This window comes from Ochotona princeps, chromosome 15, assembly GCF_030435755.1.
Source record: "Ochotona princeps isolate mOchPri1 chromosome 15, mOchPri1.hap1, whole genome shotgun sequence".
In the NCBI taxonomy this organism is placed as follows: Eukaryota; Metazoa; Chordata; class Mammalia; order Lagomorpha; family Ochotonidae; genus Ochotona; species Ochotona princeps.
This window is the reverse complement of record NC_080846.1, coordinates 55,120,973-55,193,061: the sequence shown is the minus strand read 5'-3', so window position 1 is coordinate 55,193,061 and position 72,089 is coordinate 55,120,973. Positions and strand designations below refer to the sequence as shown.

Sequence of the window (72,089 nt, the reverse complement as noted above, 5' to 3'; positions counted from 1 at the left end):
GAGGTACTTTCCCCACAGCATTCCTACGATGGCTCATCTTTTGCCTATTGATCTGTAGCATGACTTTCACCATCTATGTATGTCTTTATTTCTTAGGTAACTATTTTTCAATTTTTTCCATGATACAGTTCTATAGGCTGAGGGATTTCCCTCCCCTCTCCTCAGTGTCCCTCCCCCACTGACTTGCCCTACTTATTACAACAGTGTAGTCCTTCAAAAACAGTCACAAGTCCATCATTCTGATATTAAGGTGTATCCTTAAATATCTATTTTGAATCATCGGTCTGTTTTGATGTTTTTGTGATAATTTGACAGTGATTTAATTCCGAGGCTTCCTAGACTGTTTCATTTTCGAGAGAGATTATTTTCCCACACTTCCTCTCACTCATCATCTTCAAGATGTTCTATTTGCTAATGGATCCTATTTTCTCACAAAAGTCATACTAAATACACCATCTTTGTTGAAAAATTCAACTGAATTTTTTGAGAGGTGGCTGATGAACATACACTTTAACTCTGGGGAAGAAGTAACACTTTCTTTAATATTCTTTTCTCTGTTCTATCCACTGATTTAAAATATCTGGTATGTTTTCATTTTTAAGATTTATTTGAAAGACAATATCAGAAAGAGAGAGTTTGAGGGAGCTCTTCCATCTACTGGTTGACTCTCTGAATGGCTTCAGTTAACAAACAGCTATGTCAGGCCACAGCCAGGAACCAAAAGTTTCAGCTGAGTCTCTCACATGGGTAACAGGTACCCAAATATTGGGTCATCATCATCTTCTTTTCCTAGTCCATTAGCAGAAAGCCAGAGCAGAAGTAGAGGAGCTAAGACATGAGCAAGCCCTCATATAGGATGCCATAATCGAAAGAGTGCCCAAATCTGCTATTCCACAATGTTAGCCCCATTGTTTCCTCTTAATAAGAAGCTCAATTAACTTGCATGAAACTATTGTGTGTTCCTCATTAAATAATTTTTAGATATGTGGTACTTTCGCTGCTACTTTGAATTGAACCTTTGTGGTTTTAACTTTTTATCCTTAACACTCAACTTATAAAATTTTGCAAGTAGAACACAAAAACATTTTCTCTTTGTCACCCAAATTCTCATTTTGTCAGCATCTTACAATGGTCTGTTACATCTACTACAGTGATAAAAAATGTTATTGGAACATTTTTAAGCCAACTACAAATTTACTTCAATTTTGTTGTCAGTTATACTAATACGCTTTTATGCTTCAGAATTAAATTCATTTTAATGTATTGTCATTTCAACTTTTTGTTATCATTTAGTTCTTAGTATTTTTTAACCTTTCCTTTTATCCCACAGATTATTGATTAGTGTGTTATGACAGAGCTCCTGCTCAGCCAAACCTGAGCTGCTGCAGGCATTTGGAGAGCTAATGGATGGGATGTGTTTCTCCTTCTCCCTACTTTTCAGATAAACCGAAGGACTAAATACCTTAATATATATTTTTTGCTATGTTAAAAGAATTGTGTGTGTTTATATATATTTAACAAGCTAAATACACTTATGAAAACATAGCTACTTGATATTATATAGATATATTTAATATTTCAAGTATTAAATAGTTACAGAATGAGGTTTCAAAATAATAGAATTCACCAATAAAAGAAGAATTATGCTCATAAGCATCTATAATTTAAGAAAAAAGAATCAATGTAAACCCTACCATTTGGGGACTATTATTATTATTATTATCCTCTTATTTTTAAATAGGAAGAGAGCAAGGTTCATAGACAGGAGCGAACCCATGGTCATGAGTCTCTAAAGATTCAACACAGTTGTGCCTGAATAGACTCTGATTTTCTACCACTGAGCTACTAAAATAGTAGTAACAACTGTTATTATTAGCAACAGTGAGGGATAACTGTGTTAATGACTTCCCCAGATGGACTAACCACGGCTTGGATAGGTAAAGAACTGAATGAGAAAGTGTGGCCTCAGGCTGGTCCTTGGACTGCGCTCTGTGGCAGAGCACCCACCATTCAGGCTGGTTGCCCATGGGGAACAGACACAGTCCCGCATTCATGGAAACCTAGAGGTGCAGGTGGTAGGGGAGTTTGGGGGATTTGTCAGTGGGGGTGTGGGGAGATCTGAGGCGTCATATCCAGGCTGGTGGAGAGAGCCTGAGGATTTCCCCACATGTGTGATCCATGGATTGATCAGAGAAGAGGGTGAGATGTGTGGGAGGAAAGACTACTAAGGGAATATGTTGCAGGTGAGGAATGATTTCTGAGAGACTCCCATCAAGAAGGGACTGTACTTGCAGGTAAGTGAAGGGGCTGAGACCTAGTGGTTTGGAGGGTGGAAGGAGCAAGATTTCTGTGATTCAGACAGACAAACCAGCCCATATAGAAGATTACAGTTAGGCTAATTAGCATAGACCACTTACCAGTGCATACTAAAGCTAGGGCCTACCTAGCAAGGCTAGATCCTAGTACCCAATGGTGAAAGTCAAAACAGGGGACAGGTAATGATAGGCTGGGCCATGACACTAACCAGCACATGAGAGAACCAAGTCCAGGAGACAGATTCTGTGGAGAATATATGGGCCCAACCCAGTGAAACTGCAATTTCAACTGGTTTGTTTAAGAGCTAGATGTAGTGATTAGCTGAGCTAAGCATGACCATGGAACCCTCTGACATTCATGAGTACTGGGGTTGGGAACAGGCCGGGCTGGTCCAGGCTGCAGCACCCATAGATGCACCCAGTAATAAGGTGTGGGCTAGACTGGGCTGGGCTGGGCTGGACCACAACATCCACCAGCTCATACAAAGGTTGGGGTGGAGGGAAACTATGCTGGGTAAGGGCCTAACGCCTACTGGTACATGTGAGATCTGATTCTTGGAATGCGCCTGGTCAGGGAACTTGGGAAATTCCCCTGGAGTGGCATAAGTCCTGCTGGCAAGCATGTGAATCAGGCGTGGGTGTTGGTCAGGCCAGGCAGGGTAGCTCAACCCATTGACAAGTATGTGTGCTGGTTCTAGAGGAGGGTGAAATGGGAAGAGCTGGGCCGAACACTAGATCACTGGCATATGCAAGACCCAGGCTGAAGTACAGCTCATACCAGCCTAGGCTAACACATCTATGAGTTTGCATGGGCCAGGGATAAGAGATGACTGGCAGGGATAGGCTGCAGTAACCACCAATAAGAGTTGGGACAGGGGACAGGCCAGGACAGGTAAGGATGCAGCATCCAATGGCAAAGGCCAAGACAGGGAATGGCATGTCCTGAGCTGGATCAGAGCAAGTGCTGCCACACATGGGATTAGCAGCTGGGAACAGGCCTGGTTGGGGAGTTAAGGGGCGTCCACAGCTGGATTGTAGTTCTCACTGGTGAGCATGAAGGCCAGAAGGGGGCAGCATATTTGGCTGGATATGACTGAAGTATCCCTCAACTTGAATGTGGACTGGGTCTTTGCTACACCAGACTGAGTTTGACTCCAGAACCCAATGGGGCTTGTGAGAGACAAAATGATGTAGGATAGGCTGGACTAGGTCATGACACCTACTGAACCACAAGAGAGCTATTTTTGAGTGTGGACCATGTATGGCTGGGCTGTAGCACCCAACAGTAAGAACCAGAATGGGTGTGGGCCAGTTGGGCTATGCTACTGTTCCTGCCAGGACAGGAGATAGACTAAGGGAACTTGGGCCACTGACCCACTGCTAGATCTGCCACTGAACGGAGGTCTGAAAGAGAAGCTTAGGGAACTCCTTTGTCAGGATGCAGTCCATGCAGATGAGTGCAAGAACCAGGGCTGGGAGCAGGCCAGGTTGTAATACCCACCAGCATACTTGTGGGTCAGGTCTGGGGGCAGGCCAGGCTGGGCCAGTTCAAAATACCCATTGGCAGATATGAGAACCAGTACAGAATGTAGGCTAGGCCGAGTCAGGCTGCACTACCAGCCAGTTCACATTAGGGCTGGGACTTGGGATCTGGCTGGGTTGGTCTTGGCAGTAGCACCAACCAGCATGAGCTGGACCCAGGGGACATGGGCTGAGTCAGGCTACAACACCTGTCTGCAAAGAAGGACCATGCTAGACTGGGCCACAGCACACACTAGCATACGTGAGACCCAGAAGGTGGGTGGTACAAGCTCAGCAGGGGGCTCTGCAGCACTCTCCTACTGGGCCACTGCTCTCACTGGTGAGTGTGAGAACTGGAACTGGCAGGGCAGGGCTACCACACACATTGGCCTGCATGTGAACTAGGTGAAGGGAAGAGCCAGATTGGGCTAACCAATTATATCCACTGTGCTGGTTGGGCTTTGTCACAGCATCATCTGGCAAATGCTAGGACTAGGGGCAAGTCCTGTCAGGCAAGACTGCAGAACCACCTGGAGAGAGCAAGATCATGGCTGAGAGTGGATCCAGCGGAGAAACAGTGAACACTCTCTGATGTGCTGCAACTCTCACTGATGAGTATGAGAATCAGGGCTGGGACAGGCCTAGCTAGAAAAGCAGTGGCATCCACTGACATGAATGTTGGCTAGATAATGGGGTAGATTGGGTCAAGCTAGGTTTCAATGCTCATTGATATATGTAAGAGATAAATGGTATGTGAGACAGACTGGGTCAGTCTGCTGCACGTACAGGCAAGCATAGGAACCATGGCTTGGAGCGGGTCTGATGGGGCTATTGGAGTCACTCTAACTGGGCTGCAGTTCCTGATGGTGAATGTGAGGGTCGAGTGTGTGGTGAACAAGTTGGATTGGACTGCAGTATCCGTTGGTTAACACATGAGGTGGGACTGGAGACAGAACTGACCCAGCATTTCCAACTATCAGCATCTGTGTAGGCTGACATGGGTGATGGACTAAGCTGGACCCCATATGACAAGCACACACAAGAGTCAGGTCTAGGATTGCCTCAGATAAGATTACTTTGGGGATCCCCCATGACTGAACTGCTGGACCCAGAAATCCAACCATGGGGAGAATGGTAGGATCTGTGGACTGACTGTGGGGTGCATGTGGACCATGGGGAGAATGGTAGGATCTGTGGACCTCCTCAGTGGCTAAGAGGGAGCAGTGGATGGCAAACCAAGATGCACATGGAGGCTATGACAATCAAATGGGACCTGCAGAGGACATTTAGTATGATAGTGCAGAACAAATTGCTCAAACACCCCAGCCAACTGTTGACAGCAAATAGGACAAATGGAGACTCTGGGGTAAAGTGTGTCATCAGATGAACCTTGGAAGGATTTCCTCATCCTTGAATCAGCAAGATTGATGGCATTTCAGAACTATCAAAACTACCCAAGTGGAACCCTTGGAGCAGACCCCACATCAGGGACCCTAGGATAGCATCAGGTGGCTGTTCCCCATCCCCAGGTACTGGAGTAGTGGGGAAGCTGGTTGCAACTTCTCCCCTAGAATCCCCCCTTACTTCAAACACAGGAGGAAGAAAGGGAAAATTGGAAAACAATTGTCTCACCAGCACTGCCCTAGTCATTGGCCCTTCCCATTCTGGTCAACTATAAAAGCATAATCAAAAATCAAAAGATTTTTAAATGTTGTATAAATACTTGATGGAATATTATTCAGCCATAAAAAGGAATGAAATTCCATTTTTACTAACAGCATAGATGTAACTGGAAAATATCATTCTTAGTGTGATACATCAACTCAGAGATGAATAATATGTAGATTTTATGATTTGTGATAACCAATATACCAAGTTTCAAAAAGTGCAATTTATATAAGCAAAATCAACATTTTGAGATATGATTATTACTTATTACCCTGGTCTACATTCTTAAGAAATATTGTTCTACTTACTACTTATTGAATTATTATTTTTGAGAAGTTAAGCTTGCTATTATGAAGTAAATTGAAAATATGCTATTGCAAAAATTTAAAAAATAAGATGGAGGGTGCGAATATCATCATGTCATTAAAATGATATGCATGAAATACATGAAATTTGTTCCCTTTTATAAACTTTAAAAGTATAAAATGTATTTTTGTTTTTTATAAAAAAGAACTTAATAAAGAGCTTCATCTACTAACCATTGGGTCTCCCTTCTCTATCTAGGTGTGGCTGCCATTATGGTGCTAAACTACACGTCCGTGTCTGAATTCATCCTCGTGGGCTTCTCTTCTTTCCCCCATTTTCAGCTCATTTTCTTCATGCTGTTCCTGCTGATGTATCTGTTCACACTGCTGGGGAACCTGCTCATCATGGCCACCATCTGGAGTGAACACAGCCTGCATACACCCATGTACTTCTTCCTTTGTGCCCTTTCCATATCTGAGATTCTGTACACCTTTGCCATCATCCCACGCATGTTAGCAGATCTGCTCTTCACCCACAGCTCCTCCATCACTTTTATGGCTTGTGCTAGCCAAATGTTCTTCTCCTTCATGTTTGGTTTCACTCACTCTTTCCTGCTCACTGTCATGGGCTATGACCGCTATGTTGCCATTTGTCAGCCTCTGCGCTACAATGTGCTCATGAGACCCCATGGCTGTGCCTGCCTGGTAGCCTGGTCTTGGGCTGGTGGCTCAGTCATTGGTATGGTGGTGACAATGTCTGTATTCCATCTGACTTTCTGTGGATCCAATGTGATCCACCACTTCTTTTGCCATGTACCACCTTTGCTGAAGTTGGCTTGTGGACATGAGGCGCTGGTGGTTGCCAAGAGTATGGGCCTGATGTGCGTCACAGCTCTGTTGGGCTGCTTCTTCCTCATCCTTCTATCCTATGTCTTCATTGTAACCACTATCTTGAAAATACCATCAATTGCGGGTCAGTACAAAGCCTTCTCTACCTGTGCGTCCCACCTTACTGTGGTGGTTGTGCATTATGGCTTTGCCTCTGTCATCTACCTCAAGCCCAATGCTTCACAGTCTCTGGAAGGAGAGTCTCTGATGGGCATAACCTACACAGTCCTCACTCCCTTCCTCAGCCCTATCATCTTCAGCCTCAGGAACAAGGAGCTGAAGATTGCCATGAAGAAAAGCTTCTTCAACAAACTCTTTCCCCAGAACTCCTAAACTTGCTCATTTTCTGGAAGGAAGTGTGGTGAGTGGGGGACTTTCTTTCTTTTTCTTCCTCTTGCTCCCCTCATCCTTTATTCTAATCTCTTCCAGTCTCTATTTATCTGGTTTTTAAAATTAATTTATTTTTAATACAGGTCCATTAGCTCAGGGATGTCCTCTCCTCCCTTTATAATTCCCCTCCCCCACTGATTTTCCTAGTACAGTCCTTCAAAAACAGTCATGAGTCCTTCAGTTTGCTATTTACGAGAATTCTGATATTGTTGACATAGACAATGGCAAACAGCCCAGCATCCTATTGTCAGGATCTATCTAACAGTTTCATTGAGAGTCCATCTTTGATTCAGGAGTAGAGATGTTTATACATTGTCTCCGTGCCCCCTCTTCCCTTCCTTCCTTCCTTTTCAATAGTTAAACTAGTAATAGTTCCCAATCCTTTTGGCCATTTTCCATCAGCTGGATATATCTTGACCTGTTTATTGAGGTATAACTAACATGCAATGTAATTCACCCATTGGAAGAAATACTTAATGATATCCCTCTATATATATATAGATATATATATTTATGATACTATAATGGTATAAAATTATTACCTTCAAAAGATACTACACACTTTAGTTGTTATCATCCTTTCGTGCCTTCCGACTCAACACCTAGCAATCACTATTTTGTTTTCTGTCTTTACAGATTGGCCTGTTAAGAGTATTTCGTAAGAATAATTATAATTTATTGTCTTTTGTATTGAGCTTCTGTCACTACAGTTGTTCAAGGTTCACCTATGATGTGGCATGTAGCAGTGCTCATTCTTTTTGGAAATTGAATGATAGTCAATGTAATAGACAAACCACATTTTCTTAGAAAAATGTAAATTGATGGTCAAATGGATTTTCTCCAACTTTCTGCTGCCATGACTATCATGCATAATGCTGCTATGAACAACAATACAGTTTTTTGCAGACTTATCTTCATTTATTTTTCTGTATCCAAGGAATGTAATTGATTGATCACATGGTAACTCAACATTTAATCACTTAGGGAGATTCAGAAATATTTTTGAAAGTGACTGCTTCTGTCCACTTAAGGGGATATATGGTAACTGTGTAATGGAGACTATCATATCCAGATGTGAGGATACAATGCAGTATGCATCTCTACTTCCAGACAAAGATGGACTCCCAGTGAAACTGTTAACTGTATCTTGACAATAGGATGCTGGACTCTCTGCCATTGTCCATGCCCGCAATGATGGACATGACTGTATGAAGAACTATACTATAGTAAAGACGTAGGGGAATTCAGTGAGGCAGGAGGGAATTGGGGAAGGGATAAGGGAAAACCCAGGGGCTATGGAACTGTATCATAAAATGATAATAATAAAAAGAAGTAAAAAAAATTTTAAGTGACTTCCTCATTTTAATATCCCCATCAGAATGGCATGAGTATTCTGATTTTCCCGTTTATTTATCCGTATTTTATTTTTGCCTGATTTTCTAGTTATATTCATCTTAGTGCTATTTTAGCATGGTTTTGATTGCACTTCCCTGAATGCTAATGACAGATACTAAGTGCTCAACATACATTTTTTAATTATAGGATTTATTTAAGTAATTTTAAAAATGATGCACAAATTTCAGAACTAAAACAGGTATGGAAAACTCTAGTAAACAATATGATCAATTGACATTACAGAAAATATAGAGGTATTACATAGAGGCAATTCAACTATGCAGTTTAATTTTGTTTCAGCTCTTCTTACAATTAACTAAAACTCAGCTACTGCAATGAAACTCTATATTTGGCAAACTGGGTCAAGTGCAGTAATGTGATTGACATCAATGGCACACTGCATTTACTTAACTAAACCAATATTGTTTTCCTGAAATAAATCCTATTAATCATTGTACTTCATTCTTTTAATGCAATTATATTTTTTGTAGCTAGTGTGTGCTTTTTTTTGTATCAGTGTTCACAAAATAAATTTTGTTGATAATTCTTTATCATTATGAAGACTGAAAACTTTAAATTGTTTCTTAAATATTTACAGATGTGGAAATGAAGTTTTCACACAATTCATATTTAGCTTCTCCTAGTGATTTTGGAGTATTTGATATTTTGACATCTTCTATGTAAGTTCCACAAAAATTTACCTATAAAACTTCCTGCCACTCATGAAGTCGATTTAGTAATCTGTTTTTAAGTCACATGAATTCCTTACTTCACAGTGATGTTATGTAGATTTATTAGTTACATCTCAACTATGATGAAACTGAGCTGTAATGATACTATCAGTTGGGCCCGGCGGCGTGGCCTAGCGGCTAAAGTCCTCACCTTGAAAGCCCCGGGATCCCATATGGGCGCCGGTTCTAATCCCGGCAGCTCCACTTCCCATCCAGCTCCCTGCTTGTGGCCTGGGAAAGCAGTCGAGGACGGCCCAAAGCTTTGGGACCCTGCACCCGCGTATGGGAGACCTGGAAGAGGTTCCTGGTCCCGGCATCGGTTTGGCGCGTACCGGCCCGTTGCGGCTCACTTGGGGAGTGAAACATCGGATGGAAGATCTTCCTCTCTGTCTCTCCTCCTCTCTGTATATCCGGCTTTTCAGTAATAATAAAAATCTTTTTTAAAAAAAATGATACTATCAGTTATCTAAAGGAATAACTCCTAAACTGGAAAATCCAGAATCAATCTTATTTTTTTTAATTTTAAGTTCTCAATCAGAACATTTCTTAGCAGGCTATGAGGAGAAGCCAGTCTGTTTCAGAAATGAATGGAGACCATTATTTCAGTTAAGATAGTAATTCTAGCTAATATGAATGAAAAGAGACCAAGACTAGAAATGTAGTTATTCTTGGATTAAAACCAGTATAAGAGAAGTAGCAACATGTCTGGCCAAACTGGCTACAGTTTTTTAACTAGATCATTACTGTGGAGCAACATTCAATAATATTGAATGTCACATATCTGAAACTGTTGAGAGCAGAGGTGTTTTGGATTTTAGATTCTTTTTGAGTTTTGAGATAGCCACATGTCCATAAGATAGCCTGTCAATGGGACCCAGTTCTAATTTATGTCTCATATACTCCTTACGCATATTGGCTGAAGACAATTTTCTATAGTATTTTAGTCTGCTTGTGTTTTGACTGCAAATTGTAACATGAGGTCAGGTTCCTAACATTTCACTTGTAGAATCACGTCAATGCTCAAGCGTTTTGATTTGTAAGCATTCCATACTTTGAGTTTTTAGATTAGGGATTCTCATCCTATATCATATTGTTTGCTCAAAAAAAAAAAATCACGATTCTTTTTAAAGCCAGCTCTCTGATTTTACTAAAAGCTTCAGCATATTTAGCTAGCAATATGTAGGGGAATCTTTGTCTCCCTCACAAAATGTGACAGAATCTTAGATGGTCACACCTTATCTGCAGAGCTATTGGGGTGAAGCAATGATTAAGTGGAAACACAAGGCTTAGAATGTGCCTGTGTTCTTTAGCTTACCATGACTCTAGAAACAGCTGGGAATGTACTAGAAAATGGGCAAAAAATCACACTGCACAACTTTAGAGTTGTGATAGCAGAAACTGCTTCTGATTTACATCAAGGCATGGTCACAGTGTCCCCACAATCATCACAGAAAAAAAGAATTTCCTGTTTTGATGGATCACATCATCACATTCTAAAACGAAGCCTTATTTTTACTCCCCTACTTACTTACTATGTATTTTTGTCAAATCACAACAAAAAAGGTAAGTTTTGTGTCTACGTGTTGCTATGGTAAGTAGCACACACTGAACCAGGATTGACCAGAGAAAGGCTCGTGTGAAAGGGTTCTGTGAGTTCAGTGCTACAGTCTACATTTGTTTATAATGAATTTTGCTTTGTTCATTGAGAATTTTAAAACTAATTTTTATTTTTCAAGTATCAAATTACCTCAGACTCCATAATTTAAATTGGATAAATTATTCTTGAATGAAAATATTGCATTAAATATTACTTAGCATAATTGCTAAAATGTTTGGTGATCTAAAATGTAGTCTTAAGAGATTGCCTCATATGCCTCATTTTCTTCCAAATAAAAGAGTGCATAATTCTTTTCCGTTAAAAGACCAAACACAGAGGCAACAGTATCTCCAACTGGTAATACAAAATATTGATGAATTCCAAAAAGAATACCATCAGCCAGGGTCTTTGGCTAGTGTCCTGCCAGTCCAGGGCAGAAGGGAAGAGAACCCCATCTGCCAAGTGGCTTTGGCTGAGTCCTGTCATCATGAACCAGGCTCTCACTTCCGTTAACCAATTTCTACTTTCTGAAATTGGCAGCTCCTGAATATCTTGCTGTTTGTGTTTCTTACTAATGATCTCCTTTGTGGACATTCCTCAGCATCCCCAGGGCAGTTCCAGAACCCAGAGAAGTAATTACAGGCAGGAGCACCAAGGCAGACTGTGACAGATCCCCAGACACTGCCTAATTGGAAAGCAGTGTTGTGATGCTAATTGATAGAGTCCCACTGGAGATGAGATGTATTTCCTTGCCTTCTTTGGTTCTGGTCTTCCCTGATGCTGATACAATCCCCTTCACTGTAACAAAATGCCAGTCCTCCCCTCCTGTATGTTTTCCTTATTCCTCCAAAAGTTCCAGAGTGCCTCTACCTAAAATTCAGAGATGTTTCTTAAAGAAAATACTTAAAATTATTTTTATGCTTAACACATCCTTTTTTTGTTTCAGAAAAGTACAAATTCTAGAATGGTTAACGAACACCAACAAGACCACAGGGTCAGTTATCACTTCATCTCTGAATTTATCCTTTCAGCTACAATGATCTCTCTCCTATTGCTGCAGAAAATCAGGTACATCTGGGCCTCAGGCCTCTTGCTCCCACTACACAAACAACCTAAAATCCTTTTTCCCTGTCTAGTCTTAGACAGCCAAGGATCTGACCTAAAGCATTCCTTCCCAGAAAACTCTTCCCTGATTTTCCACACTATCACCATCTCTACCACAGCCCTTTATTGAAACATGTTCATTGCCTTCGCAGCTTTTATCACAACCAACACTTATAGTAATGTGTGTAGTAATTCCTCAATATCCACAGAGGATTGCTTCCAGGACACCTGAAGAAATAAAAACTGTGAATATTCAAGTTCCTCAAACTTTGTATTTCCATATTACCAAGGTGAATCCACACACATACTTTAATCACAGTAGGTAACATGACATCACAATTTTATAAGTGGCTCTTTCTTCTGTTTCTCAGGAAAATGACAACAGAATTCTGAACATGTCCAATGCACTTGCAATTGCAGATTCAAATATTTTGATCCATATTTGCTATAATATGTGGACGAAAAAAACTACAAATGTGGGAATCCAAGTATATAGACTTTTCCTTTTTTAGATTTTATTTTATTTTTATTGGAAAATCAGATATACAGAGAGAATGAGAGACAGAGAGGAAGATCTTCCATCTGCTGATTCCCTCCCCAAGTAGCCGGATTGACCAGAGCTGAGCCAATCCAAAGCCAGGAGCCAGGAGTCTCCTCCAGGTCTCCCACGTGAGTGCAGGGTCCCAAGGCTTTGGGTCATCCTTGACTGCCTTCCCAGGGCACAAGCAGGGAGCTGGATGAAAAGTGGGGCTCCCAGGATTAAAACCAGCACCCATATGGGATCCCGGCACAAGCAAGGCAAGAACTTTAGACACTAGGCTGTCATGCCGAGCCCATAGATTTTTTTCTCAATCTCTATGTTTTCCTTTCTCGAGTGCAATCCCTGGATAAATTTTGCAATGCTACCTAGAAAAGTGTCTGGAACACAGTAGATGCTCGATACGTGTTTGCTGAATGAATATAGTAGTTTTACATCCTTCATGCTAACACTGAAGACCATGATAGACTCTAACCTGTGCATTGTGGAGTTTGAGCAGAATTCCTGACCCTTGACCTTTTAGATGCTAGACTTTACGACTTTATTTCTTCCTTCTGCACCAACCAAAATGTCTCCAAAAACTTCCAAGTTTCTCCGATGAGTTTGAAAATTGTCTCTTAGAAGAAAACTATTAGAATGAATAAAGGTAAAGCCAAAATATTATGTCTGACTGAAGATCTTGCATCTCTTGGTAGTCCTGGACTATCACACAGTAGTCTGTCTGATAGTGACTTTCATCTGCCAACTTCACTACTCCACGGAGTGATATCACACGTTAAACACCATTCTGGAGTATGTTTCTGAAAATTTCTGAGATTAGCATTCATATTGGTGGACTGAGAAAACAAAGCTGGTTGCTGAATGTCACATGGGTCTAAACAGAATTAAAAAGCACAGAAACTGGCTGCATGAACCAGAACAGTGATCATCACTTGCCCTCGGTGTCGTGGTTCTCAAGCATTTGAAGCCTCACAAGAGTTTACATCACTGACTGGCTGGCTCTCAAGAATTTAGACTACATTACTAGATTTCCATGATCTCTACCTTATATATAGATCACTGGATGTCCCAATTTCTATAATTGCAAGGAACAATAGTTTATATTAGGTACACAAAAATATATACATATCCTTTTCGTTCATTTTCCTTGGAGAACTATAAATTACATGATTCATCTGGTATTTTTCTGTGTTCTTTATGTAAAGCATAATAGAAATACCTCAAAGCCAGGGAACTGTAGTATTCCCAACTTTGTATCCAAATATGAGCACTTTAGAGACATAGGTGATCACAAATAAATTACTAAATATGTCTTAAAATATGGCAATTATCAAGTGCTTTATAATGAAATACATTATCCAATTTGCATAAACAAAAAGATGTTGAGAGCAATAAAATTTATAATTTTGGCCTTTGGGTCCTGGTTTATTTCACTGAGCAACAGTTTCTAGCTGGGACTATTACATTCCAAATGTAAGACTTCATTCTTCTGTGGTTGAGTAGTATTCCAAATGTCTTCTATGATAAGCAACAACTAATACACAAAACAATATTGTGATGGGATGCATCTCGGTGATAGCACCCCATAGTAGTGAGAAGGTGTGACCGCATGTTGGTTCCTGGACTAAGTTTTGAGCATAGCTAGCCTGATTGGCTTAAGGTGTGATGTGAAAGTGATTGGATACTTTGTGTTGTGCACCACTTAAGTTGACTGGATGATTTGCAATGCACACCACCTAAGTTGATTGAATGGTTTTTACTGCATGCCAACTACAATGTGATCCACTGATTGGATGGTTTGAGAAGAAATCCCTGGCTGTTGCACACCAAGGGGAGTTTAAAAGCCCCCCCCCCTTTGTCCTTGCAGCACGATGGTTCCTGGAATGCAGCTGAAGCTGCCATTGCAAAGCTTGACATTCTTCCTCACATACTACAGTTGTTTCTGGCATGATCTCTCTTGCTCTCCAGAGCACTTCGTTTGTGTGTGTGTGTGTGTGTGTGTGTGTGTGTGTATACTTTACAAGAAAGTCTAACATACTGGGGAATAATGGATGTGTCTTTACTCTTGATTAATAGTAGGACTGCCATTAGTTTATAATTATATTATTGCATTACATTACTATATTTTACACTATTTTCTATACTTAACATGTCATTATAAATTCACATATCAGAAAGTTAAGATTGTTATGGTGAAATTAATAACTATTCTACAATGATAACTTGGAATAAATAATGGGAGGGGATTATAAGAACAGAGAGGAGGTATGAACCCCTATGCTTGTAAGTCCATCGTGGAAAATAAATAAGTATATTTTAAACATATATATACATATAAGCGTAAGGATTTATTCATTTTAAACACAGGGTTAGAGAGCCTCAGAGGCAGAGAAACAAAGGGTAAATAAAAACATCCACTTCTTCATACAGTGAAACACAAAACAGACAACAAAAACACACCAAGAAGTTTGGGAATGAAACTATTATTTTATAATATAATTGTCATTTTACCCTGTGTTTCTATTCCAGTGGAAATGTAACCTCATCGTTCTCTAACTCTTTGCTTGTTAAGTATTATGACTAGCAGGAAACTAAGCCAGTGAATATAAAGTGACTTAAAACTGTGTCTGTGCAAACACAGAAAGCCAAAATACCTCTAAAAACATACAGCGCTTGGAAACTCAACAGCATGCTGCTGAATTAATGTATAGAAGGGCTAAAAGGCATTTCAGAAAGTACTCAAGCTCCCCTGATATAGGGAAATACAAATAAAAACCACATTGAGGGTCCACCTAACTCCAATGAGAATGGCTTGCATATTGAAATCAGCTAACAGAACCTGCTGGAGAGGTTGTGGGGAGAAAGAGTTAGCAGGAGTGTGGACCAGTGCAGCCACTATGGAGGACTATATATCTCTGAGTATGGAAGGTGCTCTGAGAACTGAAAATTGATCTACTATGTGATAGACCCAACACACTCCAAGGAATATATCCAAAGGAAGTAAAATCTGTATACAAGAAAGTGACTTGCAACCCTACCTTTATAGAATAATCCACAATAGCACAGACATGAAAACAACCAGATGTCCATTCAAAAGGAATGAAAAAGAAGAAATTGTAGTACATTTACTGCATGGAATATCACAAGGCCATCAAATAGAATGAAATTTTACCATTTACAACAAAATGGTCCCAACTGGACTATAATACTCAGTGAAATAAAATCTGGACTCAAAAGAAGAAATTTTATATATTCACTCTGATATAAAATAGACTTCAGGGACCCGGCATGATAGCGTAGCAGCTAAAGTTCTCGCCTTGCACGCCTAGGATCCCATATGGACACCAGTTCTAATCCCAGCAGCTCCACTTCCCATCCATCTCCCTGCCTGTGGCCTGGGAAAGCAGGAGAGGACGGCCCAAAGCCTTGGGACCCTGCACCCTCATGAGAGACTTGGAGGCGGCTCCGGAGCCCTGGTTACAGATCAGCTCCACTCCAGCCATTGCAGCCTCTTGGGGAGTAAACTAGCAGACGGAAGATCTTTCTCTTGATATCTCCTTATCTCTGTATACTGCCTTTCTAATAAAAACAAATAAATCTTTAAAAAAACAAACATCCTGGCTTTATGTACCTCTGTACATAAATGTCTTCAAATTATATTTTACTACAAAAACTAAAAAAAAAAAACTATCTTAAAATGAAGAAACCCTCTAAAACAACAAGGCTATGTTTCATGGGAACGACTTGTTTTTTTTTTTTTTTTCTTATTTCCACAATACATTTTTATAGGTATAGGGATTCATCATTCCAAAATCTTATTTTCCCCTTTCCTAATGCCTACTAACTATCTTCACATTATCATGCAGTAAACATGTTAAATTTAGGGTAACCAAATTGCTAAGTTGGACTATTCTCATTACTATTGTCTCTCCATCTGTGATTCATTCTATCTCATGTGCACATAATCCATTCTAATATAGACTTTCCTTTCTCAGAAAATAGAAACCCAAGGGAGGAAAATCAAGATGGCAGAATAGGGTAAGGACACATTTAAGTCTATAGAGAATCATTAGCCAGGGTGAAGCAGAGAGGGAACATTCCAGGAAATAGGAGAGGACACACCAACAGCAGAGGAACACCTGCAGAGCCAGGAAAGCAGCAGAGACAATGGTGTGCTGTTACAATGACCAGATACCCCAGTGGCAGTCAGTGAGTGACAAACTGAGCTCCACAAGCAGCCGGAACTCTGCCAGCAGCCAAGTGGGAAGGGAGTTCATGGGGAGCTCAGCAGGTGAACCCAGAGAAAGAACTGTCTTTCCTGCTGATTTTTTTATTCAACCAGGGGCAGAGACTGAGCAGTATATCCCACACAGGTGGTGCAGGAGCAAGGTGGATCTCACAGCCCAGACCCCCCACAGCATGTGGATCTATTTTATGTAGGGAGACAAAGCCTTTGGGGCAGGACTGCCCGTGCATGCATGGCTCAGTGCATTGCACTGAAATGGCATACTACAGGTTCCACAAAAAATAAGTTCAGTAGCCTCCAGACCTAATGGCCAGCAGATCAAGAACATCACAAGTGGCACATCGGGTGACATTTTGTAAGGTGTGGTAAAAGCTGTGTGCATATAACTGGGAGTAAACTCACTTCCAGCTCTGTGTATTTCACTGGTCCACAGGAAAATAATATCAACTTTGGCATCCTACATGTCAAAATAGGTCCAAGCGGCCTTCACATCTAACAGCCAGCAGGTTCCAGCAAGATCATCACCACCAGCAGCCTAGTTATTTAGGTCACCTGGTGTCTCCCCTGGAAAGTGCTGGAATTGGAAGTGAGAGAAAGGTTATACACACAATGGTGTAACCACAGCAAGGGATCATAGGAAGTGAAGAGTGGTAAGACAGGAGCTGGGGCTACACAGACCATGGTGGAAGCCTAACACAAGAGTCCAGACCTGAAACTCTGTGGATGGAATGGCCTAAGTAACTGCAAACAAAGAACAAGGTACCAATAAGTAAAGCCAAAATTTAGGCCCATGGGTGACACAGCTTAGAAACCTGCCCTGAGGAGAATAATCTGCTAACCAGAAGTGCAATGACCAAGAGCAAAAGAAGAGACAAAGGCACAATGAATATTACTGAAGACTCCCCTGCAAGGGAGCAAAAGCCTTTGTCAACCTCAGAGTTAACTGAGGAAAACATCAAAGAAATGGGGGATGCAGAATTCAAATTACTTCCTGTAAAACTTCCTATCAACAACAAGAAGCACATACAAGAGTTCAAGGAAGTTAAGAAATATATCACACAGGAAATAACACTGAAACAAAATCAAGCCAAATTACTGGAACTGAAGGACAAAATAGAGAAAATTAAAAATTGAGTGGATCATCTCCATAATAGAATGAATGAGGCAGAAGAAGTAACCTCAGTATGGAAGATATTTCTTCTCATCCTGGGGAAGCAATCAAAAAGCTGGAAGTAGAGCTTCTGGGTCAAACTAGCGCAAGTATTCAAAAATTAACAGACACAATTAAAAGGCCAAATATAACAGTTATGGGAGTCCCAGAAGGTTCAGAAAGAGAAGCTGGGTTTGAATATGCATCCAATGAAATAATAATTTTTTTAACAAAACTTTCCTGATATGGAAAAAGAATTGGGAAACAACACCCAGGAGGGGCACAGAACTCCCAACAGACTTGATCAAAAGTGACCTTCTCCACGACACCTGATAATCAAGCTCTCTTCAATTGAACACTAGGAAAAGATACTTACTTGTGTACGTGAAAAAAAAAAATCAACTGACGTATTAAGTAATGGCAATCAGAATCATACCTGATCTCGCACAGGAAGCTGTACAGGGCAGAAGAGAATGGAGTGACGTATACCAGATTCTAAAAGCAAAAAATTGTTGGCCCAGAATAACATACCCAGCAAAGCTCTCCTTTGTCTTTGACAATGAAACAAAATTCTTCCACAGTAAAGAAAAGTTAAAAGAATATGCCTCTTCCTGACTTACCCTACAAGTAATGCTTAAAGATGTTCTCTTGGGGCCCGGCGGCGTGGCCTAGCGGCTAAAGTCCTCACCTTGAACGCCCCAGGATCCCATATGGGCGCCAGTTCTAATCCCGGCAGCTCCACTTCCCATCCAGCTCCCTGCTTGTGGCCTGGGAAAGCAGTCCAGGACGGCCCAAGGATTTGGGACCCTGCACCCGCGTGGGAGACCTGGAAGAGGTTCCTGGTTCCCAGCATCGGATTGGCGCGCACCGGCTGTTGCAGCTCACTTGGGGAGTGAAACATCGGATGGAAGATCTTCCTCTCTGTCTCTCCTCTCTGTATATCCGGCTTTCCAATAATAATAAATCTAAAAAAAAAAAGATGTTCTCTTGAAGGACAAATGGAAGAGCACCCACCAAAAGAACAAAAGGCTGTGAAGAACATCCAGCAAAATAACAACAGAAGACTAAATCAATTAACAACCCATTGCTAAAATAACAGGACGAAATTATCATCTATTCATATTAACCCTGAATATTAATGGCTTAAACTTATCAATTAAAGATCATAGATTAGTAGACTGGATGAAAAAAATAGAATCCATTTGCCTGTTGCCCAAGGGAGACACATCTCACCAACAAGGATCAGTACAAACTATATCTCATGGATTTTGATGTTTTTATTTTTATTTTCATTTCTTCAAAATAGTTTTTTTCATGTTAAATGCTTCACTGACTCATAGATCATACAGTAGCATCATTTTCTTCAAGAAGGTTTTGAATTTTTCATGTCTTTAGCAACACATCAGTGATTCAATAGCATGTAATTCAGCTTCGTGACATTGCGAATTTTTTTCTTCCCATTGCTGATTTTGTTTTGCGGCTTTTCATTTTAGGGGATATACAATAATTGTGTGATGGAGATTATTATATCCAGAAGTGAGGATACAATGCAGTATGCATCTATATTTCTAGATCAAAGATGGACTTGCAATGAAGCTATTAAATGTATCTTGACAATAGGATGTTGGTCTCTGCCATTATCCAAGTCCACAATGATGGACTTATGACTGTTTATGAAGAACTATACCATTGTGGTAATATAGGGGAACTCAGTGGGTTAGGGGAGGGGGCTTGGAGAGGGGTCAGGGAAATTCTGGAGCTTATGGAAATGCATCATAAAATAACGATAATAAAAAGGGAAAAAATTTTAAAAAAACCAGCAACTCAACCTCAATTACTTGTTTGTATGTTTGGCTTTCTATTGCTCTTACCCCATATTTAATCTACAGCAAATCAAGACTGCGTCTTCCCTTCCAAATATACTCAGACCTGGGTTACTGCTCGGCATCTTTACGGATCCTCTCCTGTCTAAACAATTATCTTCGTTGACCTGGATGGTTCCCATAGCTTCTGAACTAGACTCTTCTAGACTCTGTGTTCCTTTACTTCCACAATGTATTCTCAATAAAGATAAAGATGTGAACCTTTCAGACGTGCTATGTTATATCTCCTATACTCAGATGGCAAAAAAAACCTGAAGATTCTCAGAATATGCTCTAAGTCCTACAACAGGCACTTCTTCTCTGACACTGTCCTGTCTTTACCTCTACTTAGCACTCTGTTCCAGTGTCAATGTTACCTCTGAAACACACCAGTCATATTCTTGCCCATGATGTGCTTATCTTTCACTTGTGCATTTTGTAAATCAGTGAGGCACCTTGTGTGGCTGTCAGCGGAAACGTGCTGGCCCACCGGAAGGCAACGCTGGTAGAATCTCTACTTCAGCTGAGCTTCATGACCCACTCTCCTTTCCCCTCAATCCTCTCCAAGGCTCCAAGCATCCAGAAATGTCTAGTATCATTTCTAGGAAGTGAAGTATATGCCATTTTGCTCTTTCAAGCAAGATAAAGACATGTTCTAATCTTCGGGAGATCTGTGGAATGGTTTTGCAATAAGGTAAATAGGTTTGAATAAATCACAGTCCATTTCCTAGACTGCTTTTCTTATCATGACCAGTCACAAATCCATCGTTCTTCGATTTAAGCGTATCATGACATCAGAGGTATGACAATGGGAGAAAATCAAGCAAACTATTGTTGAGTTACATTTAACAGTTTTGTTGGGAGTCTTGTTTTTATTTTGGAGTATTTATGAATACTTCACTGTATCTTCAATTCTTGGTATGCCAATCTCCCTTAAACAGTTCCTCTAGAAAATACGCACGTACACGTTGACCTATCCATTGATCTTGTATTTTGCATGAAGGTTGCCTATTATCAGAGAGAATGTATGATACCTGTCTTTGGGGGATTGGCTTTTTTCACTGAACATAAATTGGTCTCTAATTGAAGCCATTCTTCTGCAAATGACCGAATTTGGTTTTTTTAAAAAAGATTTATTTTTATTGCAAAGTCAGATATACAGAGAGGAGGAGAGACAGAGAAGAAGATCTTTTGTCTGCTGATTCTCTCCCCAAGTGAGCACAATGAGCCCATCCAAAGCCAGGAGCCAGGAGCTTCTTCCAGGTCTCCTACTCAGGTGCAGGGTCCCAAGGCTCAGGGCCATCCCTGACTGCTTTCCCAGGTCACAAGCAGGGAGCTCATGGAAGCAGGGCTGCCGGGATTAGAACTGGCACCCATATGAGATCCCAACATGTGCAAGGTGAGGACTTTAGCCGCTAGGTTATTGCGCTGGACCCGCAAATTTTATTCTTGATGGGTGAGTAGTACCACACTTTCTTTATTCATTCGTCTTTCAATGGGCATCAGGATTGTTTCTACATTTTTAATATTATATATTGTGCTGCTGTAAATATAGGATTATAGGTCACTTTCTCATGTGTATATTTCACTTCCTTTGAATATATTCCCAGAAGTGGGATAGCTGGGTTACATGGTAGATCAATTTTCAGTTGTCTTACCACTCTGCCTGCTAACTTCCATGGCACGTATACTCGCCTACACTCCCACCAACAGTGAGGTAGAGTACTTTCTCCCCACATCCACAGCAGCAGATGTTTTAGTCGAGTTTTGAATGTATGCCAGTCTCACTGGCGTAGTTTTTGTTTGTATTTCCCTGACGCGAGCCAAAACATTTTTTTCATATCTCTATTAGCCATTTGAATTTGTACTTTTGAAAAGTGTCTGAATTCATTACCTTTACCCATTCCTTCCCAGGGTTGTTTGTTTTGCTGTCATTGAGTTTCTGAAGCTATTTCTAAATTCTGGATCTTACCCCCTATCTGTTGTGCAGTGTGCAAGGTTTTTTTTACCATTCTGCTTGTTGCTTCTTCACTTTTTTGATCATTTCCCTTTGCTGTACAGAAACTTCTTGGTTTGATGTAGTCCCTCTTTTTTTTTTTTTTGGCTTTGGCTTTGGCTGTCTGTGCTTTTGGCAACTTTTCTAAGAAGTCTTTACCAATGGCTATATCTTATAAAGTGCAGGAAGCAAGATTTTACTTCACATAAATCTGAGGCAAACATGGATTTCCTACAGTCCTAAAGAGTAATGACATTTTTATAAAAAAAAAAAAATGTTCTGCACATTAATTGTCGACAAATGTCTTGTTAGAGTTACAAGCCAGTCTAGATTACCCTAAAATCTGCCAAGACCAGCAAAATTATACTTCAACACAACAAATGGCTAAATACTAAAATGAAATGGACACGAGACAGCTGAATGGTACCTTATAGCCATTTTAAGGTATATAGCAGTCTGTCCTGTATATAAACTAAAATTGAAATGTCAATGAGCTAATCATAGGTTGTGGTTAAGAACTTGCTTTTTTTCTTTTTTTTTTTGTAACATACTGGTTACTCACAACCATGTCAATTCCATAATGTTGCAAACTGCTGTTGATGTTATACTGGGACTCTTAATCAAATGGGATGATATTCTACCAGCTCTAACTTCGGACCAGAAATGGTCTCCCCAAGAAACTGTTCAACCCATCTGGACAATAAGTAGCTGGACTCTATGCTTGGTATACGTTTGCAAGGAAAGAATCTTGATTGAATTTGAACTATAATACTACATCAAGGTGGAGGAATCCACCATGGGGGAGGGGCGTGGGGAGGGGGGGGGGATTCCCAGAGCCTATGAAACTGTCACATAATGCAAAATAATTAATAATAATAAAAAAAAGAGTAATGACATTTTTCACAAAAAAATAGAGAAACCATCATTCTGATAATCAATGTTGACGGTTTAATTTTTTTTTTAACTTTTTAATTCAAGCGTTTGACTAATATGTAAAAATTTACATGTTTAAGATGATTACATGATATTCTATAGGATTAAATATGTTTATTTTATAAACATTTAGCATTTCTTGTTTTTCAACAACAAAGTTACTTCTTATCATCAAGTATTGTCCACTTTATGTAATTATAGGTGCTATGCTTTATTATGTTTTACTATAAAAGACATATTTCATGTATTTCATAGACATAATTATAGGAAGATAATCATAATTACCTCCTATTTTCCTTTGCTCAATCTTCCTTCCTTCCTTTCTTTCCCCCTTCAACATTTTTAATTATAGAATTTCCATTTATTTATAAACACAGTTTTGAGTACCCCTCACTATAACACTCAACATGCATAAAGTAGAAGCACAATCATTACACAGGAATCTAGATAAAGGCTACAAAAATAATCCCATTATAACATGTTAGTTTTTTATTATGTATTTTTCCATTTTTCATGAACTAACGTATTTCAGAGAAAAGAGATGATATTTGTCCTTCTGTGGTTGGCTTATTTTACTAAGTATAATGGGCTTCACTTTCATCCATTTTATTGCAAAAAGCAGAATTTAACCCTTTTTATGGATGAGTAGTGTTCAATTCTGTACATGTAACACATTTTCTTAATTCGCTTTGACAGACACCTTCCAATTGTGAATTGAACCAATCTACATGAGATTACGCTGATATATATATGCTGATATTTTCTTTGGGTAAATTTCTAGGAGTCATGTTGTTGACTCATATTTCAGATTCCTGATAAAAATTAACAGTCTTTCATAATGGTTTTACTAGTTTCTATTCCCACCAACAGTAGAGACACTACTTTTTCCCCACAGGTATTTACCAGCATTTTTTTTTTTTTTTTGAATTTGGGGATAACAGGCATTCTAATCGAAGTGAGGTAAAACCTTATTTCATTTTCATGTTCCTAATGGTTAGTGTATTGAGCAATTCTTCCTATCTCTTGGCCATTTGAATTTCAACCTCCCAAAAAAAAGATACCTTCTTATGTCCTTTCCCCACTTCTTAACTGAGCTATTTCTGTTGTTGAGTTTCTTGAGCTCTTAATAGATCCTAGATCAATCATCTATTAGTTGCATAATTTGAAAATGTTTACCCCCTGTTGACCACCTTATTGAGAATCTCGTTTCCTCAGAAAAAATTCTTTGCCTGATATAATCACATCCATTTTTGTTTTTGTAGCCTTGATTCTGCAGCTTATTCCAAGAAGTCTATGTCTTTTCCAATTTATAGCAGGTTTTCCCCCAATGTTTTTTTTCCAGTAATCTGATATTATCAGGTCATAGATTTCTATGTTTAATCCACTGTGAGTTAATTATAAGGCATAAAGTAGGCATCTTATTCCATACCTCTACACATGGAGATCCAACTTTCCCAATGGAATTTGGTGACAAGACCAGTCTTTCTCTGGGGAATAGTTCTAGCTTGTTTGTCAAAGAGTAGCTGAGAGCAGATGTGTGAAATAAGTTCTGGTGTTTGTATTCTGTTCCATTTTCCTACATGTCTATTTTTTATAACAGACTTTTTTAGTATAACTGTCATACACATGTATGTCTTGAAGTTTGGCAGTATGCTGCCTCTAGCTTTGTTTTTTATTCTTTGATGTTACCTTAGAAATTCAGAATGTCTTTTTTTCTGTATGAATTCCAGCATTGTTTTTCCAGATATGAGAAGAATATCATTGGTACTTTGATGGAGATTGCATTGAATCTTTAACTTGTTTTGGATAGTATGTACATTTTGATCATGTAAATTCTTAAAAATTATTAACATTGACAATTCCTCCATCTTTTTGTCTCCTCTTCTAATTCTTTCTTTATGTGTGGTAATTTTTATTATAGGGATCATTCACATCCTTGGTTAAATTTTTTACAAGATAGCACAAGGTTAAGTGAGCACCTCACCCCCGCCAACACCTCTTTCTGGATTTAAATCAATGAAATTAAGCCCCAGATAAGCTCAGCAATGGAGCATAGTTTTCTGAAGACCATTCTCACCCTGCTATGGGAAGATAGCCTATCCATGAGCCACGAGCAGCAGTGATACCTGGTGGTGTCCTATGCAGCCGTATGTTCCCTGCTGTTCCAGAGTCTGTTCTTTCTTAATCTTGACACTAACACTACTCTCCAGCTGTGCCAAAGGAACAGATTCTTCCCTATTTTTTAGATCTCTTCCCATGGTCAAAATCTGCACATGTTCCCTATTCATCGACCTCAGGATCAGCCCACTGATATTCAAATACAGATGATAAAGAGATTCATTCTTCAATATAAAATACTCAGAAGCTGTAAGAGATAATGTTCTTAAATATTTAGTGGTAGAAAACTGGTGAAACTCAACAAGGTGAAAATTACAATATATGTCTGTACAAAATAGCTGTGCTTTTGAGAGTACTGATGAGTACTGCACTGCATACATTTTATGATACTGTCTAATGCATTCCAATGGTGTGCCACTGTACTTCAACCTAAGGGTAGGCATTAACGCCGGGGAAGTTGGTAAATTTTTGTGTATCAGTGGAGATAAGTCTGGAAGCAGGGAAACTTGGAAGAGGAAGCAGGCTCCATCAGAGAGGATAGAATGACTGGCACTATTTTACAACAGGTTAAGCTGTCATTTCTTTTTTATTTTTAATTGTATTATTATGTTTAAATTTTATGGTACAATTGCATAGGGTCTGGGATTACCCTATCCCCTCCCCAAATTTCCAACCCCCAAAAGATTTTCCCCATATTATTGCAACATTATAAGCCTTCATAAGCAGTCATATGTCTATCAGTCTGTTATTTAAGTGTGCCCTGACATTACTGGTACAAACTATGCTAGACAATCCTGAATCCTATTGTCAAAATATATCCAAAAGTTTCAACAGGAGTTTATCTTTGATTTGGAAGTAGCGCTGCATACTGCATTGTGTCTTCACATCTGGATATGATAGTCTCCATTACACCATCACTATAATTTCTGTCAAACAAGAAGCCATGAGACACACTCAACAAAAGGAATGAAGTTAAAAGAAAAAACTACAGCACCATGGAGTTAAACACCCTGCTACTGAATAACCAATACATTGATGAAGAAATAAAAAAGAAAACACAAAAGCTTCTTGGGTAAATTTATGCTACTGTGTGATCTACGAGTCTGTGAAGAATTTGATAGCAGAAAAGAAACAATTTGGAAGAAACAAAAATAAAAACAAAGAACATCAAAACACATGTTGCAGCAAACACAGTTTGGAAAGGGTAATTGATCTTACAATATGCGTGAAGGCCGCCTTATATCAGAGAGAACATATGGTATTTGTCCTTTCGGGATTGATTTTCACTGAGCATGACGGTCTCTAGTTGGGACCATCTTGTTGCAAATGGTATAATTTCATTCTTTTTAATGGCTGAGTAGATTTCCATGAAGTAGATGTACCACAATTTTTTTCTTTTTTTAATTTTAAATTTTGAATTTTATGGTACAAATCTGTATAGTCTGGGATTCCCCTCCCACCAATCCTCACCCCTAGACTCATATTCCCTGTATTGTCACAATAGTACCTTCCTTCATAAGCAGTTACAAGTCTGCTACTTAAGTGTGCTCCGACATTGCTGGTACAGACAATGTCAGACAGTCCATCATCCCACTGCCTAGATACGTCCAACATTTTCTTTTTTATTATTATTTTTGATAGATTAGTTGGCACGGGTATCCCTTCCACCTTCCCCCAGGTTCCCTACCCCCACCTATGTTCTCCCCTCCAGTCTCACAATGGCTGCCTTTCATGAGTTTTCACAAGTCCATCATGCTGCCACTGGAGTGTCTCTCAACCATGTAGGAGACTGTTAGTCATCTTGTTGAGGGTTCATTCTTGTATCCCACATCCCTAATGAAGGTACAATGAGGATTAGGTCTTCATTATTTATGGGCAATACCAACAACAGTGATAAAGGGGACATTGACCATCTCAGGTGGTTATAAACAATCAGCCTCTTATGGATGGTTGATTAATTAGTCACATCACAAGATCTTATTACAAAAAGTACAGGTATGTAAGAAGTGACATAAGGTAAGACTCACATGTAATATCCCTAAATTTCACATCACCTTATCTTATCTTAGAGCAAACATATGATATCTGACCTTTTGGAATTGACTCATTTCCTTTAAGATAATGGTCTCTACTTTGGCCCATTTGGCCACAGAGTATTGTATGTTATTTTATTTTATTTTTTTTTAGTAGCCAAGTAGTATTCCATAGTGTAGATGAACCATAGTTTCTTCACCCAGTCCTCTGTTGATGGGCATTTAGGTTAATTCCATGTTCTTGCGATTGTTGATTGTGCTGCAATGAACATTGGGGTGCATGTTTCTTTGTCGTGTAACAGTCCTTTGGATATATTCCTGGGAGTCGTATTGCTGGGTCATATGGTAGGTGGTTTTGTAATTGCCTAAATGTTCTCCACACTGGCTTCCATAGTGGCTGCACTAGTCTGCATTCCCACCAGCAGTGGAGTAGGGTTCCTTTCTCTCCACAATCTCACCAGCAGGTGTGGTTGGTGACTCTGATTTTACAATGTATTACCTGATGGCAGAGCAATCTAACTTAAATTATCCAGTCTTTGACAAATTAAACTTAAGTTGTGTAGAAAAGTTACATAATGATCACCCATATCATTGTTCTTCCTAGAGCCTTCTCAGCCAATAGAGATATTACATATTTATTTCCTTAAAATCAAGTGTGGCTAAAAAAAAGTATTACAGAGCAATAGTTGATAATACAGTATGATACCAGCCAATAAACAGACACATAAACCACCAGAACTGAAGAGAAAGGCCAGAATCAAGCCAACACATGTATTGTTAACATATCTTGATCCTGGCCTTTACAAAGGTGCCAAGAACATGCAATGCGTGGGGAGAGGGGAGGGATCATTTCTTCACTTAGTGGGATGTAGGGGAAAGTGGTTATTCACACGTAAAAGGATGACATTGGTATCATAAGCAATTTCACTGTAGTATTTGCTCACCAGAACCAATGTGTTCAGACTAGCGGTGATGACAGAACTCAGGAACAAGTGGGATCTAAGGTGCTGGTGCTATGGCACAGTGAGGTAAGCCTTTGGTTATTTCTGTCCAGCATGAAGGTGAGGCCCAGGGACTAGAGGAGACTTGGCGGTGGTCCTGGGCAGCCGGTTGTTGTCAGTTCCGGGTGCAGGTCCACACCCCGCCCTCCAGGCCTGGGGCCTGTACACCTGCTTCCCTGCCTCCTCACAGCCAAGCTGCCAGTCCTGCTGCAGCAGCAGGCCCAGGGACAGGAGGCAGGCTGCTGCTGGCCCACGCGCTCACCCTGCTGCTTTGCTGTAGGCCTCTGGCCTCTCAGGCTATCACAAGGATAAATTCTCTAACTCTTGCATTTCCCAGGCCACCCAAGTCGGCACCACCCCAGCAACTCCACTGTTGTCAAATACACCAATGGCCACCCCATCTTGGCCCTCGGCCCTCGACTTGTCCACTGCGCAAGTGACCAGACAAGATACGCCCCTGCCGCATGAAATCAGGGCATCAGCCCAGACCTGCGCCTGGAAGAGAGACAGCTCGTGGGGCTTCCAGGCAGCGGGCATCGGACTCCAGGACTCAGCGGAGATGGCCCCGGACTCTGAGCTGCTCCTAGTCATGCTTTTATTTTCTCAGTAAGTTCCTGCCCTGCTCCAGCCATATAGGGTGAGACTAGGGGCGCCCGCGGGCCCAGGGTCGCATCACTGCGTTAGACCTGGGGTCCACACTTCGTGGAGCTGCCCCTGGTGAGAAGGAGTAGAGGCGGGCAGGCCACTGTCACTGTCCTACTGAGTGACTAACGCACTTGGTTGGGGCGTGGGCAGCGGGAACACGGCTACATCGAGGGCAAGGGCGCCAGTACAGCCTCTCTTGCCCGGTTTGGGGTGAGAGTGTCTGCACTGCCTCCATTCTCTGGATGCCGACCAGACTATGGGCGCTGGTGGCAGCGGGAATGGGCTTCCTGGCTGTGGAGTCCCCAGCAGTGGACACAGCCCGGGTGTCTGGCAGGAGCCTCGCCAAGCACAGAGGCATCCAGGGAACGCAGGGCACGTTGCCCCTGGTGCTGCTGTTTTCTTGCCCAAACCCGCTGGTTCGGTCCTCGCCTACCCCTCACTGGCCAGGTGCGCGATCAGCGCCCAAGCCCTCCTCTCCCTCTCCCTGGATGCTACTGGACAGGTTTTGGGGTACCTGCATCTTGCCTGGCTGCTTCCTGTGGAACTTGAGCTCAGGCAGGGTGGAAGGTTGGCGGCTCTGGACGTTCCTCACAGAGAGGTCCTCACACTGAGAGACCGTGTCCCAGTGCCCGCGCCGGCCCGCAGGCTTTCCAGGTTCGCGCCCTAGGCTCGGATCTGAGGAGCATAGGTAAGGACCTTGGCTGACCCAGCCTATCTGGTCCGAGCCGTGCTGTCTGGGGAACGCTGTCTAGTGGCCGCAGGGGACAGTCCCCACTGGGGCCAAGGGACCCTAAGACAGAGGGTGAGGGTGAATTTAGAGGGAAACTATGTTGGCAACCCAGAGTCAGTAGGAGAAAACCGCCCCCCCCCCCCCCCCCCACAGCGTACCGGGAACTTGCAGTGTTTCCAGGGTAGATGAGAATCTGTAAACCCTAAGTATCAGATTCCCAGGTTGCAGTTGAGGCCAGGTCTTTCCTAGCTTCCTTCAAAAAGCAGGTCTTCAGATCAGTTGAGAGCCAGTGACAGGTGACCTTGGTGCTTTAAGCATGCAGTTAGAGAAGAGGGTCTTACTCCGTTTAATACTTTTTTTTTGTTTGTAATGGAGCAAGCATCTCAAAATAAAATTAACTTACTCCACTTGCTGTTTTCACTTTATGTCCCCATTTCCAACTGATTATGTTAAAGGAAAGGCACAATGGTCTGTTATCAGTGTGGAAAAGAATGTTCCAAGGGTGTTGCTTGGGTGGTTTTGATAGTTCCAAGATGCTGTTGTTGGTTTCACTGCTCCAAGGTTGTGGAAAACCTTCCAAGATCCGTTGGTTGACAGAGTCCACCCTAGTGCATCCACTCACCCAGACAGCTCCCAGGAGAGTAGTCTGACATGTTCTGCTCTTCATCTTACACGGCACTCGACATCCCCTACAGGGGAACAGATGTTCTGCTGTTTCTAAACACTCCTGGCTGCTGTTCCAATGACGTTACATTCTGTGAGGAAGGATCTGGGCTTCTTCCATCCGTGTGGGAGATCCGATAGGGAATGGTTGACCTCAGAGTTCTCAGCCTATGAAGGCACTCCAATTCCCTGTGATCTCCTTGACAGTTGAAATATAGTCCTTGGTGCACATATTGATAGTTTTTGGTGAGATACCAGGAGTCTCCGGGGTTAGGATACAAGCCTCCTCCTGTCCTCCTGTTCCACTCTGGCGTCCCCTGCTGCTCTGTGCATGTGACCTCCTGTGAAGAGGCTGTCAGGATTGCTCTTGGATCCCACTGTACGTCTTTATAGTTTTTGCTGATGTCTAATACAGATTCGAGTCTGCTGTCTGTAAGTTAACAGATACAGTCCTGGTAGATTATACTTAACATCTTTCTCACTCACTCTAAGAAGGTGGAAGATTTCATTGCCTTTCCTAATTTTTTTTTCATTTGGCCAACTTAGTGATTGGTATCAAAGTTTACTTTCAGAAATGTATTTTTCTCTCAGTTGTTTCCTTAGGAGAGGGAATAAGGTCTGTGGTGTGCCATGCCTGGGAACAGAAGTTGGGCTTCATTCACTTAGTCCAGTTTGGTTCTCTAGCTTGGTGAGGCGGCCCACATGCAGCTCACGTGACTCGATGTTGGGAAGCCCCATGGATGCTGCCCTGTGCTCATTTCACTTCTCAGGGGCATTTGACAGAACTGACTCCTGCTGTGACACTAACTCACTTTGCATGACATCATTCGTGTGATTTTCCGCTCTTCTTGGTGGGGTGTGCTTATGCATTCGCCAGGGTTTGGTGCTGTGTTATTTCTTCCTGAATTCCCAACCTTCTTCCTGAATTCCCACTTTCATGGCTCGGAACTTGGATTCTATGCCAGTTAGTTCCACAGCTATACTTCCAGCTCCGAAGTGTATTCACACACACACACACACACACACACACACGCCTGTCTCTTGCACTAGTACTTGCATGTCTAAGACCTCTTATGCTTCATAAATCCAAAAAGGAGCTCTTTATTTGCTGTTTCTCAGCCTGTTCCTCTCTGCTTTTTTTCCGACTTTGCACATAATACCACTGTGTAACTCGGGTTAAGAGGGAGCGGAAGAACTGTGCTCAGTTACTTCCTTTTCCTGATTTTCAATATTTATTATTTGTAAATCTGGTTGGCACATTGTCTGAAGCAGGAGTCAGTAAGCTTTCTCTGTGTAGATTTCAGCTTGCAGGCTGTGTGGTTTCTGCTACAATTATCGGCTCTGCCGTTACATCAGGGAATCAGTCCTACTAATGCCTGATGAATGCTCATGTTGAGACTGGACCTGAGGATGGCTGGTTTTGGTCAGCAGCTCGTAATTGGACCCCTTGCCTGAAATATCTCTAACCTACCGTGTTTTTTCTTTTCCATCTCTACGGCCATCCTATAGGTTTCAAGTCATATTTTTTGATTGGCATAAGGACTTCTTTCTGGCCCTCCCTTTTGAACTTCTCCCATCTGTTTTCCACTCAACATGCAGAATACTTGTAAAGGCACAAGGGAGATAATCTTTTCTCTTGTTTAAAAGACTTAAATGATTTCCCGTTGCTGCTTTCATAAAAGCCACATTGCTTTGTGGGGCCTAGGCTTAATCTGACTCTTGAATGTCTTGACTGTCTTCCTGTACTATTCTCTCATCCTAAGCTGTTCTCCTTTCTCACCATCCTCGTGCTGAAGAAACGTGTCCAGTGACACGACTGAACATCCACCTTTGTTCTCCGGTGAAGCTGTAATGCAGTCCAGCACCTTTTCTTTCCCAGAGTCGGCCATTGCCTGGACGTTTAGGGAAAACTTGAAGTGGACATTTCATTAGATAATGTTGAATGTGTATTAATTTTCTTATTTGTAATTGTTGGTTTTGTGTTTCTATAGATCATGTACTTTTCCTTTTTTGGGGTGCATTCTTCAACTTATCTCAGATAAAATTTCATAGGGGCTACAGCATTCTCCCAATGATCAAACGAGAGACGAATTAGGATGTCAATCTAGTTCTAAATTCTTGCTTTTGCTCTCCTTTTTTTTTTTTTCTAATCTCTTGATTGGAAATCAAGAACGTGGATAAGTCCTCTAGTTGCTTGTTCACTCGGAAGATGACTGCATATGGCAAGGGCTGAGGCACACTGAATGCAAGTGCTTCCTCAGTGTCTCCTACATGGGTGCAGGAGCCCAAGGACTTCAATCATTTTCTGTTATTCCCAGGACCTGAGTGGGGAATTCAATGGGAATTGGGGCACTGGGAAAACAACCATCAAAAAAATGGGGTGCCAGGCATAGGGCCAGCTCAACTTTGATTACTGATATCTTAACAAGAATATTATGTTTTATTTGATTCATATTTATTAACTTATTTATTTAACTTAGGATGCATTCAGATATACTGCAAAGGCAGGTTTACCGAGAGAAGGAGAAGTAGAGAGCTCTTCTGTTGGTTTGCTCCCAAATTGGCCACAATGGCCAGATCTGAGTCAATCAAAAGCCAAGGTCCAGGAGCTTCTATCGGGTCTCCCACATGGGTACAGGCTGCCAAGGACTTAGACCATTGTCTGCTGCTTTCCCAGGCTACAAGCAGGGAGTTGAAGGGAATTGGAGCAGCCTGGACACAAACTGACAACTATATGGAACCCAGTACTTTCAAGGAAAGGATTAGTCAATGGAGCCAGCGTGCCAGGCCCTTCACTTGTACTGAAAACAAAACACACACAATAAAAACATTGAGTGGCCAAATGTAATTTGCCTTGTGAGGCAGACACAGAAAGACACAGACCGTCTTCTATCCAGTGGTTCACCCCTCAAGTGCCGCCTGGCCGAGGATGACACACGTGGAATCCAGCAGCCCAAAAGTTCATGCAGGTTTGCCCTGGGGGTTGCATGGACGCCCAGGACGGGAGGGACTTGGAGGACATGGAGGGACAAGGTTAACAGAAAGGGGGCCTCAGGAGGGCAACCAGGAGTGGAATCCAAAGCCCACAGAGGGCGGGTTCGGGGTGTCCCAAGCTGCAAGTCGACTGCTGTCCCACAGGCCTGCCCCTCCGTGGCTGACCTTGGAGCTGCTCCTAGGGCTGTATTGGGAGTTCAAAGAGGGAGAGAAGGCGTGGTGCAGTATTTCAGCAGCCTAAGCATCCAATGGCACGCACCGGCAACCTGTATAGGCACCACTTTGTGTGGTTGCTCCACTTGTGATCCAGTTGCCTGTTGATTTCCTGGGAAGACAGTGGCAGATTGCCTGAGCCCTTGGGACACTGCACCCATGGGGGAGATCAGGAAGAGCTTCCTGGCTTCAGATGGTCACAGCTCTGGCCACTGTGGCCCTCTGGGATGAAAACCTACCAACAGATGCAAGATCTCTCTCTTACTCCATGTATCTCTCTTTCTCTAACTTTGCCTTTCAGTTCTGCAGAAGATATCTTGTAGAAAAAGACCTCCGTCCACTCTGGAGCAGGCCCTGAGGCTGGTGCTTGAGACAGCTGCATCCCTCCATCAGCATTCCCAGCCGAGCCTCCCAGCTCTGGCTCCTGAGGACAGCTGGTTTCCCACCCACAGAACCTGGGAGGCTCAGGGAATTGGCTTCCTGCCACTCGTAGGCAAGACCTCGATTGTGTTCCTGGCTCGTGGAGCTGGCCGTAGTCCAGCCCCAGCCATTGCAGCTCCATGTGAAAGAAACCAGCAAATGGAAGCTCCTTTGATCTTTAATACACCCTGTTGGAAAGGCCCCTACTACAATTTCCAGGTCTCCTGCAATATAGTGTTTTCCCTCCAGGACCAACCTTCAAGAAACATTTTGGGGCCCGGCGGCGTGGCCTAGCGGCTAAAGTCCTTGCCTTGAACGCCCCGGGATCCCATATGGGTGCCGGTTCTACTCCCAGCAGCTCCACTTCCCATCCAGCTCCCTAATTGTGGCCTGGGAAAGCAGTCGAGGACCGCCCAAAGCTTTGGGACCCTGCACCCGCGTGGGAGACCTGGAAGAGGTTCCTGGTTCCCGGCATCTGATTGGCACACACCAGCCTGTTGCAGCTCACTTGGGGAGTGAATCATCGGATGGAAGATCTTCCTCTCTGTCTCTCCTCCTCGCTGCATATCTGACTTTGTAATAAAAATGAAATCTTAAAAAAAAAAAAAAAGAAACATTTTGAAAATTCAATTCAATTCCCATGTGTCTCAAAAGGCCTGATTCCTGCAACTCCTTAGGACCTACCAGTCCCCCTGAATCATGACACGCACACTAGACCAAGAATCAAGACAAGTGAAAGTCCACCCCTTGGCAGAAGGCCTTCCTCACTGGTTAGAACCGCACTGGGGATGACTCAAAAGAGGAGGGGTATTTTTTCTGCAAATCTCGCCCTCGGAAATCCCAAGTCAAAGATGGAAAGAGGTGGGGCCCAGTGCCATGGCCTGGTGGCTCAATCCTCAGCTTGTATGTGCCCCACCCCCAGAATCCTGGGATCCAATAGAGTCGGAGCTCCGGTTCGAGTCCTGACTTCTCCACATCCCATCCAGCACCCTGTTTGTGGCCTGGGAATGCAGTCCAAGCATGGCCCAGGCTTCTTGGGACCCTGCACCCACATGGGACACTCTGAAGAATCCCCTGGCTCCTGGCTTCAGATTGACTCAACTCCGGACTCTTGGGTACTGAACCAGAAGACAAAATATCACGCTGAATCTCCTTCTTCCTGTCAATCTGCCCTTCCAAAAAATAAGGAAATTCTTCATAAAGAAAGAAGAACAAGAGGAAAAGGAAAGAAAGAAAGAAAGAAAGAAGGAAAGAAAGAAAGAAAGAAAGAAAGAAAGAAAGAAAGAAAGAAAGAAAGAAAGAAAGAAAGAAAGAAAGAAAGAAAAAGAAAGAAAAAGAAAGAAAAAGAAAGACGAACAAGATGAAGGAGGCATGATCTTGCAGATGTAATGTAAGAGCTTGAGAGAATCCATTTTGATGTAAAGCTTTCCATTTGAGGAAAGCTTTGGGCAAAGGTTCTCGCTGGCCTCCCCAGTGCCCATCCAAACCCGTACACCTCTAAGGCTCCCGTACACCCAAAGGCTCCTGCTCCATCAGGGACACAACTTGGTGCTCCCTCAGGTAGAAAAGTGATCGCACTATCCTCACCCCCCCCCCCCCCGCACACCACACCTCCACACCCCTGACTCACACACAGGCATCCAGGAGCGAACCAACCCATGGATCAGAAAGCAGCTCCACAGCAGGGCTAGGAAGTGGCTTTCCTCGTTGCCCGGCAACCGGGGCGTGGCGTGGCACGCCTCCTTCTCCTGGGAGACGCCCTTAGTGACGTGACGTGGCACATGCGCACTCACAGGCACTCCGAACCTGCCACAGCCCCAGCTGCCAACTGCTGTGGGACTTGGAGCCCTGGTGCTGGTCAGAGCCGCGGGCAGGGCTGGCCAGGGAGTCCGGGACCAGGGCCCCCAGCTCTGCCCCACCTTGTAATTGTCGCACTGCTTGTGTGAGACACTTCCAGGTAAGGCCCTTTGTGTGCCAAGGACAGCCGTTCAGAATCCTTGGCTCTCTTTAGCCAGAGTTTAAATAGCAGAGCTGAATGAGTTGCCCAAGATTACGCTGCAAATGTGTGACCAAGAACAATCAACACCTAAAACCATCCTAAAAGAGTCCTGGTAAATGGCTCGTTCTCCATTGCTAGGTAATGTAGTTACACTCTTTTTAACATTTCTGTCTTATTAGCAGGGATATGTGCTCAGTAACTAATACAAAACTGACAGTCTTGGCAATAATAGAACTATGTCACACGTACCAAATCAGAACAGATGATTTTCATTAATTAATTTTGTATGTAGGGACGAGGTTAGTCAGTAAAGATCTCACAAAGGTATGAGAGTTTATAGAGTATTGGGGGATGAATAAGAATTCGGCAGAAGCTGGACAGAGGATGAAGTATTTAATGGAAAGGAAAATTGAGAAAACATGAACTTATGGAATTTGTAGACTCCCTAGTCATTTAAGATGGATGAATTGATCAAGTTGAAAGTAAGAAAGAACAGTAGATGAGGCTGAAGAAGTGGCTGGGGCTAAATTATGGATGATCTTGAAGTTGTGCTAAACACCTTCCCCTAGAAACTGGTGCTTCCCAAATGTTACGCACTGATGTCTCATTATCCAAACTTTTGTAACTCTTGGTTTATCGTTTACTTAACCATTTTATTCTGAAAAATTTCACTTTGAAAATATTTCACCCTGTCATAGTTTAAAATACATAAGAAACTGTGGGTTTCTGGTTTGGGTTTACATTTTCTTCTAATACACATTAAAATATACAGAGAATTCTTAAAAGTAAAAAAAAAAAAAAAAAAAGCTTTTTTTTTTCCTATGCCATCTACGATAAACCTCTGAGTCACTGGGGATACACACAGCATTTGGGAGGAGGACAAGCTTGATCTCCCAAACACAAACTAGCAAGGCCTGAGTTAATAGCAAGCCAGTGGCAGGGCACATCGCTGTGGTGGTTGTGCTAAGCAAGTTAGGGTAAGGTCAAGGGTTGAGGCACCACTGGATCTAGTGAGTCTTCCCAAAACTCTAGAGTTGGTCATTGGCAATAGGATAGAAAGAACCACCAAAAAATTAATATTTGTTGAAAGCGTGGATGGTTGATGAGCAGAAGATTTAAGTGTGGAATGAAGGAAGAAGAGAAGAGAAAGATGGTATCACCACTCCAGGTTTCTAGTTTGGTTATTCTGTAAAGTTTTTGTTCCCACATCAACTGGGGCAGGTAAGAATACTGCCTGAGGTTGCATTGTAAGTAATAGTATTTGGGTTTCTAACCTGCTTGACTGGCTCTAGAGTTCTGACCATTGACCTCTCATCTGTGAGGCTGGCAGGAAGTGTGTTGTCAGGTTCCTGAGACCAAAGTAAAGTGTCTGTTGTAGAAAATGTTCTGGGGCATGGCAAAAGCTCCCTGCTGGTACCTGGCAGGAAGCCCTCTGCCAAGATGCTGACCTTGATGGGGTCTGCTCTGTAACTCAGTACACATCTCTAAGAGGAGGTAGACAGGGACAGCAGTGTTCCGCTTCATTCCGGCCCCACACGGAAATGACATTTTCAGCATGAGTTTCCAAGCCCTGAACCTGAATGTTGCGTTGAGCCACTGTGAAGTGAGGCTTTGTAGGCATAAAGTGTGCAAAACTAGGGAAAAGAAGGAAAAGTGGGAGAGAAAGTGACCTTTGTGGAGTTTCAGTTGTCCCTCCGAACGCTCACCTAGGACATTTTTGTCATTAGTGTACAAAGTTCGCATCTTTCCCTACATCAGCTTCTCAAACTCCAGCTCATTGTTTTCTGTTGGATTAAGCTGTTAGTTTTGTAGATCCTGCTGCAGCCATCCAGTCAGAATACCTCACCTGATTCAAGCAGTTCTGCCATTAGGCAGTAGAGCCTTTCATTTCCTTGAAATCTCTTGGTGAGGACAGGGTGTAGGGGTGCTGGTGGCAGAGGCTCCAGGGGCTCGAGACAGCAGGGATTTGTGCTTTCCACTGTCAAGGCCACGGAACCCTAGGCAGTGAGAGTGACAGCTTCAGCCAGCACTCCCACAGGGTGGAGGCATACATTTTCCTGATACTGCCCAATACTCATGCATTGTAAGAAGTGGCTTAGCACACAGCATCACATTACCAGCCCTGAGAAACAATGTGAACAACCTCACTGAGACTAACTTGAAATGTATCCCTCAGTTGATTTTAGTACATTTGTAACAGTTGCACAATTTTTAACACATGCTCGGTTTAGACTGTTTTCATCAGTGAACATGGGAAATGCTACCCTTTGCTTTCTGTATAATGTGTAGTCTGGACTTAATTGTGCCTGAGGCAGATTCTCTGTGATTAGTAATCACTCTTCCCACTTTTATTCAATTGGTTCTCTGATTTTACAGATGAGAACTCAAAGTTAGCAAAGAGCACTTAATAGGAATGTTATTGTATAATAGTTCAAATGATATTATTGCGGCTGCAGACAGAAACCACCAATTTAACTTTAAATTTCAAGAACACAGGAAGAGGAGGAAGGTTACATAGCAAACTGATGAGTCTATAGTAAGACAGAAGCTGAATATACGAGTATATGTGGTTATACTGCTGCCTGGTCTGAGTAGTTGTGCCTTGTCCTGCACCAAGGCTTAGCTGATCCATTGAAATCCTGTCTTCCCGGGTGATGACTATTGGAGTTGATGACTATTGGGTGATGACTTTAGGAGTTGATGAGATCACAACAGTATAGCCCTCATTCATTCGATCGGTGCCCATACAAAAGAAACCCAAGGGAATTCATTCACGTTTTCCACCACGTGGCAAATGCTGCAAGAAGGTGCTGTTCATGAAAGGTCTTCACTGAACACCATATGGGCTGGTGCCTTGCTCCAGTATTCCCGAACCTGCAGAATTTGGACAAACACACTATGGGTGCTCGCAGGTCTCTTAGTGATGTAATGTTGGGCTGGAGCAGCCAGTGAGTCAGTGTGTAGTTTCACCTAAATTCAAAGAAGCTAATCTGCTTTCATTGGAAGACATATTTACAAAGAGAAGGAGAGACAGAAAGATCATCCACCCCCTGGTTCACTCCCCAAATGGCTACAATGGCTTGAGCGGAGTCAATTCAAACCGAGGACCCAGGAGATTCTTCTAGGTCTCCCCCATGGGTGCAGGATCCCAACAACTTGGGCCATCCTCTAATCACTTTCCAAGGCCACAAGCATGGACCTAGGTTGGAAGTGGAGAAGCCAGAACATGAATCAGCCCCCATATAGAATGCCATGCTCGGAAGTGGAGGATTAGCCACTGAGTCAGCCCCTATTGTTAAACCGAGCTCTGAGCACAGTAATACATGTTTTTCCTTCTTAATTTTTAAAATGTTTGATTCCAGATGAACTGAGAGACTAAGTATAGAAATGTATGCATGCAGTAGTCAGAATAACTCCAGGAGCAATTAGGTAAGTTAAAATATTTGTGCTAAATCAGAATTCTTTTTTTTTTTTTTGAGTGTTGTAAAGCTTCCAATTATTTTAGTAACCAGTAAGAATGGTGTATTAATTGTTGCTGTAAGAAAGTAAACATTGGCATCTTTTATGCCATTTTAACTGCTCTTAATTGTATAATTCATTGCTTCAACTGTATTTATAATGCTGTGGAGTCATCCTTATGATTTATTTCTGGAACTTTCCACTGCCTAAGTGGAAATACTATATACGGAGTGACCATGTCCATGTTGAATTTGGTAAATTTGACTATGTTGCTGTAGATTCTTTTGGTTTGTAAATTTTACTGGTTTGGAAAGTAGAGAGAGAGATACAGGGACAACTCCATGCACAAGTTTACTTCCCAAATGCTAGCTGGAGCTAGGCTGGAGACTGAAGGAAGCATGGGACAATTCCGTGTTGTCCCCAGGGTGGAGGTAATCAAATTATAAACCTGTCATCTCCCTGGATCTAATTCGGCAGGAAGTTGGAATCAAAAGTTGGAGCCAGGAATGATACTCAGGCACTCAGTCATGGGTGTGGCTCTCTTAACTATCAGGCTAACTTAATGTCCACTTCCCTCAAATGTTTTTGTAGTACAAAGATACCTTCCTTGAAGCAGTAGAAAAATGTTAACTCCTTTTACTTTAATGAGATCATTTGGTCTGTCAACACTGATGACATAAAACTGTAGCTTTCCATTTTTCTTATAGGTTTTTCTCCCCAATTTTGTGAGTGATCTCATATGGAAACCCTGACTGGATGTGTATGTCCCGGCCTATGTGTGAAGTTTGAAGGCCAGTGCCTGGCACGAGCTACATGCTTAGAAAACTTTGTTGACTACATAAAGTCAAGAAAGAGAGATGTGAGAGAGAGACAGAGAGAATAGATACAGATGGTTGGGCATTTGACCCATCATTTCAGCTGCTGGATGTGATGTGCACACAGCAGATTTCAGGAATTTGGGGTCCTGGATTCATCCCTGATCCAGTTTCCTGCTAGAATGTAGATTCAGGGAGGAAACCTGTGATGGCTGCAGTGATTGTGCCTGTGCTATCCCCATGGGAGACCTGGATCAAGGTCCTGGCTTCCAGCATTAGCCTGGGCCAGCCATGGCCATGGCAGACATCTGGGATTGACCTTAGACTCATAATTCTCAGTTTCTCAAATGAATACAATAAAATAAAGTAAAAGGCTATATATAGATGGTGACCTAAAGTGGGATAATTCTGGTTTTGAGAAAGCAACTATATAGCCCTCAGTTTGCATTGAATCCAACTCCTAGTTAATCTGTTAACTAGCATTGGGATCAGGAAAATGTAAGTAGCAATGTGTGTGGCTGTTAGCACTGTATCTGATACCGTTTAGGATGTCCAGTAATCATTTTTGTGAGTATTTTGTCCTTCAAGCTATTTTGTGGTCCAAACTGTTTTTTAATACATTTTCACAAACTTTCCTATTTCAATTAAAATGTATCTGGATCATGTGGTAGGCCGATTTCCAGTTGTTTGGGTGTTTTCATATGACAAAGCAATAGCACTCCTAGGAGTATATCCAAAACACCTGTTACACGAGAAACCAACATGCACCCCTGTGTTCATAGCAGCACAATCAATAATTGCAAAAACCTGGAAGCAACCGAAGTGCCCATCAACAGAAGACTGGATAAGAAAGCTATAGTTCTTCTCTGGTCCGAGCCTGGCTCCACCTCTGGACCCCCGCCCTCCCTCGCAATGACCATCGGGATCACTTCAAAAACCCCTCTCAGCAAACAAACAATCATACAAACTAAAAAAAAAACCCTAAAATAAATAGACAAACAACAGAAAGTAGAGCTTGGAATCTGACAGGAAAGAGCTGGCGTGGATTGGCTCATGCCTCGCTGGGGGGGACACAAAGATTAGTTACTCCTCACCATGGTGTTGAGGATTTTCCTGCACAACCCCCCACCCAAAAAAAATGTTCTGCACCTTAAATGTCGACAAATATCTTGTTAGAGTTACAAGCCAGTCTAGATTATCCTAAAATCTGCCAAGATCAGCAAAATTATACTTCAACACAACAAATGGCTAAATATTAAAATGAACTAGACACGAGACAGCTGAATGGTACCTTATAGCCATTTTAAGGTATATAGCAGTCGGTCCTGTATATAAACTAAAATTGAAATGTCAATGAGCTAATCATAGGTTGTAGTTAGGACTTGCTTTTTTTTTTTTTTTTTTTTTTTAACATACTGGTTACTCAAAACCACGTCAATTCCATAATATTGCAAATTGCTGTTGATGTTATATTGGGACTCTTAATTGACTGTGATGATATTCTACCAGCTCTAACTTCGGACCAGAAATGGTCTGCCCAAGAAACTGTTCAACCCATCTGGACAATAAGTAGCTGGACTCTATGCTTGGTATATGTTTGCAAGGAAAGAATCTTGATTGAATTTGAACTGTAATACTGCATCAAGGTGGAGGAATCCACCATGGGGGAGGGGAGGGGTAGGGGTGGGGGGATTCCCAGAACCTATGAAACTGTCACATAATACAAAATAATTTATATATATATATACATATATATATATATATATATATATGTATGTATAATTTTTAAAAAGAAAGCTATGGTTATTCTACTCCATGGAATACTACTCAGCTATTTAAAAAAAAAATGAAATTCATTTCTTTGTGGCCAAATGGGCCCATCTGGAAACCATTATGCTAAGGGAAATGAGCCAATCCAAAAAGGTTAGATACCACATGTTTGCCTTAATTTAAGATGAAATGATGCCAGTCCAAGAAATAGTACTTGTAATTGTAATATTATTTCAACCTCAAACAGCCTGTATCACATGCAAAAAGATATTGTAATGTAAGCAATGAACCAATAATCAATGTAAGTCTGACTGCTAATTTCCTACATCAAAGAACTGTAAAACCTAATAGACATTAGCAAAACTATAAAGACATACAGGGGGAATCAAGAGTGATCCTGACAACCTCTTAACAATAGGTCACATGCACAGAGCAGGGGGGACCCCAGAGTGGAGCAGGACAGGAGGAGGCTTGTATCCCAACCCTGGAGACTCCTGGATCCTCACCAAGGACTATCAGGACGGGCACCAAGGGCTATATCTCAACTGCCAAGGAGACCACAGGGAATTGGACTGCTCTTGTAGGCCAAGAACTCTGAAGTCATCCACTCCCTTTCAGATCTCCCACATGGGATGGAAGAAGCCCAGATCCTTTCTCACAGGATCTAATGTCATTGGAACAACAGCCGGGAGCCCTGAGCAGACCTCAGAAACAGAACAGTAAACTTCTTTCGGGACTTGGAAGGGGAGCTTTCTCTGGTCCTTACTTAGTTCCAACTTTGGATCCCCACCCTCTCTTGCAATGACCATCAGGGTCGCTCTGGAGCCCCCCCACCCCAAAAAAATCAGATTAGATAGACAAATACCAATAAGGAAAGCTTAGAACCAGACAAGAAACTGTCAGCTTGGACTCACATATACCTTACTAGGTGGGACACAACAGTTAGTTACTCTTCACTAAAGTATTGAATATTTCTCTGCACAACCACCCCCCCAAGAAAAACTGTTCTGTGCCTCAATTGTTGACATATGCCCCGTTAGAGTGATAAGCCAGTTCGGACTAGCCTAAAATTCGCCAAGTTAAAAAAAATAATGCTTCAATACTATAAACTGCTAAACATAAAAATGAAATTAGACACGAGACAGCCATTTTAAGGTGTGTAGCAGCGGTTGTGTATAAACTAAAATTGAAATGTCAATGAAGTAGTCACAGGATGTGGTTAAGAACTTGCATTTTCTTTTTTTTTTTTTATTACATTGCATTATGTGACACAGTTTTATAGGTACTGGGATTCCCCCTACCCCTCCCCAAACCCTCCCTCCATGGTGGATTCCTCCACCTTGCTGCGTTTCCACAGTTCAAAGGAACTTGCATTTTCTAACATATGGGTCACTCAATACTATGCCAACTAACTCCATAGTGTTGTCAATTGTTGTGGACGGTTTGTTGTGGCTTTTCATTGGACAGGATGATATTCTGCCAGCTCTGCTTTCAGACCAGAGATGGTCTCCCCAAGAAACTGGTGAATTTATCTGGACAATAAGATGCTGGAATCTGTGCATGGTACATGCTTGCAATGAAGGAATCATGACTGGAATTGAACTGTAATACTGCAACAAGGTGGAGGTAACCAGTACAGTAAGACTAAGGTCATGCCAATGGGGGCCTTAGTTAGGCACACATTCTCCTGTCTCTCAGCCTCTCTATGACTATAAGATGGAACAGCAGATGGGCCCGGCGGTGTGGCCTAGCGGCTAAAGTCCTCGCCTTGAAAGCCCCAGGATCCCATATAGGCGCCAGTTCTAATTCCGGCTGTTCCACTTCCCATCCAGTTCTCTGCTTGTGGCCTGGGAAAGCAGTCGAGGACGGCCCAAAGACTTCGGACCCTGCACCGCAGCTCTGGCCTTTGAGGATATTCCTGCAGAGTGAACCAACTAATGGAAGATCTTTCTCTCTCTCTCTCTCCTCTCTGTCAAATAAAGCTTTTTAAAAAATAAATAAGTTACTATATGAATAAAGTGCATTGTACAAGAGCATCTTCATAGAATCAAAGAATTCCTAATCCGATCTCAAAGAAAAACTGTTCCCTGTCTCTGCTAAATACATCCCACACTCGACAGCCAGACTGAGTGGCAATGTTTTGACGTGCAGTGTAAAGACCTAGGGTATCAAGTACGTATCTGGTGTAAGACTGTTAGACGTAGAATGAAGAAATAGTTTGGAGAGATGTTCTTCAAAGAATAATTCCAATGTAGAAAAATATTTCAACTTCATGCTGTGATCCCCATGAAAAAAGGCCAACTGGCACGGCTAATGGGAAGATTTGTAAATGCCATGAAGACATCTGCTTCTTCCAAAGTGACAATGAGTGCTGCTGCCATGAAGGACAGCCCTGGGACATAACCAGAGTCAGCTCTGTGACGTCTACGCTCCAAAGATGCCATGTAAAACGTCATGATACGGACCACCCTGCTCAAAGATGTAGACATGGAAATGTACAGGGTATATCCAACCTAATTCCAGACCGGCCTCTCCATCAGCAATAAACACACCTTCATCGTTCTCAGAATTTGTTTTACTGAAACCTTTTCACCTTGCTTTGTTATTTTTAAAGATTGATTCATTTTTCTTGGAAAGGCAGGTTTACAGAGAGAAGCAGAGACAAAGATCTTCCATGCACTGGTTCACACCCCAAGTGGCCGGAACTGAGCTGATTTCAAGCCAGGAGCCAGAAGCTTCTTCTGAGTCTCACATGCAGGTGCAGGGTCCCAAGGCTTTGGGCCATCCAGTGCTGCTTTCCCAGGTCACAAGCAGGGAGCTGGAAGGGAAGTGGAGCAGCTGGGACACCAACTGACGCTCATATGGGATCCCGATGCTTGCAAGGCAAGGATTTAACTACTGAGCCACCGCGCCGGGCCCTCTACCGTTCTGCTCTTGAAGGTTTTGTGAAGTGCAGGACTGATATTTAGCTCATTTCCTACAGCTAGACTCCAAATTTTCCAACAACCACTAGGGGGCAGCCTCTGCACTGCGATTATGGCGCTCTGGTGTGAATGGGTTACTTCCCAACTGGGCAGGTTTCACTCATCCAAATCACCATTGCATTTGCATAATTGTTCTCCTGTTTAAATTGCTGTTCCATGATTCTTTTTCCTTTATGTGCTTCCCTCTTTAGCCTCAGCCACCATCTCCTCTCATTCTTGTCGGTGTACCTAAAGCTTCTCCCACAGATTTGGCAGGAATCAGGGCAGGGTAGAAAGCGCTCACATGCAAAATTCTTAGGGACGTCTTCACAGGTCCTGTCTGTCCGCGCTTCATATTTGTGCTGAATGATGTTGGAAGTTTCCTGAAAACTTTCTCTGGGAGGGACTCTACCAAATAATTTCCAACCAGGCACATAATAGCCAGCCAATTTGAGTTCCTTAGTCGTTTTTGGAGAACGGTTATTGGCAGATAAATCGGAGAAGCCTCTGTTGCATCCAGCCAGGGCGGCCATCCCCTCAAGGCTCTGCTCTGAGCCAGGCGAGCTGCTGGAGGCAGGTGGTCGCGGGCGCTCTGACAGCTGCTCGTCTCCTAAGTGTCCCGGGCGTTCAAGCGAACATCTGACAAGCCAAGGCGCTCTGACAGAATAAACAGTAGGTACCCAATCCATGTGCTGAAATGTGAATTTGGGTTAATGCTGTGCTGGCACACCTTGGCAGAGTCTCTCTCCTCACCTCCTCGTAACAGACCAGGAAATTAAGAGAGAAAATGAGCACATTGTTCCCAGGCTTACACAGCTGTTGTGTAGGACCAGAGCCTGGTAGTATGGCCCCAGCATGCTCTTCTGGAGGGACACATTCCCAGAGGGCAGAATGCAGAATAGCACCACCCCGCACCATGGATCTCAGAGAAGCCCTGTTTCCCATGGGACTCCCGTGCCGAGGAGTGGGAGGGTTGCTCCTGGGTCAGGTTGCAGCATGTTGAGTCATATGCTCCAGACCAGACAAGCCAGGGATCCAGCAAGTTCTCTGATCAGCTTTTCCTGGACGCTGCTCCAACATGCAGCAGCCTGGGCTCTGGCTGTCCGTTATCCTTCTGCTGGGCATCATTACAGGTAAGGACAAAGTCATCCTCTGTATCTGCTGTGTGTGGGATGCACCTGAATTCTACACGCCCCTCGTCAGCTCTGTCTGCACACAGCTCTGATGAGGACACAGTTGGGAGAGGTAAGTTACCCAGCCAAGGTTGTTGGTATGTACCAGGGCCAGGTAAGACGTTCAGGCAGGTATTCATTGCTGCCATGTGCGCTCCAAGGAAGGGGCAGGAAAAGGAGATACCACCGACCTCCTATTCTGCATCTCTGTTCCCTTACCTGCAGCTTCCCCTCCGTCTGACCCAGGAGAGGCACTTCCTGCTGTCTGCCTGGTGGGTTCTCAGGGTCCCCTCCTCCTTTTACTCCTTAGGACCGTAAGTCACAGGCATCCTTGAGTGTGTCTCTGTGTACGAACATCTCCCTGGGAATTCTGTATCCATGATGCCAGGGATTTTAAATCCTATGAAACAAGTTTGCTTCATCAAACTATGAGAATAAGTCACAAAAGTTCCTAGAAATCGGGGCCCGGCGGCGTGGCCTAGCGGCTAAAGTCCTCGCCTTGAAAGCCCCGGGATCCCATATGGGCGCCAGTTCTAATCCCGGCAGCTCCACTTCCCATCCAACTCCCTGCTTGTGGCCTGGGAAAGCAGTCGAGGACGGCCCAAAGCCTTGGGACCCTGCACCTGTGTGGGAGACCCGGAAGAGGTTCCTGGTCCCGGCATCGGATTGGCGCACACCGGCCCGTTGCGGCTCACTTGGGGAGTGAAACATCGGATGGAAGATCTTCCTCTCTGTCTCTCCTCCTCTCTATATATCTGGCTTTCCAATAATAATAAAATCTTTAAAAAAAAAAAAAGTTCCTAGAAATCAAAATTAAGACAAGGTTCCCTTCTTGCAAAAAAAAAAAAGGGGGGGCGGGTGGGTGAGATCCATGCCTACTTTCTACAAGATCTCTCATATATTGTATACATCATGTATTTTATTTATTATCCACAGTTTCTTGCCCTTATTATCCCCAACTCTCTGCAGTTGGGATTGTGAGCAGAGAGAAGAACCGGGATTTGAGCCATGTCTGTTCTCCAACCAGAGAACCTCTCAGCTAGACCCTAGGAGCCACATGTAGCCCTGAAAGTGTGTGTTAAGGGGTTTAAGGTCAAGTTCAAGCAGCCTTTACTTGGCCTTCAGCCCCAAAGGAGGCCTTAGTGACCACATAAGGTTATTTTAGGAAGAAAGGTCTAGAGCAGGTGGGCACCCCCACCCCGGCCTCCTGAACTACAGGAGGGGACTTGTGCAAGCCCCAACTCCCAATCTACTGGGCCAGCCCATCACCAGTGCCTAAAATGGCTTTGACAGTCACACTGTCTCCAGGGTCTCAGCTTCACCCTGCATGAAAAAAAATAACTGATGTGCGTATAAAATGTCAGCTCTGCTCCTCTGTGGTGTTGATTGCAGGGCTCACTCAGCTCCTGGAAATTCTAGGAGCCTGGTGCAGAAAAGGCCATTGTGGCTTTCATTTAGCATCATCTTCCCGGGATCCTGGGGGCCTTTCCAGCCTGTGGCCTTGGTCACAGGATCTCTGAGCCTTTTCCTTCCTGCTCTCAAGCTACTGTCCCTAGGGAGGCCACCCTCCACGACAGTTGTGCACATGGCTGGGAAGACCACCATCTTTCCATCCGCTCGGCTCAGGCACGGCTTTGCCAAGGCAGCAGCTCCATGCCAGATGCACCTCAGGAGGCTCTGAAGCAAGAGGGAGCAGGATGCCCACAGCCGCCCCTTTGCACTCTGCAGGAACAGCTGCTCTCTCCTCCGCAGGCAGGACTGACAGCCTCTCCCTGTGTCTCAGCATCACCTGCCTGCCTGGCCTACACTCCATGGCTAGGCATCACCTCCAGTGGCCCTCAGCCTTCTAGTAAGGAGAACTCCTGTGTTCAGAGAAGAAGGAGGGTGGCTAAGGGGAGTTGGGGTTGCCCTGTCTCAGGGGGGAAGCTGGAAAAATCTCTCACCTGAAGGCCATCAGTGCCCAGGGCCACAGCAGAGAGGAGCCAGGAGAAAGGAGCTGCGAAGGACTCCAACTCATACCTGCCTTGTGAGCCGAGCAAGTGCTTACCTGGCAGATCCAACCCTGCCCAGTCCCAACCACTGCTGCTATTGCCCTTCCCCAGGGAGGTCACACTCGAGCTCATGACCCCACAGCTTCAGTCCCTTCTCCCCAAGGCCTCAGGGTGAGTCACCCTGTTCTGGGGAGCCTGAACTGACACCCTGAGGCAGGGTCTCTCCTGGTCTGTGGACAAGAGAGCTCACCCATCTCCAGGACCCCCAGCAGTAGCCATCAGCATGGAGGTGTCCAACTGGACACAGTGGCCTTCTCCATCCCACTCTTCCCAGTGGACACAACAGAAAGTGGGTCAGGCAGGGAGCCAGGCATCTGTGTCTCCAGGGTGAGGGGCAGGGTTTCAGTACCATCCCTGCTGCCACACAGACCCAGCTCTGCCCTGGCTGGGTGGCCTCCCTGGCACGCATGGTCTTTCCTAGTCCTGTCTTCTTTGGCCTTTGCAGCAACCTGAACATCAGCATGCGACTGTGGCCGTGTCCCACTGGAACACTCAGAGGCAACCTGAGACTCACACCCAGGGCATACTATCAGGTGACTGGGAACATAGATGCAGTACCTCGTCTCAGCTCTTCCTTACTGGGGAGGTGGGGGTCAAGAAGGTTACTAGAAAAAGCCCAGGACAGTTTGACTCTGTCGGGATCAGGATCAGATCAGGCCTACGCTCTCTGACTTTGCTAAGGGCAAGAGGATGATGCTGTCCCTGGGGAGCACCCCCATCCTCATCCTGTTGTTTTTTTTTTTTTTAAGATTTATTCATTTTGTATTACAGCCAGATATACACAGAGGAGGAGAGACAGAGAGGAAGATCTTCTGTCTGATGATTCACTCCCCAAGTGAGCCGCAATGGGACGGTGCATGCCGATCCGATGCCGGGAACCTGGAACCTCTTCCAGGTCTCCCACGCGGGTGCAGTGTCCCAATGCATTGGGCCGTCCTCCACTGCTTTCCCAGGCCACAAGCAGGGAGCTGGATGGGAAGTGGAGCTGCCGGGATTAGAACCGGCGCCCATATGGGATCCTGGGGCTTTCAAGGCGAGGACTTTAGCTGCTAGGCCATGCCACTGGGCCCACCTCATCCTGTTTTGACCACACACCCCAGGGATGTTCCCAGCAAGGAAACCGGAACCCAAGTTCAAGACACACAGAAGGCTATTGTGGGAATGAGTGAGGTGATGTACACCTGCTTGAAACTCAGAGCTGCCATTGCCACACAGCACACGATTGTGGAAGAAGCCAGGGAGCTATGGGGCCTGTGGAGATGTGAGCTCCTCCTGGTTTGGCCAGTCCCTCAGGTACCAAGCACTGGGCATCACATAGAGGCTTGCGTTTTTGCAGCCGTCTGACTATGCCTGGGAGTGTGAAATTGGAGACCCATCAAATGTTCTAGAAGAAAGGACTGTCCCTTAGCTACAAAGCTGCTGGATCACACGAGTACTCCTCCTCACCATGACGTGGGCAGATCGTGTTCCTTCCTGAGGCCACAGAGCGGCAGAGAGGTTAAGGGATATACTCAGATACTTACAGGGCAAATATCTGAGCAGAACCTGCAACTCCACAGTGTTGGTGTGGACCTCCGTCACAACACAGCTGTCTTCTCACCTTGGGTTCCCTTGTGATCCCTAGCAGTGTCGTCCTGGACAGCAGTCAAACCCTCACTGTGCTGGCTATGTCTTCTGCCTTTTGGGCTGCTTCTCAGGCAGCAGCCCTGGCTGCCGGTCCTGCCTCACAGGTGAGACTGGGCAGGGGACAGGATGACATCTGGAAGCCCCGGACCCCTGGGTGGGCTGAAAAGGACCTGAGGCCACATCTTTAGTCAGTTTTCCATTGCTGCGACAAAATCCCTGAGGCTCGGAAATCTGTAAAGGGGTGCATTTAGCTCACAGTTTAGGAAATTAAAAGTCCAAGATTTGGAAGCACCAATTGTTTGATGGCATCTCAGTTGCAGACTATGCAAGCAAGATCACACGGTAGCACAGGAGCCAGAGAGCAACGCAAGGAATGCTATGAGCTTTCATATCTTTCCCTCACCCCCGCCTTTCTCCCGTGAACTAACCAGGGTCCCACAACTCTGTATAATCCTTGCCCAGTAAGCTTCAAAAGAAGTCCAAAGGCAGCCAAGGTTATTCAGCCTAGAACTGTAGGAAAAAAACACAAGCTTAAAAAGAAACATGTGGTGTGGTTTGAAATGAAACAAGTATGAAATGATGCCGTTCCTGGAGCTGGAAGGAGCAGGGCAAAAGCTTAGACAGCCCAAGCCAGGCACATCCCAGACCCAGGGTCCAGGCCAACTGGGCACTCAAGGCAGATGGGCCTGCCTGGGTAGACAGGGACCTGCCCTGAGGCTGAGGGTCCTGCAGCCTCACCCTGTCAGACACTTGGCCTGTGAGGGCAGCAGCTTTCCCAGCTGAACCTACAAAATCGAGCAAAGAAGCAGCAGCCAGGGCAGGAACATGAGTTGCTGAAACATGAGTTGGTATAAGCCGGGCAGCCTGACCTTACCCCTCTGCCAGAGTAAGTGGTGGTGAAACTGGTGTCCTTGGTTTACCAGGTACCCTGTGCACACAGAGCCTTGGTACCCTGGGTTTTATAGTTAGTCCCTGCTGTCAACCTGGGAACAGGTGTTGCTACAACAGTGTTTTACAGATGGGAAAATAGGACTTTGAGAAACTGGGGCAGTTCCCATCATAGTCACCCCTGGGCTGTTCTGAGCGAGGCTACACCAATTGCAGGGCATGGAGGCTGTACAACGTGGGACCTGGCCACAGTTCTGCACCTGAACCCCTTCCAGCACTCAGGGGTGGAGGCACCCTACTCCATGAGGCCTGGGGGGAGGTGGCACACAGGAGTTTGGGGAGCACCACAGCTTCTCTTTACACTGTTTCCCCTCAGAGAGACAACTGCTCTCTCCCCAGTGTTCAGCCGATATCTGGGATGGCCAGCGGGAATCCTCTGCTCCCAGAGAGCTGCTTGCCCCATCCCACACCATCCAGTCACATCCGGTTGCCACCCAAGACAGGATGTGGCCGCAGACTGCATACAGCGCAGGCATGCTGGGCTGGCATTGCTAGATACAGAAAGCACACCAGGGTGAGTGGGGTGGGCTGAGCAAGGGGCTCAAGCCTCTGCTACCCTCCGGGCTGGAAGGGTTATGGTGGGGGTCTAGCCTGGGGTCCCAGAATTTTTTCCGGAGCAGCAGAGCCTGTCTCAGGGTCCCTCTCTCTGGAGGCAACCTGGAACTCTCCTGGCTTTGTCTGTAAGCAGCAGCTACTCAGAGACCAGGGCACTGAGCAAAGCCTGCCGCAGGCCCAGTGAGGCCTTGCCATGGCTCTCACGAGGCCAAGCTGTGCCTATGAGCACCGGCCTCCTGCCGCCCAGCTGGCATAGCTATGCATGCCCCGCTGCCTCCTCCAGTCCCCAGACTCCCCTTCATACCTGCCCACCTGGGACCTTCAGCAGCTGCAGTGAGCTCTCCCACCAACCAGTTTGTGAAACCTGCCCCGCAGGATGGGCCTGTCCTACAGGTGAGTGAGAGGGATGGATAGGTGAAGCCCCAGGGCGGGCCAGGAGAACAGCCCATGACCCATGGGACCTCAGGTCCCTGTAAAAAAGACACCATCCACATCCTATGGGCAACACCTGGCAGGGCACCTGCTGCCCAGGTGAAATAGCCTTGGGAGTGGGAGGAGCTGCTGACCCCAACATCCTCCTCTGAGGCACAGTGCCAGCCCCTGTGCCTCCCATCTGCCAGGCAATGTGACTGGAGCAGGGCAGCCACATCCTGGTCTAGCCCAGGGCTGTGTTTACAGGAACTAGAGGCCCTCATTGGTTTCCCATGCTCTGTCCATCTGGTCATTACTGCCCCCCGGGCACCAAGGAGCCCACCCAGTTCCAGTGTCCACCAGGTACCTGGAGCAATCGGACAGGACTGACCAGGAGCCAGGAGTGTGAGCCCTGCCCCAAGGGCTGGTTCTGTGTCCGTGGAGCCCAGGCACCCTCGGGGAGATGCAGAGCTGGGCATTACTGTCCTCAAGGTGGGTGAGGGATGCACTCTAACCTGGCAAGATTACCAGCAAGTGCCAAAATGGCAAAGGGCAATGCTGTTGGTGGGTCTCCTCTGCAGTGGACACAGCAGGAGAGACCCCAGGAGCAACGGGAGGGATTAAGGCCTCCTGGGAGGCAGAGGGCTGGGAAGGAGTGGAGATCTTTTGAAGACTGAAGCCGGGAGGGGCCGGTTCAGCTGCTGAGTGTCTGTAAGGCTGAGCATTCCAATGCAATCCATGTGACCCCTTAGCATAGATCAAGGTTGGGTCCTAAGGTTGGGTGTAGGGCAGCAGCCCCCATCTCCCTGCTACCCCAAGGCACTATCCCAGGGAGCAGGGGAATGTGGGACTGACACCCTGCCCTCCTCTGACATTTCTTCTCTCTGAAACAGGCACACAGTGGGGTACCCAGTTCCCCTGCCCTGCAGGTACCTATAGCCCCCAGGCAGGCAACAGTGAGCTAGAGGACTGTGCACCCTGCCCCCCAGGGGCCTTCTGCCTCAGTGGAACCCCAGAGCCTGTGCTCTGCCCACGGTAAGGGAGCCCAGGTACTGTGGCTGTGCTGGAGGCCCAATGCTCAGCATCTCTTACACCACTATCACAGCCCAGCTCTCCTTGAAACCTCTGGCTAAGGTATACACAGCCTGCCTGGAGGACACAGCAGGCAGTGGAGGCAGGGTTCCAGGGCCTGCAGGTGATGGACTCGCCCATGACCCAGGCATACAAGAACTAGAACTTGCCTGGGCTGGAGAACTGAGAAGCCACTAGGGTGAGAAGCTTCTCCTTCAGAGATGGGTAAATCAGGGCTGAGTGGAAAGGGAATCCTCCAGCTTACCCTGTCCACTTGCCTGTCTGACAAGGACACCATCTTGCAGCTGCCAGCCCAGAAGCCAGCTAGGGCCTGGAGGAGGCTGGGGGCAGGGAGAGCCCCTGACCTTGCAGAGAAGGTAATAGCAGTGTTAGGACTCCCCTCTAAAGCTGTAGCACAAGAATCTCTCTGGTCCTCCTCCAGGGGAACCTACTGCCAAGGAGCAGGTGCAGGAACCGCTGCCACCTGTGCCCCATGCCTCATGGGTCACCCCTGCCCTAATCCAGGAACCATCACATCACAGCCGTGCTCTGCTGGTGGCTTCTCTGTAAGTGTTTCCAAGGACACTCCAACCACAGGGAGCCCAGAAAAGAGCGGGAGCCCTGAGCAGCCCAGACTGGGGAGACCACAGCCATACATGGCATGCAACTGGGGACTGTTGCCTCGAGACAGGACCCAAGGGCGGGGCAGACCCCCAGCTGCTTCCTCCAGCACAGGGGGCAGAGGGCAGGGAGGGAAGACAAATGTGGAACCTCCTCCGGGGCCAGCCTGGGACTCCACTGTGGATTTGCAGGAGAAAATGTCCCTCCTGGGAAGGAGAAGAAGGAATCCCCTCAGGGAATTTGCCCACCTCCACTTCACCCAGCATCAGTGGTTCTGATACAGAGGCGTGGCCACTGCCTTCCCAAGAATGGTGCTGCCCTTAGAATCCACTTCCCACAGTATCCCACTCCAGCCACTGGCAGACAGAGACAGGAAGGAGGGTTCTGATGGAGACCAGAGCCCTCCTGAGGGCTCACACACAGTGGGCTGGCTCCTACCTCCCAGGCAGAGTGCCTTTCCTCATCCTGGCTGGGGTGGGCATCACCACTGACTGTAGGAAGCTGGCTCCCCGTCCCATCTGCGCCTGCCTCCTGCTCGCTGGGCTGAGAGCTCCGGCATTTCCAGCACTGCATTAACCCTCACTGCTCTGCTAGTACCCTCCTGCCCAGCTTCTCTTCATGGAAGTACCTGATTATTCAATGATCTGAGTTCATGAAGGCTACATGGAAGCTAGTTCTGTCACAAACCCAGGTCCCCCTCCTCTAGGCACCAACAGCAACCCTTGGCTGGGCTGGATGCTCAGACAGCAACATGCACAGAACCCAGGGCTGACCATCAGGGCTCAGCTCAGACCCACGCCTTCCTGAGGTCCTGTCACCTCCCAGACCCTATGTGGGAGTCAGGAAATGAATAAGGAATCTGACCTTGAAGGCTAACCCCTTTCCAGGGTCCAGGAGGCCTCCAGAACCAGGAGTGTTCAGAAAGAAACCTCTGCAACCAAACAAGGCTGGCATGCCCTAAGGTGTGTCCTCCTGGGCACTACTGCCCAGCCCAGGCCCTGCCATCTGTCTCTTGCCCTAAGGTGAGACCCTCTCCTAAACCCTGCACCTGGAGCTGGGTTTCTACTTGGGGAAAGCTCTGTAGCCAACAGCTGTGCCTCCCTCTGCTGGGACATGGCCACACCCAGTTCCGCCTACACTCTACTCGCTGGTTTTTGTAGTCAAACACTCAGGATCTATGGGAAAATCAGTCTTCCTCTAGTTTGTGGATCATGGGGTCACTCCTTGGACAGGACTAACCGTCTCCTCCACTACCACTCTGGCCTCAGGATCTTGGCGGTGCCTACTTTCTGTTCAGGTCACTTTCCAGCAGGCTCCCAGAGCTGCCCACATGGAGGACTGCCAGCCATGCCTCCCCGAGGCCTTCTGCAACAGAGCAGGCCTGGCCAAGCCTCAGGGTATATGCCACCTGGTTATCACTGTGGGCATGGCTCCAGATCCATGTTCTCAGTGAGTACAAGCTCTGCCTGGTGGAGACACAGCACCCTGGCCAAATGAAAAGAAATTTAGTCAAGACTGAGCAGGTGGAAATGCAGCCTGCCAGTGTGGTCAGTGGGAGCTGGAATTAGTGTAGGCTTCACCAGAAAAGGGCTGAACACAAACACTTATGCCATCTTGCTAGGAAAACGCTGCATTGCTACCACGTACACCCACTAACCACTAAACGTTTAGGCAAATGCTGATACCTACCACAGCACCAATACCAGGCAGAGTTCTCGCCCCTACAGCAGCCCGGGGCCTGAATTTCCTTGCAGAAGCCTCAGGCAGTTTGTATGCATCGACATAATGGGAAGACCTGAACGGGGAGATAATAAACATACTACATATTTTCATAAAGAAAGCAAAACAACCCACAGAAGCCTAGTGATAGGGAGATACCCTGGCAGAGATGTGGCATCGCACCCTAGAGGATGCTCAGTTGTTATCATAGCAGGTGCATAAGCTAAGTGCTACATAGATGATTGGTAGAAGATGAAAAGCAGATAGGCAAATTGATTACTTAATAGATGATTGATGACAGATGGATGATAGATACATTTATTCACTGATAACTATGGATGAATAATAATATATGACAGATAGATACATAGATAGATAGATCATCTATCAATAGATAGATGAACCTTACCATGATTAAAGCCGTCTATCAGGACAAGTAGTAAGTAGTCAGAGAGATTGGGTTGTTTAGGCTGTTTCACAAATTTTTTTACATTTTTTTTTTCTGAAAAGCTAAGTTTCTAGAGCATCCCCCAAAGGGACACTGGCCAGGCTGAGCCTGAGTCCCATCAGCTCTCTTAGAGAGGCCGCGAGCGGAAGTCTGTGCAGCACATACCTCGCCCCCAGCTGTTAAGCCTAGACTGATCTCTCTTCCTCCAGGAGGGACTCCCCTTTCGTGAGCTGTGCCCGCCTGGCCATTTCTGCCCTGCTGGCACCACAGACCCCAGGCAGTGGCCCTGCCCAGTTGGCACCTGGAATGCGAGGAGAGGAGCTCGAGACGTGAGCTGGTGCCTTCCTTGCCCACCTGGGCTGTTCTGTGATTTGGAGGGTCAGGCTGTCCCTGGGGGGCCATGTGCACCAGGTAAGGGTACCTTAGGAAGGTCTCCAGCATCCCCAGAATCCTCAGTGCCTGGGGCGGGAGGAGGGAGCCATGGGGAGAAAGCTCAGGGCCCATGTGCCTAGTCACTGTGGCCAGACATGAGTGAATGTGATGGAAGGCAGATGAGAGACCAAGCAGGGTGGGGAAGAATCTGACACAGCAGCCCCCTGTTGCAGCCACACTGGTGCCCTGGGCTAGGGGGCTAAGGAAGAGATGCTGTCCTGCTCATCCCAGGGAAGCCCACCACCTGCAGGGACCACACTTGGCCTGGGCTCTGAGGAAAGAGCTGAGGGTCTCCTGAGACCTCCATGCTACTGTGTCCCACATGCAGCAGGTGGCCCTGGGGCCGGAGATGAAAAGAGGACCATGTCCTCTGCCCTCCTGGATCTACTCACCCTCCTTAGCACACAGGGGCTCTGTGTGATGCATGCATTGGCAACCCCAGAGCCTGCTCACATCCCAGCACAGAGATGCCACAGGTACTGGATGCTGTAAGGCTGGACTCAGCCTCTGGCCTGAGGAGCTGCTAGCCTAGGTGAATCTTCCTCCCAGGATTCCACTGCCCAGGAGGGATGCGCACCCCAAGACCATCCAGAGGGCCATGGGGAAACCTGGAAGTCTCCTTATGGGCCACAGACCAGATGAACATGGAACACAGCAAGGACACAGGTACAAGCTGAGCCAGGAGCCTGCAATCTTGACATTGAAACATGGTGTGCCCTGGTTGGGTGGGGCCTGGGAATGGCCAATGCCTCTTTTCTCCAGGTCAAGAGATCCACCAGGAGAAGACCTACCCCACTGGTCATTACTCTCCCCAGGGCACGTCCAGTCCTCGGGAGACCCAAGGCCAAGGCCAGGGCTGCCCGCCATGTCCTGCATGTCCTGCAGGTGTGACGATGGAGAGGTCTCCTAGGGAAAAGAGCCTGAGGAAAGGGACTCCTCAGAAACCTGCTACTGCCAGCCCTGGGGGCAAAAGTGGGGCTTTTGGGTGGGAGGGGGCAGAATCAGCCACATGACCATGGGGGTCCATGGCCATCCTGGGAGTTCCTTCCTCCTAGAGCCAAGGTGGGTGGCACATAAGAGGAAACACAAGAGGACAACAAATAGAAGAGTGCTTTCCCTGCCGGACAGGGAGGAGGAGAGTAAGCTGCGGGGTGGGAGTTGGGGCAGAGGTGGACCTTGACTGTGGACATTGCTGTCTTGGCAGCCTTCCAGCTCTGTCCCCTTCTGGGACTGTCTTAGAACACACAAGGTGAGGGGGGAGGCTGGCATGGAGAAGGGCCACCTTGTGACTCATCCCCTCCTGTCTGGCAGGAACTAAAGTCACCCACCTTGAAGGAGGCATCCCCGAGACTGCGGGAGGACCCTGCCCTCTAGGTCATTTCTGTCCGGTGGGCACGGGGGTACCCCTCCCTTGCCCTGTGGGCACCTTCTCAGATCGGTGAGTGTTACTACACAAATGTAGCCCTGGCCCAGGGCTGGTTCCCTCCTGACTCTCCTCCCACCAACCAACCATGTCCCCTGGACAAGGGACAGGCAACAGGGGCTTCAGACAGCACGGGCAGAAATCTTCAACACAGGGTATAGCATAGAGAGTGAGTCAGAGTGAGGGCTGGACATGTGTTCCATGGGGCCTGGACACACACATGCCTGGGAAACCAAAGTCACAAGAGAGCAGACCCCAGCTCTTCAATGTTAGGACCCTCTCAGCCCCCAAGAGAGGACAGCCATCGCAAGTAAAGAGCTGTGGCGTCGAAGGTTGCCAGGGCCTTTGGCTGTTCAGGTTGTAGCTGTCCATCCCCAGGCTCTGCGACCCAGGCCAGCCTGAGTGTGATCTGGGGTTAAGACAGAAAAGTACAGCTGTAACCAGGTGCCTGCCTCAAAGCAGACAGAGATGGAGACAGGAAGGAACTGGCCACATTTCCCTCTGAGCACCTGCAGGGAGCTCGGTGGATCCACTGAGGCAGGAGGAGCAGCAGGGAGCCTGAAGGAGGAGAGATGGAGGGAAGTCCTGCCAGGATCCGGCTGCCCCACCTTCCCATCACGCACCGCTCCCTGGTCCAAGTCCTAGGTTAACCTGCTGTGCCACAGTGCCAGCCCCTCTTTGTGCGTTCTAGGATGTTCCTGTCCACAGCCTCCGAGTGCCTGCCCTGTCCCCCTGGCCACTTCTGTGCTGCCTCTGGTCTCACTAGCCCCTCAGGGCCCTGCTCCCCCGGCTACTTCTGTCTGACAGGGGTCTCCTCGCCAACCCCAACAGGTAGGGAGGGGCTTCTCAGGGCATTGATCCCCTGTGCTGGCCAGAAGACACCTGCAGTTGGGGGGACCCCAGTGGAGGTGGTGAACACTGGGATGCGGGGTGGTGTGAGAACAGAGGGAGTTGGGTAAGCACAGGTGGGGGATGACCTTGACCAGCAGGCCCAGAGGTTTGAGTGCTATTCCTGGGCTGCCCACTCTCATCCTTCGCAGCGGGAGCAGCAGCGGAGCTTGCTACCTCGCCACACCAGGGTGAGCCCCAGTGGGGCATACAGTAGGGAAGTGAGCCCCAGTGGGGCATACAGTAGGGTCCCAGAGTCACCCAGAGGCTGAGGCGAACACGGGCCTCCTTCTTCGGAGCCAGTCTGCCCTTTGTGAGGGGGTGGGGTCCATGGCCAAAGTCCCAGGGCCGGACTCCCAGAGAACAGGAAGTGTGGGTGTCTCTGCTGGAGGCCAAGTCCAGAGTATCTGGCTCCCTCTAGTGGCCCCACAGTCGTCTTCTAGCGATGGCTGCTTGCACAGCCCTCTGGTCAACAGGGGTCGCCAAGTAAAGTCCTATCTGTGAAACGATGCGCAGGTGCTGGTTACAGCATCACTCCTGAGATCCTGGCACGTATGACCCTAGCCCCAGCTTACTCTCGCTGTGGTCTGCACCCTCACTTGGTGTCATCCCTCCCTCAGGCCATTCAGAACAAGGTGGTCCCTGTCCCAGAGGTCACTTCTGCCCGCCGGGTACCAGCTTCCCGCAGCCCTGCCCTGCTGGCTCCTACAACTCCCTGCCTGGCCAAGCCTCCTGCTTCCCCTGCCCTGCTGGCTACTATTGCCCTGAGAACACCAGCCACTACAGCGGGCTCCCCTGTCCCGCTGGCTTCTACTGCCCCCAAGGTAAGTGATGGAACCACATCCCCAGGCTGGGCAGCAGGGTGGACAGGTACCCTGGCTCAGCTGGGGACATGGTCTCAGTCCTATAAACTGAACTGGCCACTGCAGGTGGTATGGGTGTGTCCTCTGCTGCCAGGACATTCCCACCCCCAACCTGAAGACCAGGGGATCACTGGCCCTTGCAGGGTCTGTGCTCAAAACAGCAAGCCATGGGCACTAAATTGCTGGATCTTTTATTTGCATACGACTTATGTGCTGTATTCTACAATTATCCACATTGCTTGGAAATACCTTGTAAAGGACTCCAATGCAATGTTACAAAGCCTTCCGGGACAGCTGACCACCAGCAAGGACAGGTGCGCATTCTGTGGCTTTGTCCTCCTCAAGGCCACCCAACACGGGAACAGATCCAGGAGTGGGGCGTTTCAAAGGAGAGGGAGTTGACCAAGGACCAGCCCTGCAGGAGGGACACTGGAGCTCCTGCACATTCCCTGGGGGTGGGGGCCCTGAGGAAGCAGTAGGCAGGGTCTTCCTCCTCTAAACCTTGCTTCTCAGGCACCAAGTACGCCACCCAATTTCCCTGTCCCCGGGGCTACTACAACCCAGACTCACTGACCCAGAGCCTGGACAGCTGCCTGCCCTGTCCCCCGGGCCACTACTGCGGGCAAGAGAATCTGACCCAAGCCTCAGGGCCCTGTGACGCAGGTGAGCCTTGCCCCCCTAAGCAGCCCCTTTCCCCATCTCTGCATTTTACCTTGCTAGCCCATGGCGGCCCGGGTCACCCAGATGACTTCCTGGAGCTGCTCTGGGAAGATGGGTGGACTGTTGTTCCACTGAGCTGGGCCCCTGAGACCACTCCTCTCTTCAGGCTGGTTCTGCGTGTCGGCAGCATGGACCTCTCGCCCATTTGACCTGGACAATTACACCAGCACCAATTGTCTGTGCCCAGCCTCGGCCACAGGCGGAAAGTGCCCCGCCGGCTCTTACTGCCCTGAGGGCAGCCCAGAGCCCACGCCCTGCCCGCCAGGTTCCTTCTGTGCCTCCTCTGGTAAGGAGTCACTGGGCCAGAACCCCCATAGCCCCCCAGTGAGAGAACAGTCTTTTCTCTAAGATGAGTTCTCTGTGCCACATAAGGGACATGGGTCTGCTCACCATGGGGTGGGCATGGACTGCTCCCTCACAGAATGGCACAGGGAGTGGCCCGGTCAGCAGATCTCCGTGTACAGGGAGGGCAAGGTGACACCTTGCTCATTCTCCAGCACACACCGCTGTCCAGCCTCCCTGTGGGCAGACAGCGCTGACCCTGGACCCAGGGATGTGCTCAACCCTTTCTGCTCCTAGAGGCACCTACTCCTTCACAGCGCCTGGGGAGTTCTGTCCAAACCCAAGGAGTTGAGCCCATGTTTCAGGTTCAACTCTGTGACTGTGTCAGTGAGCACAGAGTCTCAGTGAATGAGGGCAGTGCCCATGGCACAGGGTGGGCTGGGCAGGATGAGAGAGGGTGACAGGAAGTACTCAGCTCAGACCCAGGACAGGATCAGCACAGATCAGCCACACCCCAAGTCCTTCCTAGGGTCCCCCATCTGCCTTACTGCCTCTTTCAATGAGCATTTACATCCAGCCTAGCCCCCTCAATCCTAGGTCTGTCCACGCCCAGTGGCCCCTGCCAAGCTGGATACTTCTGTGCAGAAGGGGCGGTGTCCTCTGCTCCAGAAGATGGGGTGACAGGGGCACCCTGTCCCCCAGGATCCTTCTGCTGTGAGTGGTTCCTTGGGTCACCTGCTTACTTTGCACATGGGACAGTGGGGAGGAAGCCAGAACCAGGTGCACACTGGGGGTTGACCACAGTGCAGAGTCCTGTCACACGCTGGGACTTGCCTGTGGTTTCGATGGCTCTCTGAAGCCAATGACCATGGCCTACTCTCACCAGGAGCAGCAGCTCTAGATGGCCTGGCCCTGCTGAGTCTTCTGCAACTGCAGGTGTAGGGCCTGCATCTCTAGTGCTGCATAGAGGTCAAGGGTGCAGCTGCCAGAGGACTGGGAGTCCCATAAGTGTGTGGGCTCCAAGGTCACCTGCATTCACACCCACTGTCCACAAAGAAGGTCTGCTCCTTGACCCATGCCCCCCCATGCCCTCAGCTTCAGGGTCCCACAGGCCCACGCCCTGCCCTGTGGGCAGCTTCTCCAGGCTCCCCAAGCAGACGGAGCCCTCCACGTGCCAGGACTGCCCACCAGGCTTCTACTGCAAGGAAGCAGGACTCCAGGCACCAAGTGGGCAGTGCCCAGCAGGTGAGATGAGGGGAGATGGGACTGCAAAGGGGACAGGCTAGTGAGAGACCAGGGCAACACTCCAAGACTAGGCTCCAGGACACAACCACAGAGCCCCTCCTGGCACAAGACACTGCCAGGACCAAAGTCTGGGTTGCAGCTGCTCCTTCCTCCCCCTCATCCTTTGTTCCTTCCAGGTTATTACTGTGACTCCAGCACAGGACCTGTGCATGACTTCAACCTGTACCCATGTCCTCACGGCTACTACTGCCCCCTGGGCACAGCCAAAGCCACACGCTACGGCTGCCCAGTGGGCACTTATGGACCTAGGAAGGGGCTGATGAGTGTCACAGAGTGCCAGCTGTGCCCTGCAGGGAAATTCTGTGCACTGGCCGGACTCACAGCACCAACAGGTAGATGCACCCTTGGGGACAGGGGTAGCTTCAGGGGTTAGGGCACAGGATGAGGGCATGCTGCCGGAAGAGGCACCCTGCCTGGTAGGGACCCACATGGTCAGGGGAGAGCAGGCTTGTCAGCTATGCTTTTTCCATGACCTCAAAGCCCCTCCTGTCACCCACACCAGGAATGCCCAGTTCCCCGTATAGCCTGGGCTTCCAGTGTCACTCAGCACCCTGCACCTGTCCCAAGTTCATGATGGTAAAGAGAATGGCTGCAGGCCCAGGCTCTCCTCTGGAGTCTCGGGGTCTGTCCCCAGTGGTTTCTCAGTTCTGAAGAGGGGTGATTCAAGCACTCATGGTTGTGGGTCTCTAAGGAGGGCACAGCTCAGATTTAACAGGACTTGTCCACCAGGGCCTCCATGCTGACAGGAGAGACGAACTGCAGCCAGGGTCACATCGCTGGGCTGTCCTGAGTGAGGGGTTACTGCTGTCCACTCCCAGCCTCCCAGTGGGGAAAGCTGTGTCACCTGGGTCCCTTGTGGCAGGTTCCAGGGAGGAGTGTGGGGGCCAAGCTGACCACATTCCCCTCCCGCAGGAAGCTGCGCTGCAGGACATTGGTGCAAGGGAGGAGCCACCAGCAAGGACCCCACCGACGGGGCACGGGGCTTGCTCTGCCCGCCTGGGCACTACTGCCTGGAGGGTACTTCTGCCAGCCGTGGGCTGCTAAGCCTCTGCAGGGTGGACAGTCCCCTACCAGCCCTCTGTGCTCCACGCTCAGAGCCCTTTCCCCGCACAGACCCTTGGCCCTGCCTTAAAAGCAGGCAGGGGTCCCCAACTGGTTCCCTGTGCCCCCTACTCTGCTAACCAGGCCAACTTGCCATCCCCAGCCCCTTCCTACCACCAGTCTGGAGCAAGAGTGTAGATCCTGAGCTCCCACTGCCCCGTCCTCCCCTGCACCCTGGCACTCAGCCACTGCCTGCCACTGCCTGCCACTTCAGACCTGGCTCTTCCTCCTTTCCTGAGTCCTGGTGTGCTGGACAGCAAGTGACACGCAGTTTGTGTTGCCTCCGGCACACACTTCTAAACTACTTTGTGCTCACTCTGTCACATTTTCAGTATGTGGAGGTGACTGGGGATTCCAGAGCCCCATTGGCCACTCCTCGGGACACTGCAAGAGGACTTCTTCCCTTGGTCCCCTAGAGAGAGGAGGGCAGGCGTGGGAGCGGTGACCCAGCTGGCCTCTCCCATGCTCTGCTTCCAAAATCTTTCAGGAGCACTCATGCCAGCCCGGTGCCCGCCTGGCACCTGGTCTGAGGAGGGTGCCCAAACCCCAGAGGAATGTCAGAAGTGCTCTGCTGGACAGCCTTGTCCTGGGAGCCACCCGCCCGTCCGACCAATGCTTTGCCACCCCGGGTAGGTAAATAGGAACGCCCCTCGGCGTTCCCAGGTTGGGACAGGCGGCAGAGCCCGCAGAGCTCAGAGCTGGCTGCATTCCAGAACCAGCCCCAGAGGGACATCTCTTAGCCCATCAGGGAGGAGCCCCCTCCCCTGTAGAGGTACAGAGCCCAGGCCACATGGGGACCCTACTGCTGTGCGAGGATCTTGTCCCAGCTCATTCCAGCACCCTGCCACCCCATCATGACAGGTCCAGGATGGAGAACACAGGGGACTGGGGGGGGAGGACTTGGGCAAGGGCCTGATGGGAGGGAGGTCCTTGGGAAGCCTGTGCATCACCGTGAGTCGCAGACGCCCCTGGAAATATCCTCCGCTAAGTCCCTCCGCTTGGCCCCCTATTTTCCCAGCATTTCCTACACTAGCAGACCTGGCCCTGCCACAGCCATGGAAGAGCTCTCTGGAAGACCCTGCCTCCCTGGCCATCTCTGTCCTTGGGGAATAGTGGAGCCCACACCATGCCCTCCTGGTTCCTACCCTCCTGACCCCCACGCAGTGGAATGTCACGTCTGTCCTCGTGGCCGCTACTGTGTTCCTGGCCTGCAGCCACAGCTGTGTCCCAGAGGTCAGTGGGCTGCTGGCAGCCATACTGACTGCTCTGGGGGGGGGGGTGTCCTGCGATGGTGCGGTGGGGGTCTCTTGCAGATAGTTAACTGATCTGTGAGACTCCAGGCACCTAAAGGCCTGGGCCGTGTGCTGTCACCCTAATTTTGCAGGGTCTGGATGGCACCCTTTTAGCTTCCAACAAAGAAGCCAGGCCTCCATGTAGCTAAGCTCCCCAGCCTCCACCCCCACCAGACCCTGCTACTTCTTCCTCTCCTGCAAGCCCCCATACCTTATTCTGGGTCCTACTCTTTTCCAGGCTTCTACTGCCCTGAAGGCACGGGCCTAGACTGGCAGCCCTGCCCCCCTGGCACTTACAGCCCCCTGCCTGGCCTGAGCAGCCTGCTGGGCTGCCGAGCCTGTGATGGGGGCAAATTCTGCTCACGGGCCAACGCGACAGCAGCTAGTGGGCAGTGCTGGGAGGGCTTCTTCTGCTCCAGGGCATCAACCCGGCCCAACCCAGAGGCAGGCACAGAAGGTACCCCGCCCTTGCTGTTTCCTGGCTGGGAGGTAGGGCTGAGTCAGCATGCCCACCAGCCAGTGCGACTCTGGGCACTGGGCCAGGGTCTGTCTGTCCTGGTAGGCAGTGCTCGTTTCCAGTCTCACTGATTCCACTGCTCCTGTCCGGCAGTGAACAGAGCCCTGTCTGTGCACCCTCCTCCTACTGCCAGTCCTTGCAGGACCTCCAGGGCCCCCATGCTGGGCAGGGGCTGCAGCTGGAAGCAGAAGGCTGGCCTCAGGAGTGGTGTGCCCTTCTCCCTGAGGCCATGCTTTCCCTTGCCTGTACTAAGGTGGGGGTGGGGCACAGGTGTGGACAGGGTGGGCAGGAATATCAAAACAGCGCCGGAGCTGCAGCTGGCCAGAGAGGGTTTCCCGGTGCCTCCAAGATGTCATCCCAGAGCTTACAACCTTCTGGGCCTCAAGGCCCCTTTGAAATGCACTACACACTTCCAGATAAACCTATCTGGGCACACAGAGCTTTCCTGGAGCCCCTGGAACCCTGAATCTAGAGATGAAAGTGTGTGCACCTGCCAAAGTCCTCAGGTGGTGCAGCCACGATCCTGATCCCAACCTGACTTCCTGAACCAAGAGTCCCCGCAGCCTCAGGTGGATGGATGCTGCTGGGAGTTCAGCCTCAGCTCCTGGCCTGCAGGCAGCAGTAGTGGGAAGCAGACTGTATCCTCACTCATCAAGGGAACTCTAGGAGTGCCACCAGACGTGGGCCAGAGGCCATCCTGTTGTTAATGTCAGCCCAGCATGGGCCTCGCAGCAGGGACCAGAGCAGGCAGCCCCCTCACCCTCAGATACCTTCACCCTCAGATGCTTTCAGTACCTCAGACTCCAGGGCTGACCCTTCCAGAGGGAGACCCTACAGGTCCTACCCTCCAAGCCTGGTGCCAGCAGCCTGGAGCCAGGTGGACAGGAGAGAGCTGAGGGCCCATCACGGATCCCCAGTGCCAATGGTTCCATGAGCTCCTAGACCCAGAGCCTGCACCACGAGCACAGGGGACCTGCTGGAATGGTCTGCCTGCCACATACCTCCCAGCGGCCAGCCTGACCCAAGGGTCTTGGTTACAGAGAGCGCCGGCCCATGTCCTCGTGGCCACTACTGCCCCAGGGGCTCTGCCATACCCCAGCCCTGCCCACCAGGCACCTTCGGGCCCCGGATCAAGCTTGGATCAGAGGTACAAGCACCCCAGCCCTGGGAAGGAGATCTAGGCTGAGAGGACCCTGTTTGTAGCTGACCAGACCACATTGTCCCAGGGTCTGAGGACAATACGGGGCTCAGCAGACAGTGCACGTCTCTCTCCCAGGGCTTTTCTCCAAGCAGGCCTGCCCTGGCCCCCTGCACCCATGGCGCAATCTAACTTCCTCCCTTCCTGACTGACCCTGCTGCTGTTCTGTTTTCCTCGCTGAAATCTGAGTGCCACGCAACCAGGGAGCTTGCGGTTTGGTCACCGCTCTGCGGTCACGTAGACTGTACCCAACACAGATTTTTCACAGGTTTCTTGGGCACTGCCAAGTAACAGAAGCTGGCTTGGCAGCAAGTGAGGGAATGGCCAAGAGGGCACACAGGGTCCCCAAAGGTAGAGGGCAGCCAGCAACCTCTTTGGCATTATTGATCCAAACACAGAAACACAGGGAAATACAGAGGCAAGCAGAAGGAAAAGCAGAGATAGGAGGAGAGACAGTGGGATAGTTCGTGTTCTTTCCTAGACACAGGGGAGTCAGCTGCGGGCAGCGGATCTGAAGAAGGAACACCCAGAGCGGCAGCAGAGCTGGGCAGGGCTGCACCAGGACCAGCAGGTGGTCCTGCCTGTCTCTAATGGGAACATCTCCTGCAGGCTGCCTGTTCACCTTGCCTGCCTGGTCACTACTGCAGCTCTCCTGGGCTCGCCCAGCCTTCTGGACCCTGCAGTGAAGGCTTCTTCTGCCTTCAGGGAGCATTTGTTCCCAACAACTCTCTGGGAGATGGGACCAGTGGCCCCTGCCCTGCAGGTACGCCAAGCATGGGTGTGAGGGAGACTCACAGTCCTCTCTCTCTCTCTCTGGTGCCCTAGACCCTGCAGGACCTGAAGCCAGGAGTGGGACTAAGCTTCCTGAAGCTGTGCCTACAATGTCTATTTTTCTTTCAGGGCACTTGTGCCCCCCAGGCACCGTCACCCCACGACCCTGCCCAGCAGGCTCCCATAACGCCCTAACTGCTCAAGGCCACTGCAAGCCGTGTCCTCAGGGGTGAGTGCAGTGAGGCCTTACAGCCTGAGCTTCCGGGGACAGTGGGAAGCCACGAACTTCCCTGGCCAGGTCTCTTTGATGGGCATCTCCGAGTCCTGCCTGACTTCAAGTCCAGGTCTGTTGCCGGATTCAGGCCACGTCATCTCCCCTGAACCCATAAATCCATTGGTACATTGCACCCTGCAAAACTGTCCCCAGCTGGCGATGACCCTCAGAAGCTACCATAGCAGGTGACCCCGCTGGCCAGCTCTAGAACATTCCGGGCTGCAAAGCCCACCCGTGCATCAAAGCCCTCTCCCATCTGCAGTTTCTTCTGTCCAGCCAACACCTCTTCCGTGCTGGGGAACGAGTGTCCGGCCGGCCATTACTGTCCCACTGCCACTGCCTTCGCCACACAGTTCCCTTGCCCCCAGGGCTCATACAAGCCACAGAAAGGAGGCATCAAGAGATCAGACTGCATGCGCTGTGAGCCAGGTGAGGGGCATGGACACAAGCTCTCCAACCCCCACTCCCCCACATCCGGTTCCTCTGGCCCTGTGGCCGGTCAGTGTAGGACTCGGGCCTGGCTGGGATGTGGCCCAGGGACTCCAGCCTGTGGCAACCTCAGGAGATCAGCCTGGAGTTGGACAGGGCCCAGGTCCTCCTCCAGCAGCCTTGGCTGCTTGCTCCTTCCAGGCTTCTACTGTGCCCTGCCTGGCTTAGCTGTCCCATCAGGGCCCTGCAGGCCTGGATTCTACTGTTTACGTGGAGCATTCGTCCCAAATCCCATCGATGGAGCCACAGGAGGTCTCTGCCCTCCTGGACACTTCTGTCCCCAGGGAAGCCCCCAGCCCACTCCATGTCCCCCAGGTGAGTGACTAATAGGTGAGGGCTACTCCAGGCTCTTAGCAAGTGAAATAGGAGCTATGGGCCCTGCCTTGGGGTTCTCCTGGGGAAGGAAACAGAATAAATTCCTGATTCCTACTTACAGAATAGTGTCCCTCCCACGGCACATGTGGGAGGTTCTAGAGAGGCCGGAGCTCTGCAGAGGGGACAACAGGGGCAGTATGGGGCATGAGGGAGACTGGCAGGTCAGGGGAGGGCTCTGTGAGCCTCCATCCAGGAAGCCTAGAGCAGACACAGCTGTGCACCTGCAGGCTCCTTCCTGCCCAGCCGAGGTGCAACATCCACACAGGACTGCCTGCCATGCCAGGCCGGCTGGTACTGCTCCCGGGCTGGCCTGAGCTCCCCAGAGGCCCCGTGTGATGGAGGCTGGTATTGCCCCAGGGCCTCCATCTCTGGGCATAGTCCAGGTAAGCATAGACCCTCTTCACCATTCCAAGGGGCTAGGCATGGGTGTTGGGGCCCTCTGGGTAACCAGCCTGGAGGAAGACATGGGCCACAAGCTCCTACTGTACACGACTCACCAGGTTCCTGCAGCCCTGGGAAGGGTTCTCTGTGTTAGCAAGCACACCTCTTCCCATGGGGACATGGGGGACATGGAAGGCAGCGTGGAAGAGCCCACTTTCAGAGCAGCATTTCATGGGACTAAGACCCCGGAGACCCTATTTGGGTGACATGATTCTGTCTTCAAAAACAGGCTGCCTTGGGTTGCCCTACGATGCTCCCCCACTGCCTTGTCCATGGATGCTACAGGGTTGGCTCCTGCCCCTCCAGGGCTGGACTGGGGCTGGAAATGCCTTCTCTCACGGTGCAGCGGTGGTCACAGCTGCTCTGTTCAGCCATGCCCAGGTGGAAGGAACTAGAAGGAGTGGTCCTAGGCTCTGGCTGGAAAGAGGGTGGGGAGAGCCCCCAGAAGGAAACAGCTCCTCTGTTTGCCTTTCTAGATGCCCTCTGCCCCCCTGGACACTCATGCCCCCCAGGCAGCGTGGAACCCCAGCCCTGCCCTGCAGGGCAGTACCAGGAGGAACCCGGACGAAGCGTCTGCAAGATGTGCCCTGTTGGGAAGTGAGATGCGGTCATCTGGGCTGGGGTCTTTCTTCTCCGTCCTAGTTCTTCTGGCATACCGCTCCTCTCTGAGGCCAGAGGAGCTTAAACACATCACAGGGCGCTCAGGGCCAGTGGTACCCTGACCTTCCACCCTGTAGAGCCCTCCAGCAGCAGCACAGGGCCTTCATGGATATGGCTTCCTGCCAGGGCCCAGGGGGCACAGCCCGCTGCCCACCTAGTGTTCATTTCCTCCCACTTCAGATTAGCCTGGGCAGTTCTTACATCTCTTCCAAATCCCCTGGGTTCCAGAAGCCTCTTGCCCTGGAACTGGAGTGTTGCTTCCTAGGAAGCTGAGCATGCATCAGCCCTGACCCTCCTGACACCCACCTACTATGTCCATAGGTTCTGTCCCTTTGGAATCCAGGGAGCCTGGTCCGTGCAGCCAGTGGACTGTCCTGCTGGCTACTTCTGCCCTCTGGGCACCCAGAGCCCCACCCAGCACCCATGTCCTGGGGGCACCTTCCGAGAGAAGCCAGGAGCAGGTAGCATCAAGGACTGCAGACCCTGTCCTGCGGGACAATTCTGCACTGATTCAGGTGATCAGAGACATCTCTCCGGGGCTTTTCACTTCCCTGTCTATCTCAGGGGTCCCTTGGTCAGCATGTGGGCCAACAGCCGAGGTGCCCTGATATTCAGTGAATATGACCTACCGCTCCGTGTGGCAGGCCCACAGACCAGAGGGAGAGCAGAGAGGGCATGGAGGAGACACAGCAGTGGCGTCCCGCCCAAGACATGCTGAGCTCCAGCAAGTGCTGTAACAGGGCATTGGGTAACAAGCCTGGGGATGTGGAGGGCAGAGGGATTGCACACAAAGGGAAGGCCTTGTGAGAGCCTGCTCTGGGCCAGACAGTGACTGAGGTCTGTGGCAGGTGGAACCCCAGGGACAGGGGAGGCGTCAACGCTGCACACAGGGCAGGAACTAAGAAAGGGAGTGGGGTACAACTAGGAAGCAGTAGAAGCTTCAGGGGCCTCTGCCAAGATTGTGCTAAAGGGTGGGCATGACCATGGCCATGATGGAGGCTAGAGAGACTAAGGTGGGTCTGAACAACAGTTGTTTCTGCCAGCTGTTCATAGGCCACCTGGCTATCACATGGCCTGGTAAGTGCAGTGGGAGACGGGGGGTGGGGGCAACAGTGTGTCACACAGGAATCAGATAGCAAGACGGCATCAGCCCGTGGGCCAACAGGCCAACCCTGCACACTGCAATCCCACTCCAATCTGTGACTCCAGATTCCCAAGCCAGGGCTCTTCACTTTGACCCAAATAATCTCTTGGGTGAGACCACAGCTGTCTTTTAGCTCCTTGGACCTGGTCATGAGGTTGCTACCTACAGAGGGTAGCCTGAGCCCAGAGAGGCCCTGCACAGGAAGAGGGGAAGGGCAGAGGGGGGCAAGGCCAGGGAAAAAGCACATAGCCAAAGGGGAGCACAGAGCCCAGGGGCACCCCAAGCCCAGGGAGGACACAGGTGCCGGACGAGATCCAGAGTCCGGCTCCAAAGCCTCAAGCCTTGACCTCAGGTCACCCTGGGCCTCCAGCCCCAGCCAGCCAGGGCACTCCTTCCTTCCGTCCTTCCATCTCAGACACAGCCAGGCCCTCCACCTGTCACAGAGTCTGTGTCCCTCTTTCCTCCACAGGGGCTGGGATTCGCTTCCCCAGTGGGCCGTGTTCCACGGGGTTTTACTGTCCCCCTGGCCAGACCTCAGCCACACCTGTATCTTTCCGGTGTCCTCGTGGCTTCTACTGTCCAGAGGGTTCACCCCAGCCAAGGACCTGTGAGAATGGGACCTTCCAACCCCAGGAAGCGCAAGGCACCTGTGAGCCCTGCCCCGAAGGCTTCTACTGTGGCGCCTCCGGCTCAGGTGGGTTTGAGAACTGGCACTGGAACCCTGAAAGCTCTGGTTGCCAGAGGCTTGCTTGTCACAGTCATACACAGAGTTTACATCCACATGTAGCACTTGCATAGGTGGTGGGTGGGGACCGTGGACTGGGGAATAGTGTGCTGTGGACTTGGCTCAGGACAGCCCCTCTGCCCCTACCTTGGAGCTTCCAGTACCCAGACCAGCCCTGGCCATGCAGGACTGGGACACAGTGCAGGACAAGACCCAGTTGGCCGTGGGCTGACTCATTCCCAAGCACTGCACACAGTTCATGTGGCCTACATGCGAGTCTGTGGGCTGCTGAGCTGGCACTGGGCATCATAGCTCTGGGTGGCCAGCAGGGGCAAGTGCATCCCATGCCCCCGCATTCTACAGCAGAGCCCCCAGCAGCTGCCAACCTTTGGGGCCTTACATCTTGTCTGCAGACAGGGATGGATATATATGTACAGTCATGTGGGTCCCTCCATTCAGACTAATCTGCCATCCCCCCCCCCCCACCCTGCAGCCTGGAGTCCCAGTCTGTGCCTGCAGGGCTACTTCTGTCCTCAGGGATCCCACTCAGCCACTGCTCACCCATGCCCTCGGGGGACATTCGGGCCTAGGAGAGGGGCTGCTGCAGAGCTGGACTGCGAGCTGTGCCCTGCAGGTTGGTGGTTTCTGGAGTGACCGTGACCCCGGGGGGGGGGGGGGGGTGGTGCCTGGGCTGACACAGGAAAGGATGAGGGAAAATGCAAAAAGGAGAAATCACCCTGAGAACAGCATCCACATGTCCCGAGGCTGCTCAAACACACATCAGAGCCCTGAACCTATCCAGCCGAACAAGCACCTCCACAGGCCCTCAGTCCCACTGCCTTTGGCATGGACCCCTCTAATCCCCAACACCTGTGCCCTGGGCCCCTGGGCCCTCAGAGACCAGGTGATGCTGGAGAGAGCAAACTGCCCTGCAGGGGGCATCTGTCTCCCTCTGCCCCTCAAACCTTTGCTCTGCCCAGCCCCGTGATCCCCTGGATGTTGTGCCCGGGGAACTGGGGGCAGAGGTGGACAGGGGAGAGGAGGTACAGGTGTGCGGAGGTCAGGCAAGAGGGGTGCAGGTGATAGTGGGTGCAGGTGAGGAAGGCGCAGGTAGCAGGAGGTTCAGGTGAGGGGAGACTCAGGTAGGCCACAGTCCAAAAAGGCAGATACACTGTTGAAATGGCAGGCACTGGGGAGGGGTCCCTTGCTCACCTGCCTGTTTGGTTCTCTTCTTCCAGGGATGTTCTGCTCATCGGAAGGGCTGCCCCAGCCATCAGGTCTCTGCTACCCAGGCCACTACTGCACAGGAGGCGCCGTGTCTCCTACCCCCATCAAACATAAAGTAGGTAGCATTAGACACCAGGCCTTCCAGGCTCACCATAAACACCCAGCAGGATCTAAAACCTGGCCAGAGGATCCTCCATCCCCTAGGGTTGAAGCTCCCTAAGGGGAAGACTCTCACCACCTCCAGGTCCCCAGGCCTGGCCCAGGGCCCCGTGATAATGCACTCATTGGTCCCTAATTGTAATCTTCATAATTAAAATCGGCATCATGAACCCCGGCCACTGACCATCAGAGCTGGCGGGGATGTTTCCTATACCATGGCGCATGAGATAATAGCTTGCCTTCCAACAGATGGCCTTGATGAAGACAGCAGGCAGAGCCTGGCTCCAGAGGGGTGGCTTTGCAAAGCATGTCCTCATGAGGCACTGGGACAAGGCCCCAGGCTGACCTCATCTTAGGGGCTCACAGGGCCCCAGGCTGGGTCGAGGACACACATGGGAACATCTGGGGAGTCAGTCAGTGTCGGAGAGATCCTTCTCTCTCCCTCTCTCTCTCTCCCTCTCTCTCTCTCTCTCTTCCCCTCTCTCTCCCCTGTCTCCCTCCTCTCTTTTTCCCTCACCCTCTCCCTATCCAGTTCTCCCTCCCTGTTGTTCAAGTAAATAAAATAGACACGTATTTTAAGTGAAGGCAATGAAACAGACGGCTCTTGCCTCTGGGCTTCTGTGCCTGTGCCGCAGGGGACAGCGTAGGCAGAGGCTCGGAGGAAGGAAGGAGTGTGTGGTGGCAGACTATTAAGAAGTCACAAGTCCTCTGCAGAGGGCT

At 48.0% G+C, this 72,089-nt stretch overlaps 1 protein-coding gene and 1 pseudogene across 1 annotated transcript; one reads left to right on the top strand and one right to left on the bottom strand.

The window, feature by feature from the left end:
- Positions 1-4,639: 4,639 nt before the first annotated feature.
- On the top strand, positions 4,640-7,030 carry LOC131482005 (olfactory receptor 10H1-like). The gene is made up of 2 exons (XM_058673150.1): positions 4,640-4,760; positions 6,069-7,030. The coding sequence occupies exons 1-2, from the start codon at positions 4,640-4,642 to the stop codon at positions 7,028-7,030; spliced, it is 1,083 nt and encodes a 360-aa protein (XP_058529133.1).
- Positions 7,031-43,546: 36,516 nt separating this feature from the next.
- LOC101531554 (TBC1 domain family member 12-like) lies at positions 43,547-47,757 on the bottom strand (annotated as a pseudogene).
- Between the last annotated feature and the right edge of the window lie 24,332 nt (positions 47,758-72,089).

Bases quoted from the DNA above. Each gene is read 5' to 3' on its own strand.
- LOC131482005 (XM_058673150.1), top strand. From the start codon at position 4,640: ATGGCTTGGAGCGGGTCTGATGGGGCTATTGGAGTCACTCTAACTGGG. The intron at 4,761-6,068 runs GTTAACACATGA...TTCTCTATCTAG, and splicing joins TTGGACTGCAGTATCCGTTG to GTGTGGCTGCCATTATGGTG.